At 37.6% G+C, this 65,001-nt stretch overlaps 1 pseudogene; it reads left to right on the top strand.

The window, feature by feature from the left end:
- The first annotated feature begins 25,100 nt into the window (after window positions 1-25,100).
- On the top strand, window positions 25,101-47,301 carry LOC123230460 (annotated as a pseudogene).
- The last annotated feature ends 17,700 nt before the right edge of the window (window positions 47,302-65,001 follow it).

The following is a 65,001-nucleotide window of genomic DNA, read 5'->3' as shown; positions in this document are numbered from 1 at the left end:
CTCACCAATCCAGAGTTCTGAGCCAAGAGGTAGCAGCTTTGAGGAGTTCTGATTACTGAGTCTGGTCCATACCCTGGAGATTTCAGCCAATCTAATTTAGCTACTAAGAAACTTAAGAATATTTTAGAAAGAGTAAAAAGTGAAGCTGAAGAAAATGAGAGTCCTCTGTAAGCCTTTGTGGTTGCCCAATTGCAATAATTAAAATTAAATTATGAGGCTGTTACTGGCTTTAACAATTTAATTTAATCAAAGTAGTGATAGTGAAGAGAGGGAAATGTAGAGAAGGTGTTAGAGAGCAGCTTAGCTAAATACCCTAATTGCTGTCCTGATGGATTGAAGCTCACCACCAACACAGGTCCTTCTGGTTCCAATCTCCAGTCAGGAGAGAGTGGGAATGAGACACCAGGGTCTTGGTCTGCCCTTTATAAGCAGTTTTTTCCACCCACTAGTTAAACTTGTCAACTTCCCCCAATACTTAACACCTAATAAAAAAGAAAGCCAAAAGCCAAACTTATTAACCTCCCCCAATACTTAACTCCTAACAAATCCAGAGTTTTGGGCTGTAAAGTAGGTTTTGTCGACATGGAATCTAGAGTTCCCAAACTTGTAGCTTAGTGAGGTATGATGAACCCCAAGTTTAGAAATAGTCTGTAGGCTGGAGACTCCCAAAGCTTGTGCTACTTCCCTGTTCCCATGAGAATCCACCCTGAAGGGAATCTCAGGCTAGCAGTTGCAGACTGAATAATGGACCCCAGGTAAATGCTAAATACCCTTTTGTCCTAGGTAGTCTTCTCCATAGTATCAAAGACCCTTCCCAGGAAGACACACCTGGGCAGGGACCATCCTTTAGTATCCATTCTGTAGGCAGCCCCTTCCCTTACACCCCAGCCTCTGGCTAGGATTCCTTTCCCAAGCTTGATTGTAAATCCCATCCTTACCAGTATAATGTCAATCATCTCTCCCAGCCCCTGGATCTTCCCAAATGGTATTTAAGTTCCCCAATTTCCTTTGTTCCTGGGAGTCGTCATCTAGCGCGGTGGCATTCCCAGGGGGATCAGGGAGCAGAGCCAAGCAGGCTTCATTTAGACTCTGCACAAGGCGCAGCTCTGCATAAGAGGTCAAGTAGCCCTATTCCCCCTTTCCCTTGATTAAAGAGTGGCTTTATGACTATTTAATAGTTCTGTGTTTTTTCTAAGTTAACAAAACCATGGAAAAATATTCTAAATAAATTAAAAAATAAATAAAAGCACCATAAAAAAATATTCCAATGCATTTCTAAGATTTTAAAGCATCCTTTCTCCATCAAATTCACCCAAAGCCTTTTCCATTGCTATTAAACCAGCATTAATTTAATCTCTTATCTTCTTTTGCTGGGCTGCTTTTGATCCAATTACACCAAGATGAAAAGCAATCCACTAACCATGGTCCTTAGAACTTTTTTGAAAATGAGTGATTCCATCATATTCTCTTCCTTTCTGTCCTCCCAATGTTGTTGCAACTTCATTTAAATCAAGAACTTTCCAAGGAGGAGATTTTGATAAGCCTCATAATTTATGAGTTAAATAAACCAAAAAGATCTCAGAATGAGGTTTTGCCACTCTTAGTGCCTCAGCCTTTCCCCCAAGGAGTTAGTTAATTTAATCTTTGACTTTTATTTTAGCTCTGTGGGAACAGCCTGAGAAAGGAGTCAACCCCAAGCAGGATCACTTGGTAAGAGAACTCCTTGGGGAGATCAAATCACTCATCTTTTTACAAGGAGAAAACTGAAGAAGAATTGATCCTTGGGAAGGGGCTCAGCAAAAACTCATTTCTGTTTACAAATAATAAAAAAAAAATGCTCCTAGATTAAATTTCTTATCAACCAAATGCCCTAGAACAGTGATGGGCAAACTTTTTAAAGAGGGGACCAAAGGAAAGGAAATGCTCATCTGTCAGTCTGCTTCTAAGGCAACTCTTTCCAAGTTTCATTGTATTGTATCCTACTCATTGTATTCATCAGATTAGGAATAGGGGGCAGATGGGTAGCTCAGTGGATTGAGTCAGGCCTAGAGGCAGGAGATCCTGGGTTCAAATGCGGCCTCAGACACTTCCCAGCTGTGTGACCCTGGGCAAGTCACTTGACCCCCATTGCCCACCCTTACCACTCTTCCACCAAGTTAGTTAAGGGTTTAAAACAACAGAAGAGTTTAAAAAACAAAACAGATTAGGAATAATGTCCTTTGGTGCCCACCACTGCCCTAGAGCATTATTATTCAACCACTCCTTTAGTAAGGACTGAGAGATCAGACTTTTAAATTTAATTGAGAAATGGGGTTGACAAAATGGGGAATTGGGTCCATTAAAGAGTAGAATCAATTATGAAATCACAGCATAATTTAAATTTTCTCAGAAGGCTTGGAATAAATGGTGTGAGGTTGGAAGAGTTAACCATAAAGTGGGCTTCCTAAATGAGGGTTTTGCTGCTTTGAGGGCCTGGTCCACATTAGATGGCATCATTCTCCAGGGAACCTCATCAGCTCAGCTGAATGACTTCATCCAGCAGTAGTCAGCAACACCATTTAGGGAGATGATGAAGGCCATCCAAGACTGAGGTTAGGCAGGGAATGATCACCCATGGGAAAAAGATACCGAAAAAGGATATAAAACTGAAAAGGTTAAATAGAGGGTGCATAATTTAAGAGAAAACAAAGCCAGATCAGAGGTGGGTGATCTCTCAGGGGTGGAATGGGAGGCCATTGAGTAAAGAATGGAGTGGATGTTACTGGGGGGTAGGGGGGAATACATTTAAGAGTACTGAGGAAAAGGAAGAGATGATATAATGCATGGATGGTGCTCCTAGAAGGAGATTTAATGTGAATATAAATGAACTGGAAAGGAGACCAAGTGACTCAGTTCTGTTGTGGGAGAGCTTAATGTTATCTGGCTCAGGTTGAAACACGCTTAAAGAATTGCCAGATTTTAAGGGGAATCTTTAAAAATAGGGGGATTTATTGAATGAATGGCAGGGAGGCAGAAGCAGGGGAAATCTTCCTCAGTTGGGGAGAAGGGATCCAGGATTTTTATACCTTAAAGGAACAGAGACTATGTAACCCTGGAAGGAAGGTGAGGAGGGGGACAAACAAGGAGCATTGAGTGTCATTCCCCGTGTGAGGTGCCTTGGTGTCTGGGGTGTAAGCATAGGTATAGAATCTAGTGGTATTTGAGATGCAAACAGAAGGTAGGAAAGTTTGCTTCTCTGTTAAACATAAGGGCTAACACAGAAGGAAATGCATTTCTTGAAGAATCTTTTGTTTATGCTGTTGTCTCTTTGGCTGCACCATAGTAGGGTTTCTTCCACTACTTGAAATCAAGGAATTCCTTCTCACATACTCTTCCTGATCTGGGATTCTTCTAGAGACTTGGGGTGTCCAGGGGACCCTCCACTTCCATTCCAGTTCAAACTGCTCTTTTTACTGTCTTGGAGAGTAATTTGGAATTGTGCCCAGAGTTCTAGGATAGTGTATACCTTCTGACCCAGCAATAGGTTTATGAGGTTAGGTTTATTTCCCAAGGTGGTCAAGGTAAAAGGAAAAGAACCCATATGTTCTTAAATTTTTTCTGGTAGGCCTCTTTTTGGTAGGAAAGCACTGGAAATTGAAGAGCTGACCATCCAGTGGTGAATGGCTAAAGAAGTTGTGGATTATGACTGTGATGGAATGCTCATATGGGGGTACTGGCTTCCTTAGACACTCTAACAGCTCAGATTGTGTAGAGTACACAAAAGACTCATTTTTTCCTTGTATTCCTGAACACAAAAAAGGTGACTGAGACTCTCTGGCCTCTCCCTTCATTTCTTATGAGCATAGATAGGCACCTCCCAGCTTGGTCCTGATAAATATCTACTTTATATCCCAGATACCTGATTATCCTCTAAAAAGGACAGTTCACCCCTTTTTGACTTTGAGGCATAGGACATAACCACATGACCCATCTCAGGTTCCAGAGACCCAGTAAAATGCCATCATCATCCCATCTCTAGTCATGGAAGCCCTGTTGTCAACAAAGCCCAGAACACATCTCCTCTACGAGGTAGTGCTCCACCTGTACTTCTACTCCAGACACCATGGCAGCTCACAAACAATTCTAAATTAATAAATTTCTCTTTTTCTTTTTAAGCTAAATTTTGGAGTCTTGCATTCTTGCACAGGGTAACCTGTCACGAACCTGTTTTTTTTTTTTTTTTAAATCGAAAGCTCTCCCACAACAATACAAACACAGAAATACTAAAGTAGTTACAAAGATCAAGTCTTTAATCAGGATAAGGAAGACAGAATTCTTATTTTTTCCTTATTTTTTCTTTCTTTTTTTTATTACCCTGTAAAACACACTTCCATATTAGTCATTGTTGTAACTGTATATCCAAAATAAAACCACAGATACACTGATGGGAAAAATAGTATACTTTGATCTGCATCCATCAGACTCTAGCAGTTTTTTCTCTGGCAGTGACAGCATGCCCTTTCTTTCTTTCTTTTGTTTTTGACTTAACATTTTTTATTTAATTAATTTAGAATATTTCCCCATGTTTACACGCTCTCCCCTCCTACCATCCCCCTCCTTAATCCAATATGCAATTATTGGGTTTTACATGTGTCATTGACCAAGTCCTATTTCTATATTATTGATATTTGCACTTGGGTGATCATTTTAGAGTCTACAACCTCAATCATATCCCCATTGACCCATGTGATCAAGCAGTTGTTTTTCTTCTGGGTTTCTACTCCCACAGTTCTTTCTCTGGATGTGGAGAGCTTCTTTCTCATGAATCCCTCAGCCTTGCTCTGGATCCCTGCATTGCTGCTAGTAGAGAAGTCCATTACATTTGATTGTACCACAATGTATCCATCTCTGTGTATAAGGTTCTCCTGGTTCTGCTCTTTTCACTCTGAATCAATTCCTGGAGGTCTTTCCAGTTCACATATACTAGTAGATAATTTGAATCTCTCTTTGAAAACTTCCTATTCATCAAGTTTGAACTCAGATGCTATCAAGCTGTAAAAGTCACTAACTCATATAGCTTACCCTTTTCAGAAACGATACAAAGACCAAATATAAGGGATAAACTAAAAAAAAAAAAAAAGAAAAAGAAACCTGTCTATTGTCTCCATTGTTCATATATAATGAGCTTCTGTTTTTTATATCCCTGGGATAGGAGGGATGACAAGTAAAACTTGCCTCAATCAATTTGAATTAAAAATGAAGCCATTAGTGTCAATGTTTTCTCCTGTCTTTCCAAGGACGAGTACTCCAAGGAGTAATTTTCATATCAAAGCTGGCATTTCCACAGGGAATGAAGGCTTGCAAAGCATTTTACAAATATTTTCTCACTTAATCTGTGTACCTTGATAAAGTTTCTTTCCAATGTGGATTCTCTGATGTCCTACAAGATGGCTCCTCTGAGTGAAAGACTTTCCACATTATTTACATTCAAGAAGCGTGGAATGGAATCTCAGGGTCTGCATCCCTGCTCAAACGAGCAGGCAAGAGACAGAATAAGATGTCTGCAGGAAAATATGCAGTCTTTATTAGGGAAAGAGAGGAGAGGGGCACTGCTCTGAGTGATTGACTCAACAGCAATGTCCACAGATATACAAAAGAAGTCAGAATACATAGGAAATTAACACAATATTCCTCTTCTAGTCACCTACTAACTGTGTATGATACAATATCTATGTATGTTATATTTTCTTTATCTTGTCCTACTCTCCTTAAGTTTCCCTGCACTGGCTGAACTCAGGGGAGTATTTGTCAAGTTTGCAATTTCTAACTTGTCAGAAATTTAGATATGGCCACGGCCTTTCAGATTGAAACATTTAGGAGAAGGACTGAAGATTATATCTGCAAGTTTTAAGACTTTTCACATGGGAATGGGAATTTAATCTATTAATCCATAAATTAAAAAAAATTAAAAAGGGAAGAAAATTTGGGGGTGGGAGTGAGTTGGCCACATTAGAAGAGTGAATAAAAGATGTATATTCATGTATATATAAAAAAGCTGCCAGGGAGGAAGATTTCCATACTCTTCATAAGGAGAGATTAGTATCTCCCTTCAGAAGAAAACCTAACTTTCACTAATTTTTTAATAGGAAGTTTCCAAACTAACATTACTAATACTAATAAATGTCTGATTTGAATAATGCATGATTTTATCCCATACAAGACATTTCTCTCCAGTGTGGATTTTCTGATGTCTAATGAGATATCTCTTCACTGTAAAAGCCCTTCCAGAGTGTTTACATTCATAAGGTTTCTTTCCACTGTGTATTCGCTGATGTGCAGCAAGATTGTCACTACACATAAAAGCCATTCCAGTGGTTAGTCAGAATGTTTCTACCCAGTGTGGATTTTCTGATGTATAGCAAGATGGCATCTCTGTGTGAAAGTCTTTCCACACTGTTTACATTCATAAGGAGTCTCTCTAGTGTGCATTAGCTGATGTGCAGCGAGAGATGTATGGATTGTAAAAGACTTTCAACACTCTTTACATTGATAAGGTTTCTCTCCAGTGTGGATTCTCTGATGTAAAGCAAGATGGACCCTTTGTGTGAAAACCTTTCCACACTGTTTACATTCATAAGGTTTCTCTCCAGTGTGGATCCTCTGATGTAAAGCAAGATGGACTCTTTGTGTGAAAGCCTTTCCACACTGTTTACATTCATAAGGTTTCTCTCCAGTGTGGATTCTCTGATGTTTAGCAAGATGGCCACTGCATGTAAAAGCCTTTCCACACTGTTTACATTCATAAGGTTTCTCTCCAGTGTGGATTCTCTGATGTGCAGCAAGATGGCATCTCTGTGTGAAAGTCTTCCCACACTGTTTGCATTTATAAGGCTTCTCTCCAGTGTGCATTAGCTGATGCATAGCGAGATATGTACTGACTTTGAAAGCCTTTCCACATTCTTTACAGTCATAAGGTTTCTCTCCAGTGTGGATTCTTTCATGTTCAGCAAGATGGCCCCTTTGTGTGAAAGTCTTTCCACAGTGCTTACATTCAAAAGGTTTTTCTCCAGTGTGGATGCTCTGATGTTTAGCAAGATTGCTCCGCTGTGTGAAATCCTTTCCACACTGTTTACATTGATAAGGTTTCTCTCCAGTATGGATTAGCTGATGTGAAGCAAGAGAGTTCTTATGTGTAAAAGCCTTTCCACACTCTTTACATTTATGAGGTTTCTCTCCAGTGTGGATTAGCTGATGTGAAGCAAAAGATCTCTTCCATGTAAAAGCCTTTCCACACTGTTTACATTCATAAGGTTTTTCTCCAGTGTGAAGTGTCTGATGTTCAGCAAAATGGTCCTTCCGTTTGAAAGTCTTTCCACATTGTTTACACTCATAAGGTTTCTCTCCATAATGGATTCTTTGATGTGCAACAAGCTCAGAGTTCTGACTTAAAACTTGTGACCCACCTTTATCACTCACAGAAGCCATCTCTACACGTTTACTTTTTGGATGTCTAATGATGTCTGAACTAGGGCCAAAGGCCATTCCCCTTACATTACATTGATAAGTGAGCATTTCAGATGATTTCTCATTTGACTGAATAAGTCCTACTCCTTCAGGAAAGCACTTGCAGTATTCACTGTGCTGACAACAATCATTTCCTGAGGTCAATTTCATACACTGATTTAGGACTGAATACTGGCTGAATTTCTCTGCAGCTTTGTCAAATTCACAGTCACTCTTCAGATATGTATTTATGCTAATATCAGAGCCACAGATTTCTCTCAAAATTAAATCACGGTGACCCCCATTCATGCATTTTTGAGGGCCAAATCCTTCCACAAAAAGTCTCAGCTTTGTAGACATCTCCTTCACTTCAAAATTAGTCTCTGCCTCTGAAGAAAAAAAAATAATGATATAAACACAGAAGGAAAGAGGACACACAAGCATATTGAGGAATGTAAGTTCTTTCCTCTGAAGGCAGAGAGTAAACTGATTTTTTTTTCTATATCCCCAGACAAAAAGGAGTTTTCAAACTTAAACAACCAGAATCAGTCCTGGATACAAAATTTGGTCATATCTATAAAATGTATAAATTTAGAAATACTATCACATATAATAACAATAAAACCTGACAATGGACCTATGACACAGGCAGGCCCAAGATTCTCATCATACTTAAGAACTCACGTCATGAGTAAAGAATGAAGGAATGACTTGATCAACTTCCTTGCAGCTAGACTAAAACTCAAACCCTGAGCCTTAGCATGCTTTGTCCTCCATACTAGGCAGTCTTTCTCCACTGCCCTTTCTATCTTTCCTAAAAAGTCATTCATCCATTATTGTTATAATTTTGTGAATCTGGTAACCTTCCAGATATGAGAAAGAATGGTATCTACATTGAGGGAAAGAACTCTGAAAGTAGAAACACAGAAAGAAAACATGATTTATCACTGGAATATATGGATACTGTGTGAAACCCCCTACCTCTTTTATGATTATAACAGTATTATCCTTTATGATTATTTTAATGACATAATAATTAAGGTGGTATCAAATGTTGTTTACAGGCATTTTGACCTGAAGCCTATAACTCAAATTTCCACTTAACCCACCACACATGTTTCTGCATAACAAGATAATCAGACAGGGGGTGGAGGACTACTCTTTTTTTGTATAATGAGATACTCAGAAGGGTACCCAACTGCTGCCTCCTACTATTTCATAATAATTCTCAAGAGAAAAACAATTAGCTCCCAACCCCTTCTTGCAGAGACCTTGGAAAGGTCAGCTATCAATAATAGATATAAGTTATGGCCGATAGTGATTTTTTTTACACTTTCTAGTTTAATCAGCATTTGCATCATTAATTAAGAACTGTCCATGTGAAAGATTTTGCATTCATTCTATTTTAATTTTGATTGTATTTTCTGTCACTGTGTCAACAGATTTCTTGCCATAAAAAAGGCTGCCATCTATAGCTCCAGGACTCTGGTTCTGATCTTGACCAGAGTCCGGCTTATTATGAGACTGGTCTCCTCTCAATAAACTTATTACTTAGCTTGGAGTTTTGTACTGGTGTGATAAATTTTCACCACAGTATATTATGTGGGATTTTGGTTTTAAAAGATTTCTCTACTGCAAAAATGAATAATATGGAGACAAGTATCATGTGATAACACTTGTATAACCCAGTGGAATTGCTTATTGGCTCCAGGAGAGGTGAGGGAAGAGGGGTGGGAAAGAAAATGAATCATGTAGACATGGAAAAATATTTTTAAAATTAAAAAAGGGGAAAAATGATCTTATGCCATTTAGTACACACATACTGTTATAGGAAAAGTTAAGCTGAGGTGTGTAAGTGCAAAGTGATAGCAGAGGGCAGAATTCTGGAATTCTGAGAGAGGAGCTGTTGTTGGGGAGAGACAGTGTGGGCTTTGCGGTTTGTAGCTTCTCTCTAGTGTGGACCTAAAAGAGACTAGCTATTTCCCTGTGGCATTTTACTGCCATCCTACCTACTGCTCCATTATCCTGATTCCCTGTGGCTGTGTTTTGACATCTGCTGAGTTCCTGTGCTGATCCTGTGACAACTGACAGTTGATTGTGAGACCTGGCCTAGATCCTTGGATCTTTGTCCATCTTTGGGCCCTATTAGACTATCACAGACCCTTTCCTTAAAACCATCAAAGCAGGGTTTAGTGTTAGCTTAGCTGGGTACAGGAATTTGGGGTTATATAGAAAGGATAGGAGTAGAGTAAGGAAACCACTTAGAAGACATCTCTATGAAGAGATTTTTAGATCTGGGTGAGGTATAGGTAGTTAACATTAGATTTAGTTTAATCGTATCCCCTCCAACCTGTCCCTAGTTTATTAAACCAACTGTTATTTCATAACTTAGTGGTCTGTGTGTGTCTGCTAAGAGTCAGGCTCTGCCTGCACTGAGCATGGGTGGCCTTCCCAAAATGAGGTTAGTCTTTTGTTACTGGCCCTAATAAACACCTAACCCATTCCCCCAAACCCACTAATATTTCAGTTGGCTGAGCCAGAGGGATTGAATCTAGGGTAGTTTTGGGTAAAGCTGAATCCTTGATTTTTGAGTGATACTTGAGTGTCAGTGGTTCTCACAGGCAGTTGAGCTATAGAACTTTGGAGAGCTGTCTGTCAAGTGACCATCTGGCTGCTAGAGAGTGGAGCTGCTGTCCAGTGCTGAAGTCTACCACTTCAGGCAGAGAGTTATCTATCAAAACCTAGCCCTGCTGTCCACTATTCAGTGCTAAAGTGGTGAATTAGAGATCTTAAGTACAGGCTTGCTTTACCACTGTGGCTTCTAATTTTACACAACCCTTCCTATATCAAGTATTATTTCTTCATTATTCCTGTATGGTTATCAACGTGGTACAGGGAATAATAGAAGTTGTATATGGTTGTCTGATATGGATACCTTATCTGTTTTTGACACTGATTCCTGGTTATTGTTATAAATTACTTGGTTGTGAATTTCTAAAACCTTTCATGAGATTGTCAGTGCGGCATGTCTGTTCCTATTGACTGATTGTTTTCTGGGGTTTTGCAATTTTGTACAAACATAGATGGATTGTTATTGTAACTCTATGTAAAATCAAGGGTGTTTTTACTTGGATATTTAGGGACTCAGAGATAAAACAAATGATGGTAATGCAAGCAAAGTTGGATATGATGGAAAAATGTTTTCATGCAACTCTTGTAAATAATATGAATAGGAAAAATACTGGTTTTGAATTTAAGAATGTGGATATGATTGGTACTGAGAAATTAGCAGAGAAAAGTGATATAACAAGAACAACTCCCAAAAGGCTAGAAAGGAAAACACAGGCACTTAACACATATCCTGCTTCCTTGTTCCCTTTACAAGATCTGCCTTTTATTTCCCCTGATAATGGACTCATGCATCTGAAGTCACACAAGCACTTCTCAGCTGCTGAATTAGATATGGTTAAATCGAGAACCCCAAGGTTTTTTGATGAACTTAATAAGGTAATCAGAGTTTAAAAGGGCAGTGAGAGGGGGCAGCTGGGTAGCTCAGTGAATTCAGAACCAGGCCTAGAGATGGGAGGTCCTAGGTTTAAATCTGGCCTCAAACACTTCCCAGCTGTGTGACCCTGGGCAAGTCACTTGACCCCCATTGCCTACCCTTACCACTCTTCTGCCTTGGAGCCAATACACAGTATTGACTCCAAGACGGAAGGTAAGGGTTTAAAAAAAAAAAGGGCAGTGAGAATCTATAATCCAGACTATGCCACTATGTGGCCAAACACAGAAACCTGAAACAAGCTAGGGAACCTATAATAGAGGTTATGGAAAAGAATTCTAGAAGACCTGAAGCACGGTCAAAATTTGAGAAAATTAAACAGGATACTGGGGAGTCACCAGCAGGTTTTCTAGACAGATTGGCAGGTGCAGCAGAGATGTTCTAGGGTTAGCTGTTCTTGCTGAAGAGACAAATGTTCATATAAAATAATTATTTATAAACAATGCTTGCTCTGCAGTAAAGAATTTTTTTAAGAACCACTGTCCAGATTGGGATAATGAGTTTGGAAGAATTAAAGAGGAAGGATACTTATGTATTTGTAGCTGACAGGGATAAAACTAATGATGAAAAAGATTTCATTATTGAGGACTTACGAAGACAATTAGAAGATGCAAACAGAAAGACAAAAGATACTGAGATCAAAGAAATAAAGGCAGCTGCAGCACTGGGATCAGTGCAGCCTAGAAATCAGTATGTTTACAGGGACAGGAGGTCAGGAGCTCAGAGGTGTTATCTATACAATCGTGTCAGACATTTTGTGAGAGAATATCACTACAGGTGACAATTCTCAAGGCAAATGAATAGAAGGTATGATAATAGATATAATAATGGATAGAGATGGAATTTTAAAGGGTGGAATGACAACAATAGAACTCAGTATCAAGGTCAGATGAAAGGAAATGGGTGTCCTAATGCATGTTACCAAGGAGCTCAAGCACCAGATTTATATACAATGCAAGATTGGGTGAAAGGAGGAGAAAGACCAAAGTATGCTCAGGTAGTTAGTGGCCAGAAGGGAGATCAGAACAAATGGGTATATTCATTATGAAGTGTGTACTTAGAGTTCTCAAGTACTGGATGAATCAATGACAAATAGATTTAAGGTTAATGATATTGGATGTATTGAGGATAAAGTTAATGAATCTGTAAATAATGTAATTAAAACAAAGGAAAATATAATTAATGTTAAAGAATGTGAGGAAAGATAAAATTGTGATGTAAAATTAATTGAAAATTCTAATGATTGTGTAATAAGGGAAAATGGAGAATGTAAAATGGATAAGGAAAATGTGATTGTAAATGTGAATAATGGAACTAAGGGGGACCAATGAGAGTAGTGTTAAATCAGAAGGTGAAAAAGATGGAAAATCATGCAATTCAAGCAGATGTGTATTTGGATGGACAGGAGATGAGTGAACTTTGTACTGATGTTATTGTGTTGGCTCTGGTGTTGGGAGACATTCCAACAACCAAATAGCAAGGAACCACTTGGGTCTGTGACTATCGGAGACCAGATTTATGATCTGTTACTTGATACAGGAGTGAGTAAATCAGCGTTGCAAAGTCCTCCTGAAAATTATAGAGCTATTGGTACAATGGAAGGTAATAGAAGTTACAGGAAAACTTCAAAGAATAGCAAAATTACAACCAAAAATGATTACTTTAGGTCCACTATCTGTGGAGCATGCATTGCCCAATGGATTTCTTAGGAAGAGATTTATTGTATAAACTGAAGACTACAATCCACTGTACTCCACTGTAACTGGAGGCATTTCATTACATCTTCCAGAGGAATCTTTAAAAGCCCTTCTAATGCTTTTCTTAGATTCAGTGAATACAGAGGGTGACTTAGGTTCAGTTTATCCAATACCTGAGGACATTCTTAAGAATCTTTGATCAAAGTCTTCCACAGATGTGGGTTCATTGAAATCAGCTATTCTGGTCAGGGTAAGGACTAAAGGATGACCAGTTCCTTGTGTACTGACCCCAAATTTCCAATACCACAGTACTTCAATATCCCTTGACTAAAGAAGCAATGGAGGGAATAAGACCAATTATAGAATCCCTAATCCAAAAAAGGATCATAATACCTTGCTTCTCAAAATTTAATACACCTATTCTTCCTATTAAAAAGCCCAAACTGGATGAGAATGGCAGACCTGTATATCATTTTATTCAAGGTTTAAGGGCTATCAATGATTATGTGATCAAAACTTGTCTTGTTGTACCGACCCCAGTTGCTATAATTTCTTCCATTCCAAGCCAGGGAAGATATTTCACTGTGGTAGACGTATGCTCAGCTTTTTTCTCAATTTCGATTCATGAGGATTCTCAAAAGATCTTTACTTTTACATGGGAAAAGACACAATGGACCTGGACTCCTTTACCTGAAAGGTTCACAGATTCACCAAGCCAATTTTCACAAAATTTAAATAAGAGATCTTAAAAGTATACAATTCAAAGAGAGTAAATTGGTGCATTTTGTGGATAATATTCTTCTTCAATCCCCAAATGCAAAAGTGTGTTTTAGAGATAACAAGATTCTTTTGTTAGAATTTTACAAGCATGGACATAAGATATCCAAGGCAAAATTACAGTGGCTTTTGTCTAGAGTGCAATATCTAGGTTTTGTGTTATCAGAGGGTTCAAAAAGTATCTCCCAGAAAAGAATAGCTAATAACCAGAAAGTGACTGCTCCAAAGACCAAAAAGCAGCTCAGAGTTGTTCTTGGAACAACTGGGTTCTGTAGACAGTGGATACCTGGTTATAGCCAAATAACAAGATGTCTTACAGATTTGACCAGGAACACAGTACCTGAACCTCTGAAACTTAAGCCTGAACATCTGGAAGCCTTAAATAAGCTTAACGAAGCCATTTTATCTGCTTCAGGTTTTTGGGTATCCCAGACTATTCAAAACCATTCCAATTGTTTGTTAATGAGTCCAAGGGAATTACTTCTGGTGTACTAACAGACTCTGGGACAAAGTTATCGTCCTATTGGGTATTATAGTTGTCAGCTTGGTCTAACAGCTGCAGATACTATAACTTGTTTAAAGGGGATAGCTGCTGCTGCTGTTACTCCAGAAGTCGGGAGATTTAGTTTTGGGATGTCCATTAGCACTAATGAGGAAATCTTGTACAAATTTTGACAAATTCTTATTATTTGATGTTTTTTATGTGAAGGCTTTTATACCCCAGTCCCCAGCTCAGCATGTGCCTTCCACTTCTTTGACTCCTCAGATATTTTCTATGGTTAGATTTTCCTTTTGTAATAAAACCCTGTACATCTGGCTTGGAAAAAAGACATTCCTTTAACAGCAGATTCATAGTTAACACAGGAAATGGTTCTTACCCACAGAGAGTAGATTCTGCACATTCTCCAGCATAACCTCCAGGTACAGCTCCTTCTGAGCATCGTCCAAAAGGCACCACTCTTCCTGGGTGAAATCCATAGTCACATCCTTGAATGTTATTGACCCCTAAAGCAGCAAAAGCCTCAAGATTTAGAGCTAAACCTTCAGTTCATCTAGTAAAACCCTCACCCACTGACTAGAGGAAACTGAAGCACACAAGGGATTTACCCAAACTCCTAACCTTGAAGGGTGTCAGAGCACTGGAGACCACTCATTCAGAAACCAATGGAATACTGACAAAAGCATTTTGTGTCTAAAGTGAATCATATTGTGAAGAGTAAAACCTGGAGAAGTATCTTACTCTGAAATGCTTTTACCTATGTAATTAGGGAGATGGGAAGTGAGATGGGTGATTCTGTGGAGGAGAAATAGAGAAGGTGATCTGAAATTCCTCCTCCTCACAAGAGTCAGAATTGATCTGGTAAGAACATTTTTTGAAGAGTTTCTGAGAAGGTAGCATACACTGTGTATATGAGAGGGCAATCATTAATATAATAACGGTAATAATAATAATAGATATCTGAAGACCAGAAACAAGGGATATATATATATATAAAATTAAATTGAAACTAATAAGATGGCTGGACAGAAATGCTTAATTTCTCAATTCCTAAAAAATGTTTATTTCAAATTAGAAGGCGCATATGTTGTTTTGAAGTAACATCTTAATTCCTAATTGTGGTAAACTTAAAAAAATTTCCAGATTCTAAATATAAAATCAGGATTCTGTATTTGCAAAATGTCCATCAGGTTTTATAGAAATACAGATGCTGTGTATATTGCTGTTATTATGCAAGTTTCAATAATGTCATGTCATGTAATGCTCATAGATTTGGTAAATAGTAAGCATATAATTATATATGTTAAATGATTCTTTTAAAGGGTTCTACTTCTAAAATTTTTTTTAAACCCTTACCTTTTGTCTTGGAGTCAATACTGTGTATTGGCTCCAAGGCAGAAGAATGGTAAGGGCTGGGCAATGGGGGTTAAGTGACTTGTCCAGGGTCTCACAGCTAGGCAGTGTCTGAGGCCACATTTGAACCTAGGACCTCCCATCTCTAGACCTGAGCCACCCAACTGTCCACTCTAAATTTTTTTGTAGAAATTATTTTAACTTATGGATTAATTGGACATAATTTGACCTACCTAATTTGAGCCAGGCCTAGAGACGAAAGGTCCTAGGTTCAAATCCAGGCTCAGACACTTCCCAGCTGGGTGACCCTGAACAACTGTGTGACCCATTGCCTACTGGTTGTGGCCCTATGCTCCTAGAATGGAGTCCCAGGATAAAAAAAAAAAAAATTTGATATGGACCTCAAAGATAAAAGATTGATAATCTTGGTTGCTTCATAATACAAGAACACATGAACCATCATTTGATCTTACTAGTAGTAAAAAATACATAGCTTTTATATTTAACTACACTGTTTAATCAATTAATAGAAATGGGCTATATAACTTTTTCAAAACTTTCTTCACTCCTCTCAGTTCTATATATTTAAAATTATTCTCTAAACAATTTAGTCCCTCCTTGGAACTTTATTTCTTTCCTATTCAGAGTCAACATTCCTTATACCCCCAATCATTCCAAATATCCCAAAGTATCACTTTAATTGCTAATCAACAACCCAAAAGATTCAAGTTTTAAAAAAAGACTATACCATTTAAACATGCTATCTCAGCACATTGCTTTATCCAATGTATATCAGACATTACTTTAGCCCATCATACAAATTGGTAAACTAAGATAAGTTCTTTTGGTTACATATCCTTGACATATACGGTTTGTATCAGTTACACAGATTTTTACATTCAACCAATGAAACCACATTCTTATTCTAAAACAGTGATTCCCAAAGTGGGCGCCACCACCCCCTGGTGGGTGCTGCAGTGATCCAGAGGGCGGTGATGGCCACAGGTGCACTTATCTTTCCTATTAATTGCTACTGAAATTTTTTTAAAATTAATTTCCAGAGGGCTAAGTAATATTTTTTCTGGAAAGGGGGTGGGAGGCCAAAAAAGTTTGAGAACCACTGTTCTGAAAGTATATATTTTAATAATATTCCAAACTAATTAATAGATGTTACAACTTAAAAACTTTCTTTTTTAAATGTCAATATTCTAAATGAGTAAATGAACTTGTAAATGCTTTTCTTTGTGAAAAATCTTGGTAGTTAATTGCCTCTTCCATCTATAAAGATAGTAATAAATTTCTGACATTATAGATTGTTGAATTGATGCATTCAATTCAGCAGTTAGTAATTCAGTTTGTCTCTTACCTGATTTAATAGCTAAAGTTAACTGCTTGCTGATCTCAAAACAACTTTTTACTCCCTGTGTTGATAACAGGGTTTGACTATTGTCTAAACTGATGACCACAACACATCTCTTATCAGTAGATTGGCTATTTACTAAGGGATCATTCAATTTAGAAAATTATTTTAAAAGTTAAACATATGTGTGACCCTGGGCAAGTCACTTGACCCCCATTGCCTACCCTTACCAATCTTCCACCAAGGAACTAATACACAGAAGTTAAGGGTTTAAAAAAAAAAAAAAGTTAAAAACATAGGTCAAGTGTTATTTTAATTTACCACGATGGAGACCAGTGTAAGACATGGAGAGGTCCCAAGGATGTTAATGGGAGGACAGACTCTTAATCTGCCTGGGCTGCTCTCTCCTATCACTCTTACAGAGAGGACATGAGGTATTCTCTGTATCAAGGTGTTTACAGAGAATGGGCAAGTGGCAATAGCCTGATAAGGGGTTCTTCTTGGGGATAATGATGTTGGGTCCCCAGGCTTAGCAGGCAAAGAAATCTCCCCTTTTAGTCAGACCACCTTGCCAAATCAGAGCAGCACAGCAGCTAAGCTAAACACCAAGTCCTAAGCAGCTGGCTCTTCCCACTCCCACTTGTTCCCTCTGTATCCCTTTCTCAAGAATCTCTTTATCTGACTGCTTTCAAAGTTTATTATTGGTGATATTAATATTGTAGGAGATGGGAGAAGGGAAGTGGTAATAAGAGGTTCCCTGAACTAATTCCCAATCAAGGTCCTTCTTCCTCTGGTCAAGCCAAATGGCGAGACCGAGAATTCACCTTCTCTTCCCTATATCTTATCCCTAAGCTAAATACAGAGATATATTGAATCAGGGGTCTGTTTGTAAGGCAGATGGTCTGTGAGTCTTCTTGGTTGGCCTGAGGCCTAGGAGGTAGGGAGGGGGGAGGCCTTTGACTTTCTGGTTTTCCTTTTTCTGATGATTTTTTGAAAAACACTTTTGTGCTCTTTCATTTGATTCTTTTGGAATTTTCTTCTACTTTTGTCTTTCTGACAACTCTCCCTTGAGGGAACTGTACAATCAGAACCTTCTGAAACCTCCTCATTAAAGAACTGAGATTTTTTTCCAAGTCTGCAAAGTGATATTCTACTTTCTGCCTTGTTGACTTCAGGACACAGTTAAAAAAAACCCAGGGGGCAACTAGGTGGCTCAGTGGATGGAGAGTCAAGTCTAGAGACAGGAATTCCTGGGTTAAAATGTGGCTTCAAAGATTTCTAAGCTGTATAACCCTGGACAAGTCACTTCACCCCTATTGCCTGGCCCTTACTGCTCTTCTGCCTTGGAACCAATACACAGTTTGGATTGTAAGACAGAAGGTAAAAGTATATATATAAAAAAAGAACCCCAGCCTTTGCACCCCAAGTAAGTTCTTCCCTGGAAAAAAAGATTCAACTCATGCTTTCTCTTTTGCCTTCCTGCCCATGATAAAGGATGCTTCTCTAGTGACTCTGGAGATTTTCAGAAGAAATCTTTGCTCTCCCCACATGCTCTCCCAGACAGATGGGAGTTACTCCATCTAAAGATGTAAGCAGGACAGTACTGAGCCCTGAACCTGTGCTGCTACTCTGGGCCACCAATAGCAACAGTATCTCTGCTCAACTCAACCTAAGTGGCTGCTGGTGTCTCACAGCAGCTGCTGCCCCTTTCCAGGGAGCCCAACATCCTCCACACTGTCTGTGCCTGGAAGAGAGCTGGCCAGGGTTCAATTCATTCCTGTAAAGCTGATCATTGGGTGTATTTATCTGATATTTGTGATCCTACACTATACACTGATCCCTCCACACTGTGAGCCATGGCAGGTTCTTCCTCCTCCAGGAGCCTCATGTTCTAAAGGCTGTCACTGTCCTGGCAGGTTTCTGTCGACCTTAACCAGCTCCTGTAATGGCTCCTGAAATCACTGAAAACACCAAAAAGCTCCTGTTATAGGAATTCTGGTTACTAGAGATGTCAAACTCCAGGGTGGATGAATGAATGAATGACAGCGCCTGGGTGTGTCTGGCTGGAACCTGGGCCAGCTCATTCAGGAAGGGGCTCTGGAGGCTGGAAAATCTCTAGAACAAGGTGGATGTGGGGACAGCCAGGGTGAACCCTGGAGATCCCCCTGAGGACAAGCGGAGATGGCACCCCTGGAGGCCTGGCAAAGACACAGTCTGAGTTCTGCTGGATTCCAGCCTGGGGGACCTTGGCCAGGACTGGGGATGGGCTGCACTCACCTGGGAAGGGGTTCTCTGGGTCCTGGGAGCCATTCCCTCTGGCTCTGGGGTTCTTTGATTGGGTCAGACTGTGGTACTTCAAGGAGAGGGAGCCCCAAGACAGGGAGACTTCTTCTTTGGATACCTGTGGGGGAATTAGAAAGGGGGGAGGGCTCAGAGGAGCTCCCAGGACCCTTCCTCTGGCCTCAGGGAAGACTCTCCCTCACAGGAGGGGACAGGGAGCCTCAGGCTTGGACTGGCCAGGCAGAACCCTCCCCACCCTCTCTGCTGCCATCTTTGGCTTCATTCCATTCAGAAACTGCATTGGGTGGATTGGGAGAGACTGCTGGGGAGGAGGAGACGGGCATTAGGTGGGGGAAAACATGTTGGCATTTCTTCTGTGCCCAAGGTCAGGTTCCTTCCATGGCATGTGGGCACAGGAACATTCCCCCCTTCTTCCCCTATCCCGCCCCCTGAGCAGACTCAGGTTGCTTCTTTCTCTCACTGACATGTTCTAACGTGAATGTCCCCCTTGGGGAAGGAGCCTCCCTGACCTGAGCAAGACACTTCCATGTTTGTCCCTTTTCTGTGGTCCTTTCAAGTGAAGGTCAGACAAGAACACAGAGACAGTCCCTCCCCCCACAGACACTTACACTGGGGGAGGTCTCTGCTTGCACAAGCCTACAACCCCCCATTCCCCTCCCCAAGCTCAGCAAAGTGAAACCCGAGCACCCGGGTCTTCCCGCTCCCCAGCAGTTGGAAGCAGAAAGTCTCAGTGGCCAAGTCAAGGAATCAGGCCGCGCCTGCGCACTGACTCCCTCTCCTCAGCCTCGCATCCAAAAACCACAACTGTGAGCCTTCCAAGACAGGAGATTCCATACATGAGATTCCCAGAATGCTTTGGGGAAGCCACACGGGGAGGCTAGGATCTCCCACACTCAGACACACTCACAGACTCTCCCCTCCCCCCAGCACACACTTTTACAGCCCGCCTTGTGGCACATGGTTTCGGCTACACGCCCAGGCTCACTAACCCGGAAAGGGTGCCCCCGGGTCTTCTCTTCCCGTAGTTAGGGCGCAGAAAGTCTCAGCTTCCAGAGCAGGGAGCCCCGGCCCCCCGACCCCCACCCCCGCCCCAGCACCATCCACTCCCTCCCCTCCTCCTCTCACCTAGCAAAGAACATAGAAGCACTGCAACAAGCCTTCCAGGAGCGGAGCCGGTACGCACGAGTTCCCTGCATGCCGGAGGCTGCCACGCCGGGGAGGAGCCAAGACTAGGGAGATGTCAGGATTTCTGGGAAATGGAGTCCTCCACAGGAGAAGGACCAAGACGTGCATAATGTCATGACAGAGGCATTCTGGGAAATGAAGTCCTCCGGTCTAGGCCACTCCATGTAGAGGCTTGGTGGGGGAGGGTTGATAAAGGGATTGTTCCCCAACCTGGTGGGGCTGCAGCCTCCCCCCACCCCCAAACCTCATTTCCCTTTTCCACCCAGCCCTGCTGCTTCTTTAGACTGGAAGCGGCCTCAGGCTACAGCCTGGCACACAGCAGGTGCCTAATAGGTGTCTATTGATTGACTTCCTGACTTGATCAGTCCATGGATCTCTGCTCCCCAGGGCCAGACTCAGGGAGCTGCTTCCGCAGTCAAGCACCTCTCTGCACTGGGTCCCCACTCAAGGTCCGCTCCTGCACTCAGAGTCAGCCCCTTCGTCTGCGCCCCAGTCCGCGCTTTAATCCGTGCCTGAGCCCGCACCTGTGTCAGCCCCTTCGGCAGCGCCTGGGCTCAGGGTCTGGGCTCAGGGTCTGGGCTCAGAGTCCGAGAGTTCCTCAGCCTCCCTGGGGGTCCCAAGTCTTGCTGCTCCCAGGAACAAGCCCTGGTGAGCTGCCAATGACCCAATGGGTGCTCCAAACCTGCTCTGACTCCCGGGCTCTGGCTTTGGCGTTTTGTTTCACCCCTTTATAGCATGGAAATGCCCCGTTTCCACGTACCTCCGATGCTGCACCCTGTTGTGGGGCCCCTTCTTTCCTCTGGATTTGTTTTTATGTCTTTTTGAGGAGTCCTATATGTGTGGGTTAGAAGTCAAGCAGCTGCTTTTTACTCTGCCGCCATCTTAACCCAGAACCCCTTCTAGGTTTGTATGTTTTTGCTTTAATTTTGATGTATAAAGACTTATGCAATGTTGCGTTAAAATATGTTTTCCAAAATGGTTTGCATTTATTAGTTGGTAGGATATTTCTGTATTAAAATAGGAGTTATGTTTGATGTTTATTTTGACTTTTGTGTTGATATTTCATATTTGCTGTTGATTTTGTTAATTTTGTTGGAAATTTTGCATTACTTGCTGCTATATGCTTTGAACTATGTAACTATTCAATGTATTTATCCTTTTACCTTTCCTTGTTGAAATCCCTAGTGTAGGGTAGAGTAGGATAGTGTTAGATAGAATAGAGTTAGTGTAGGTTGTTTTTATTTTGGGTTAGAATTTTAGTTTAGTTTGTAGTGCACAAAAACCAAAATTTTGTTAATTTTGGCTTTGTGCAAAGTGGGGAACTGTTGTGAGGGTTTATTTAGCAATTAATTTAGTAATAGTGTTGGACCTAGCAGGAAGGGCTGGAGGATTCCAAGATGGAATGAAGGAGCAGGAAGTTGCTTGTGCTCTGAAAGAGACTCCATTAGTGGTTGGACATAACTGTTGCTAACCCTGGGAGATCTCAGAGTTAGGAAAAACTGCATCCACATTCCCTGGGATCCTGAGAGGTGAAGGCTTTCAGCAAGTGGACAACTGACCTGCAGAGCTGCACCAAGTGGGGAAGTGGTTTGGGATCCGGTGGACAGCATTGCAAACTCACTCTCCCTATCTGGGTACCTTGGATCACCTGGTGGAGTTGGCTCTTGGCATCCTGTGACCATCCTTGGATTACCGTGAGACCGCAAAGCCACCTTCAGGCCCTTTAGCTGAGCTGACCAAACCTGGCTGGAACCAGGTTTGAAGAAGCTTTCCCTGTGACTTCAGTACTGCTCCCTTGGGCCCTGCCTGGCTTTGGTCTATAGGATAGTGTAGTTAAGTCCTTCCCTGACCCCTGTGGTTTGCCCTTAGGTTTCAAGTGTAGAATTCCCAATCCCATCCTTTATTTAGTTACCCTCAATTAAACTGTATAAACTTTTACCTTTGCCCACTGGTTCCATAGACCCTGGCCTAGGGTGAGCTGGGTGATCATGGGCCAACTGTCATTCCTGTGTCAGTTAAAACAGTGAACCCTGGTCTCCCTATCCTAGTTGGTCCTGTCTCTCCTTCAACCCAGTGTGTGTACCCACAAGCCATTTAGTTACATTTTAATAATAATAATTAACATCCCTGGTACCCCACCAGTACACTTGTCACACCTTGGAGCTGAATGTCAGCTATATAGATATATAAAAGCCTTAAAGAAAAGACTGGATGAATTGCACAAACTTGGTTGTTAACCCAGAGAGTTCCTTTAGACTTTAGCTTACATCAGCTTAAACAGGAGATATGGTCTACATAAGGAACTTTGCAAGAAAATCCGTTCTAGACCCTAAATGGGTTGGGCCTTACCAGGTATTATTAACTAGTCCAACATGCGTAAAAGTTGAGAACAGAGACCCCTGGTTCCATACCACACATGTGAAACCTGTAAAAGAACATGCTGTACATGAAGAACACCATGAAGAACCAACTGACTTAGAGCAACATGAAATGAATGCACGGCCAGATCCACAGCAAACAGAATGTACTGTTGGAAAAGAATGAACTGCTTGAAATTCTAAAAAAAAAAAAAAGTAAAAAGAAAAAGAAAAAACTGCAAAAATTTTTTGGCAACACAAAGTTAACACAATTACATCACAACGACTAATGTTCCTGATTGAGAAGATGACAAACCAACCATCCGACAAGATGATAGACAACAGACAAGTATGCAGGCGGTACAGATGAAGAAACGAAGAACACAGAAGCTACAAGGAGCAGAACTTCACAGCAGAGGCGGCATGAAGGAATGAACAATCACAAGAGTTTTGTAATCTTTATTAAGTACTATGCAGGAAGAGGACTGAAAGGAAGAAATATGAAAGGCAATAATATCACGTCATAAACACACATTGCACAAATGAGACATCACATGGTAGCAATCCACACCTTCTTTATAATAAATATAGGAAGTTGTGAGTATCTCAGAATCATTAATGAATCTGCATCACCATGGATTACAATCAAACATTCTTCTTCAACTGGGATAGTTACACTCAGTTTCACTTGGTAGATGATTCTTGTATGCCATCCAAAATGCTTGGCCTTTCAGAGAGTCATATTCTTATCCTCTCTTCTTTTAATATGGAAATTGCTAGGTCCTATGTAATCATGACTGTGGCTCCACAATATTTGAAATTTTTTTTCTTGGCAGATTGTAGTATTTGACCTTTTGACTGGAAATTCTCAAATTTGGTTGCATTTATCCTAGGAACTGCCATATATCATGAAGTGAGCTGGATTCTACTCCCCCACCCTGGTAGCTCACATAGGTACAGCATAAGGTACATTGCACACCTCTCCTCTTCTTATAGGACCCTCCTGCTTTCCTTTCACATTGTTTTGTGCTCTGGCACTGTTTTACTTTATCTTTTATTGATTTTTCTATTCCAAAAGTCATTTTGGCCTTTTTATTAAAGTTTTTTGGAAGCGTGTTTGGGGAAAAAGAGGGTATTCCTTACTCCATAATCTCTGTTTTGGGAGGGAAAGTCATAAACAGCAGAGTTTTTAGTGGTTCAAAGTTAATGGGAGAGTAAGTCAGCAATTGAGCACTTCTATGTTCTTCGATTCCTTCATTCAGTATTGGTGAACCATCTTATTTAGGAGACATAAAAGCTAACATAATCTAGAACTGCATCATGAAAGGGAAGCAACCAGAGATAAGGAGGTGATTTATCTCTGTATCCTTCCCTCAGACCTTGTGTATTGTCTTTGTCTTGGAAAGCAACACTTTATTAAAAACTATTGTTAAATTAGAGAATTCCAGAGGGGAATAACTTGAATGATGAAGGGTCTTACATGTCTATGTTGTATAAGGATTCATTGAAAGAACTGAAGAAGGGGAAAGCTGAATGTCTCAGTCGATGGAGAGCCACACCTAGAGATGGGAGGTCCTAGGTTCAAATCTGGATTTAGACATTTCCTAGCTGTGTGACTCTGGGCAAATCCCTTAACTCTCATTTCCTAGCCCTTACCACTATTCTGCCTTGCAACCCACATACAGTATTGATATTAAGACAGAAGGTAGGGGTTTTAAAAAAGGAAAAAAAAGAAAGAACTGAAGAAGAAATTGTCAACTAGAGAGGCAATTGTCCAAAGGGACAATGATAGCTATTTTCCAATATTTGAATGGTTGTCTAACGTTTCAATGGATCTAATATTTGAATGTGATTTGGAAAGGTAGAACAAATAACAATTTTTTAGAAGTTACCAGGAAAAAAATGTAAGTTAGACAAAATGATCTTTTATTTTCTAATGATTATAATGATTTCAAGTGTACATGAAGAAGAATGGGCTGTCCTTACCAGTAATAAGGTCATATTCACTGGAAACCTTCAATCATAGATTAGATATAGATGGGAATCAATATTTCATATTTGTGAGAAAATAAATATTCTTGTTTGAAATACATTTAAATTAAAAAGGTATGGGTTAATTACATATTGTTTAAAAACACACTGAATACTATTCGTGTGTTTTCCTTTATGTAAAAAATAAAAACATTACCCGCCCCCTCAAAAAAAGATACAAAACATTTAATCTGGAAATCTTCTGTGTGCCAACAAGAAAACAATGAAGAATATATCCTTATTCCTTTGGAAAGTATAGAGAAGATACATTGACTAGAATACAGATAACAACAGATTCTCAGAAGTCAGTCATCACTGAAATATTGCCTTTTTGAGGGCTCAAAAAAGGGATAAAATTGGAGACTCACAGAATAAAGTACCTCCTGTCATAAACTATACTGCAAGATACATAATGTATTGTATAAACAAAAATGCCAATTCACAAAATTGCATTTTATTTCACTTCTGTCAGCAGTGTTCAGGGCCAAACTGATCCATGTTTCTTTCTCATCAGATCACCTATGGTCCATTTGATTCCATTCTTAGTGACAAGATCCAGTTTCCTTCCCTCTATCAGATGGCTCCTAAAGACTCTTCTCTGCACCGAGGTGTTGTCCACTTGATGTTATATTTTAAATGGAACTGGATAGGTCTAGTTGCCACAGATGATATAAGAGGTGAGAAATTTCTGTGGGAAATAAGAGAGGCAATGGTAGAGAATGGAGTTTGTGTGTCCTTCACGGAGAAGATCCCTGTCAGTGAAAGAGGACATATGGAATCACATGAAAAATTCATGTTCAAGATCCTAGAATCCTCATGTGATGTGATTGTAATCCATGGTGATGCAGATTCATTAATGATTCTGAGATACTCACAACTTCCTATATTTATTATAAAGAAGGTGTGGATTGCTACATCTCACTGGGGTATTACCATGAGACCTGTCTATCACCAAGGTCATCATTTTCATGGTGCTCTCACATTTTCATACTTGACAGGTGAAATCCCTGGGTTCAAGACTTTTCTTAGGACAGTTAAACCTTCTAAATATCCAAATGACATTTTACTTAAGGAATTCTGGCTGTCAGTCTTTAGGTGCACAGATCAACTAGAAAATGAAGAGCAAGATATGTGTTCACCAAATGCTTCCTTAGAAACTTTGCCTCTATGTTCTTTTGATATGACCATGTCTGGCTTGAGTTATACCATCTACAACACTGTTTGTGCTGTGGCTTGGGCTCTCCATGAAATATTTCTAAGAAAATCAGAAAAAAATTCAATGGGAGATGAAGGATATTTAGTCTTTCATTCATGGCAGGTAGTATTGAATGAGTAGCCACTTTTTAGCTATGGTGTAGTAATGATATATTTGCATGACGGGTGGGGAAAATGGATACAGAATTACCTTACAAGTCTGAAATTCTTTAATTACATGTTCCTTAAAGAATGTATTCTTAATTGCCAATACTTGTCAGTTTGCATGTGAAGCTTGTAATTACTTTTCTCTCTCTCTTTTTTTTAAAACAATACTTCTTCTAAGGCAGAAGAGAGGTAGGGGCTAGGCAAAGTGGGTTAAGTGACTTGCCCAGGATCACACAGCTAAGAAGTGTCTGAGTTCACATTTGAACCTAGAACCTCCTATCTCTAGTCCTCATTCTCAATCCACTGAGCCACCTAGCTATTCCACTACTTTCTCTCTCTTAAAATCTTGGATTTAGGTAGGATCTCAGGTATCACTCAGTAGGAGAAAGAAACCCCTTTTGCTATGCCTTTGCTAATTTATTTCCAGTGAGGGTATATCCTACTACCTTCAAAAGTATCATATATTTTGTATTGAAAAACTACTCACTATTAGCTTAGGTGGCTCCAGTTCAGTTAAAATGTCCTATACTGATTGACAACCAAACCAATGACCATTCATCATTCACATCCAAATGCTAATGAGTCATTTTCTCTTTATTTGTTCTTTGAATTCCATAGGAAATGGGAGTATTTTATGAAATATTTTCATAAATTGTCAGTGATGTGTAGTTTCTCTTTAATCAACTTATGCTTAAATCTCATCTCAATTTATAAATAAGATAGAGACATTTCCTTTCCCATTTTTTAATGATCTCTTTCATCAACTCCTAGAATTATATGCTTAGACAAAATTTTATTAACTATCCAATTCATTAGTATTATGACAAATTCTGTAAGTAAATATTTGAGTAACATTTGTGATGATAAAATTTCTGGGGGGAAATCACCTCTAGGCACTGATGAAAGAAATTGTTGTTTTCATAATTATGAAAAAGAAATACTTCTACCCATTAACACTCTCCAAATATCAATCTTTGAAAAAAACCACATATGATATCTTTATAGACGAATGTAAACTCAGTTTACTCACAATGGTCTTTATACTTTATTATGACAGTTATATTACTCAGTCTCTCAGGGAAGCTGTCTTGGTCCTTTCTGTGTCTTCTACCATCTCTCTCACCTTGACAATTTACTTTTTCCATATGGCAGCTAAAATGACTCTTTCTGAGCCTATTTCCTTTTAAATACATTAGCATTATCTTTAGTCCTTGTGAAGGCCTAGAAAAGCAATTGCTCCATATTTTCCAAAAAACAAACAAAAAAACCTAGATTCTCTTTTTAAAAATTATTTATTTCATTCTTATATACCTTTAAATAAACAAGCGTAGACATTGTTATAAAAAAGTAGGTAAGTCTCAAGGCAATTTGGGTGTGAGGAAGGATAAAGGGGATATAGGTGATTATAAGGTGATTGGAGGAGGAATGAAGGTAAGGGAAGGTATATAGGAGATAAGGGAAATGGAGTATGCAGGAGGGGGGCAGCTCAAACAGGTTTATTCACTGAGACTTGAGACAGAGAATACAGGGAGAAATTAGGGCCAGTAAGAAATGTTTAGGTTTGGCTGGAGAGTTTTCTCTTGTTAATTTTTAAAGTCCCTCGAGGGAGGAGTCGAAGGGCTCCTCCCTGCCAGTGAAACTGTTGGGAGTAGGAGGAAGTCTCAGGTAGGTACTTCCTCCCAAGATGGATGTTCACAGTTCCCCTCAAGAAATAAAAGAAAATAATTCTTTCCCTCTTCAACCCTTGCCTAAATTTTTGATACAATGATTCACCAGAGGCTTTGAGTAGGTAACAAGGGATTTATTAATCTCAGGTTAATCAGAGGGAAAGAGGTTCAGGGTTTTCTAACTGCTGCTAGGGAGAGGGATGATGGTGGGGGATGGATCACAAGAGAGGTTTAGATAGAGAGAGTCTGGCTCTCTCAGTCAGGAAGATTTAACTGCCTTTTAAGTAAAGTCCTTATTAAATCACTAAACCTAGGGGTAACTTATTTGAGGATACTCTACTTGTCTATAGAAACTAAAACCCACAATGTTCAATCACCAAGCCCTTCCTTCGACCCAGGGCCCAAAGGAAATTCAGGGGAAGGGAAAGGAATATAGATGGAGAGATCAGGGAGAGGTCCAGAGAAATGAGATAGGTCCAAATTTACCCAAGACAAAATAAGCACAGGCCAAGGCTGAAGCAATTAGGCCAAAGCCAAGCTGAAAGATTGAAGTCAACAGGCTAAGCCAAAGCAAAAGCCTCCAGCCACAGCGAAAGCTAGAAGGCAAAAGCCCCGTCAGTTGGAACTTCACCTGTATTTATAGCTTTAAGTTCTAACTGACTTTCTGAAGATTCTAAGACTTCTAACTGACTTTTTGTGACCGTTAGAAATTACAGAAGCAAAAAGTTTCTGTTAGCTACCTTGCATTACAACATGTAATGGCTACTCATAGGCTTAATCCTCATAATGATCAACATAGTAGCTTCAATCTCCTCAGCTTCTCTGACCCCGGTTGCTTGGCAGTAAGCAGCCTGGAGATTCTCTTCTCTTATGCATTCACCACATTTTTGACAGAATTACCTCAAGCACCTAATCAACATTACCTCTCCTCCAACTCCACACATCTGATGTGAATAATTCAGCAGCCTCAGCCTCCTCAAAAGGAGGAACTTTAGACATTTGCCTGATATCCAGGAAAGTTTCTTTCACATTCAACCATTGCCCCTAGTTATGTCTTCTGGGCCAATTAGACAAAATATGATGATTCTTCTATTTGAGATCCTTTCAGATTTTGGAAGACCATCAGCATGTCTTTGCTTTTCTAGGATAAACATTTCTTGTTCAGTAAAATTAACCTTGGCCTTCTAGATATTTCTTAAGTGAAGCAGACATAAGGAATTTTCTCACTAATCTATTCCTTTCGTTTCAGAGTCCTATTTATCAAATCTTCAGATGGCTAGCAGGTCTCATCTTTTACTTACCCTACTCTAGGTTCACTCCATTCAGGACTTTCTCTTCATCCTTTTAATTTAAGGTATTATCTAGAAAGACAGTGTTTCATAATAATGTTAGGGAATATCTCCTAGTCAGAAAAACCTAGATTCAAATAAGCCCTATGAACATATATTCTGAGCAACTCTGTCAAAGTTTACATGCCTCATGTTATCCTTAAAGGGTATAATTTTCCAACTTTTGTGAGAATTTACTTTTTGTTTGGTGTATTAGTTCCTATGTTAGGGCCTACTTATTAAGGGAAAATTACTGTGCCAGTTTTAGATTATAAGGCTGTGGCTAATGTCTTCCTATTAATAGAAATTGGTTAATAAGTGAAGGGGACATCTATTGAAAGTCATCAAACTGCTCCAAGAATCTGATAAGGATGGTTTAGGTGAGAAAGAGGTGAAATGGGAGACTGGCTTTCTATCAGCTCATGGCCATGGCTGCTGACAAGGAGCATGGAGTTTATTTACATAGATTTCAAGACTCATTTCACACAAAGAACCCCAAGAAGCTTCACAGTTGTGCAGAAATTGCAAATTATGTTGGAGCCTCAGTGACTTTAAGGTAAAGATAGCCTGGAATAGAACAAGGTCCAAGGCTGAATTCCAGCCACCTTATTATCAGAAAGCTAATTCTGGGTTACTTTTCTCTGGAGGAAAGCTGGATGAGGTCTTGTCTCTTTGTCCAACTTTTGACCTTGGCTGTCTAGAAACAGCTTTGAGCTTAATTTTCTGCATCTGTAGAGAAACTGTTAACCTCTTAACTGCTGCTTTGCTAAGAACTTAAAGTTTTTCAATAAGAAAAGGTATGGATCATAAAAGGAGTCAAAAGAGGAGTCTCAATGGCTTCCAACAGACATGGATTCTTTTCTAGTTCACCCAAGCCTCATCAAATGGGGATAGGAGGGGAGAGCTAGTTTGATGAACCATCTCCTAATTACTTATTTAACACTGAGATATGTCTAGGTATATTCAAGGGTGAGGCTGAATAATAAACTCTTAAAACATTATTTATAGGTCTACCTAAAGAATGTTTCAGGTCTATAGTCACTGAAAAGGCCAAGGGTGTATCACTTTTTTGGTTATGATGTCAGCTTAATAAACAATCTGACATTCTTACTCAATACAAATCTCTCAAAATAATTTTAATCACAAGAATTATACAACAGCTCCTGTTCTGCATTAGGAGATCAAGTTTTCATACCATTGAGTTAATTGATCTTATGAAATTACATTTATTCAAGATGCCTTCCAGAAATCCTTATCTAATCAGAAACAATCTTCTAATCCCATTGGTCAAATGAAACTACAAATTTGCTTCTACTTCTTGTATTTTTCTATATCATGTTTCTAGAAGATATTCCTTCTTTTCACATAATTAGTTTTTACCAAGAAGAATATCCTTAAAATTAAGCTAGAAGGATAATCAAGAACAGTGATGGGCAAACTTTTTAAAGAGGGGGCCAAAGGAAAGGAAATGCTCATCTGTCAGTCTGTTTCTAAGGGCAACTTTTTTGAAGTTTCATTGTATTATATCCTACTCATTGTATTCATCAGATTAGGACTAATGTCCCCAGGGCTGGATAAAACATTTCAGGGGGCCACATCTGGCCCTCAGGCCATAGTTTGCCCAATACTGATTGTGAAAGATCTTTTCAGTTTAGAACTTTGAAATGAATAAATGAAAAAGACAAAACTAAGTAGGAATGAATGTGAAGTCTTGCACTTGCACTACCTTCTCAAATGAGTGAGACAATCAATCAGCCAATCAGCACTTATTAAGCATTTAAGATGTGCTAGACACTGTGCTATATTATGAGGTCCCAAGAAGAGGCAAAAGATATTTCCTCTCTAGAAAATGCCCACAATCTAAAGGGAATAACAAAAAATAAATATGTACAAATAAATTACATGCACTTTAAATTGGAAAATAAGTTAAAAATAAAGAAAAATAAATAATGAAAAGAGGGACCCAACTAGAATTTAAAAGGAGTTGGATAAAGCTTCTTGTTCTCAACTGACCCTTCTTTTTTTAGATTTAAAAATCCAGAGAATCTAATAGGTGAAGGATGTTGATAACTGATATTTGATATTTAAGTGGGAGTATACCTATTTGAATACTGATAATTGAAAGGACTTCTTTCTCTGTATCATTGATAATGAGTTGAAAGAATTGGAAAAGTTTAGTCTGGTGAGGAGAACTTTCAAAGGAAAGAGACATGAGAGGTTTGTTCAAGAATTTGAGTAACTTTCACATGGAAAAGCGATCAAAATTGTTTTGTTTTGTTTTTCCCAAGGGGAAAGAACAGAAATGAGAGGAAGGTGCAAAGAATTATATGTTTATGATGTCATAATAAACATATATCCAATTGTAGTTGTTAAAAAAAATCAATAATCTGAGGGTAGTGAGATCCATTTTTTGCAGGGCTTCCATGACTGCACATAACACAGTTTGTTACATTTAGCAGGTGTTTAATAAATGTTGATTGATGAGTTGATTGAAGCAGTGACTGCATGATAAATTCTAGGTATTTCAAAATGGGAATTGTTTTAGGTATGGTTCATACAAGGAGGTTACTAAGAGCAATAATTTCCATAGAAATCTTAGGGAAGATTTTTAAAATAAGCTAATTGGGCTAACAATTTAATGTATGTGGAAAGAAGAAAACAAATATGTGCCAATAAGTTGTATATAAAGTGAATAGGAAACAATTAAGAGAAGGAAGGCAGTATAATTAAGATGGATAGGGAAAGCCTTCCTTTAGGAAATGGAATTTTATTTGGGCCTTGAAGGAAGTCAGGAGAACTGGGAAATGGAGACAAGGAGAGAGTATCTTGTAAAGATGAAATCAACAGACTTGGAAAGAGTTTACATAAAGACAGCGAGAGATAGGATTCAAGAATGAAACAAATTATACATAAATATTATGAAATAATATTATCACTTGGAGATATAAGCCATGGTATGTGTTCTAGACGGTCACTTTTCTGTGTCCCAGTAGAAAACTACATTCTATAGAAGCTATATAATATCTGATAAGACTGCAAACTAGGCCCAATATCACTCATATAATTCATAGGTTGTAGTTTGAGAGAAATCCTTCCCTCACACAAAATCCAGTGATGAGGATTCCTCTTCCTTTTCAGCTGCATTCCTTTCTGAAGAACACCCAGTTTAACAACAGTGCTGGTGACCACGTGTGTGTGGATGAGAAAAGAAGCCCTGAAGCTCAATATGCCATTATGAACTATATTTTCTTTCCTAATGAAACTGATGCTTTGGTGAAAGTGGGGCAATTTGTCCCCAGTGCTCCCCTTGGTCAAGATTTCTCAATATATGAGGATGCCATAGTGTGGGGCTGGTGGAAATCATAGGTCAAAGACATTTTATTTTGTTTTTGGTTGTTTTTTTTTAAACCCTTGTACTTTGGTGTATTATCTCATAGGTGGAAGATTGGTAAGGGTGGGCAATGGGGGTCAAGTGACTTGCCCAGGGTCACACAGCTGGGAAGTGGCTGAGGCCGGGTTTGAACCTAAGACCTCCCGTCTCTAGGCCTGGCTGTCAAAGACATTTTAAATGCTAAATTTATACTTCTAATCCTGGGAGCAATTCATGATCTATTCAGTTTCCTAAATATTGTGTATGATTATAGATAGGAGACATTTAATGACTATGGTAACAATCGGATTACACATCTAGAAAATGAAAGGACCTCACAGGTTATGTAAGTCTATTTGTTGCCTTTCATTTTACACCTGAGGAAACTGATATTCAAGGAGGCTGGCTAATTTTTTCAAGGACATATGGGCAATGAGCCTCCTAGGTAGTATTTGGTTGTTCTTATTGGTGTTCAATCATTCAGTCATGTACAACTCTGCATGAACCCAAGGACTTTCTACATGAGTTTTCCTGGCATGAGTGGCTTACCTTTAACTTCAGTATGCTGTCCCCTTTTTACTAATGAGGGAGTGAGACAAATAATTTAAGTGACTTGCCCAGTGACATCTACCAAGCAAATGTCTGTCGTTAAAGCTGAACTCAAATCTTCCTAATATCAGGCACAGTGTTTTATTCACTTCACCATGTATCTAATACTTTATATGGAGATGGAGATAGATATATAGATATATAGATACATAGATACACAGATACATAGACTGACTTCTGGTTGTAATTATAGGAGGATCATGGTGGTGCAGTGGATAGATTGGGTCTGTAGTCAGGATGACTCTTACCTGAGTTCAAATCAGGCATCATGTACTTACTTGCCAAGTGAGCCTGAGTAAGATTTAATCATGTTTGCTTCAGTTTCATCATTTGTAAAATCATTGGGAGAAGGAAATGCCAAATCCCAAATGCAATCCTGAAGAAACAGACACATCTGAAAATGACTAAACAGCAGTTCTGTGTATAGTGAAGCAAAAATAAATAAATAAATACACAGTAGCCATGTCCAAAAAATATTATGTCTTATTTTGCATTTTGAATTATTTAGCTCTCTACCTTTAAGTGGGTAATATGTTTCCTCCTTTATTGGAATTTTTGATTGGGTTTTAAACTGACAAGTTGTCATTTTTTCAAAAAAAATTTTTTTTACCATTTCATTGTGTTTTTTTAAATTAGTTAATCTGATTCTCCTCACTTCACCTGGAATCAATTTATATATTCTCCCTTAGTTTCTCTTTTTAAAATATCCACTTCATTTTTTTTTGTTACCACACAACACTATTTCTAATACATGCATATGTCTTCTTATGCATAAAAATATACATATACGTATGTATATGTATACACATGTACATTATAGACATTATAAATTGTTCAGCAAATCTTCAACTTACAGATCCCAGTTCCAATCCTAATTCTTGGCCACTTTACAAATAGCTAGAAATATTTTTTGTATGTCTTTGGTTACAATCTCTATATTATTTAGTCATTAGCCTTCCTATAATCTATTTTATGTCTAATTCGTCATTCTCCTCCATATTATATTTTTTCATTTTCTGAGCTGTTCATATAAAAGTGAAATGTTGGCCTCTTTTTACTCCTATTCTTTGTATAGATATATTATTGTGCACCTTGATTATGTGAGAGAAATTCTCTGAACTATCTATTCTTTTCACCATTTATTGCATTCTTCTCATCTTATCATTCTTCTCTGAATATCATGAAGACATGAGACCCACTCCAAGGTATTCACTAATTAGATTACCTCTATCAACCCTAATGATAAGTTTCAGAGGTGATATAAGAATTATCTCCCCACATTAGACTATAAGCTGTTTTTACGTTGTTAGCCTTTTGTCATTGTTCATTTTTGTTTACATTTTTAATATTCTCATAGCTTATATTTGAACATCAAAGTGTCTATATTATTCCAATCTTTTCATGACTAAGACTTTGCAGTCCTCTATTTCACAAAAAGCCTATCTTTATTTTGTTTTTTGTTTCTTTTACTTTTTTTAGCATATTTTTCCAATTACCTTTCATAAATTTCCACTCAAGTTTTCCTAAGTTATATGATCCAACTTATGTCTTTCCCTTCCTTCCCTTGCTCCTCCTGGTACTTTCAGATTATTTGATCTGGGTTATACATACATTATCATGGAAAACACATTTATTTCCATGTTGTTCATTTTTGTAAGAGAATAATCTTAGAAAACCAAATCCTCAAGATATAAACAAATTGAAAAATCATATGCTTTCAGCTGCATCCTGATTCAAAAAGTTCTTTCTCTGGGGATAAATAACATTTTGGTCATAAATCCCTCAAAATTTTCCTGGGTCATTGTCTTGTTGAGAGTATCAAAGTCTGTCAGAGTTGATCATTGCACAATATTGCTGTTATAGGGTACAATGTTTTCTTGCTTCTGCTTATTTCACTCTGCATCAATGCATGAGGTCTTTCTGAAATCATTCTGTTCATTATTCCTTGCAGCACAATAGTATTACATCACCATCATATATTACATTTTGTTCAGCCATTCTCCAATTGATGCACATCCATTTAGTTTCCAATTCTTTGCCCCACAAAAAGAGTGAGTATAAATATTTTTATGCAAGTAGATTCTTTCCCCTTAAAAAAAATCTCTCCAGGATACATATCTAGTCTTGGTATTACTGGATCAAAGGGCATGAATTGTTTTATAGTTCTTTGGACACCATTCCATATTGCTCTCCAGGATGGCTGTATCAGTCCACAAGTTCACCAGCAATCCATTAGTCTCCCAATTTTCCACATACTCTCCAACATATATCACTTTCTTTACTGTAATCAGAACTGTTTTAATTTGCATTTCTCTAATCAAGACAGATTTACAACATTTTTTTCATATGATTATCAATGGCTTTGATTTCTTCATTGGAAAATAGCTTATTGATATGCTTTGGCAATTTGTCAGTTGGGAAATGACTTGTATTCTTATAAATTTGATTTAGTTCTTTATATTTTGAGATATGAGACCTTTATCAGAAAAATTTGTTATAAATTTTTCCAATATGTTTTTTCCCTTCTAATCTTCGTTGCATTGATTTTGTTTGTACAAAACCTTTTTAATTCAATACAATAAAAATTATTCCTTTTATATCTTTCAATGTTCTCTAGCTCTTGTTTGATCATCAATTCATTCCTTCTCAAAATATATGATAGGTAAACTATTCTATGTTCCCGTAATTTATTTGTAATATCACCCTTTATGTATAAATCATATATCCATTTTGACCTTATCTTGTTATGCAGTGTTAGATATTGATTTATACCTAATTTTTGCCATACTGTTTTCCAATTTTCCCAGCAGTTTTTGTCAAATAGTGAGTTCTTATCTGTTAATCTGGGATCTTTGGGTTTATCAAACATTGGATTGCTAAGGTCATTTACTGCTACTCTGTTCCATTGATCCACACTATTTCTTAGCCAGCACTAGATCGTTTAGATGATTTATTCTTTGACCTATCCATTTTGAAGAATTAGATTATTTAGTTTCCAATTAATTTTTAACTTGCTTTTCCATGAACCATTATTGATTATAATTTTTATTGCATTATGATCTGAATGAGTTGCATTTATTAATTCTATTTTTCTACATTTGGTTGTGAAGTTTTCAAGCCCTAGTAAAAGGCCAGTATTTGTGTGTGTGTGTATGTGTGTATATATATATATATATATCATGTGTTATTGAAAAGAAGATATGTTCCTTTTTATCCCAATTCAATTTTCTCCAGATATCTATTAAATCTAAATTTTAAAAAATGTCATTCTCTTCCTTTACTTCTTTCTTGTTTATTTTTTGGTTTGATTTATCTCATTCTACTGGAGGAAGGTTGAGGTCTCACATTAGTATAGTTTTAATGTTTATTTCCTCTTTAAGGTCCTTTAGTTTTCCCTTTAAAAATCTGGTGACTATACCATTTGGTGCATGTATACTAAATACTGATATTATTTCATTGTCTCTACTACCTTTTATCATGATATAATTACCCTCCTCATCTCTTTGAATTAGATTTTTTGCTTTAGATTTGTCTGGGATCATGATTTGCTATGCCTGCTTTTTTAACTCAGTTGAAGTCCAATAGATTCTGCACTATCCCCTTACTTTTAAGCTCTGTGTGTCAATCTGTCTCAAACGTATTTCTTGCAAACAACAAATCCTAGGAATGAGGGTTTTCTATTCTGCTATCCACTTCTCTTTTATAGGTGAATTCATTTCATTTATAGTCACTGTTATACTTACCATCTATGTATTCCCCCTCTTGATTTCCCCTTTTTATCCTGTCCTTTTTCCTTTTGCTCTGTTTCTCCACACAAGTGTTTTGATTTTAATTACCTTCCCAATTTCCCTCTCCCTTATATTATCCACATCTTTTCCTTCCCATTTCTTATTTCCCACCCACTTTTCTATAGGGCAAGATAGGATTATATACCTCAATGAATATGGCTGTTCTTTCCTTTCTGAGCCAATTCCAATGAGAGTTATATTAAAATATTATTCAATACCATTGTCATCTGCCTTTCCATTTCAATAGCTTCCCCACCTCAGGTCTCTTTATGTGATATAATTTACCCCATTTTCCCTCTCTCTTTTCATTTATCTCAGTGAAATATTCTTTTTCACCCCTTGATCTTTTTCATATCATTGTAAACAGCTTACTACATCACCCTTTGTCTATATATACTTCATCTAAACCCTATGGTAGTGACAAAAATTTTCAAGAGTTACAAATAACATCTTTCCATGTAGGGCTAAAAATAATTTGACCTTACTGAGTCCTTTAAATTTTCCCTTTCTTATTTACTTTTTTATACTTCTTTTTTGAAGTATAAAATTTTTTATTAGGACATCAGTTTTTCTGTTTAGTTCTGGTAATTTCTTCAGGAATGTTTGAAAATCTTTCATTTTATTAAATCACTATATTTCATCTTGAAAAACATAGTCAAATTTTTTGTTTTATGATGATTTATGAAATTATTAGCTTCTAATTTCCCAGTTCTAAATTTTTTTAATCCTTACCTTCTTCCATCTTGGAGTCAATACTGTGTATTGGCTCCAAGGCAGAAGAGTGGTAAGGGTAGGCAATGGGGGTCAAGTGACTTGCTCAGGGTCACACAGCTGGGAAGTGTCTGAGGCCAGATTCCAACCTAGGACCTCCCATCTCTAGGCCTGCCCAGTTCTAATTTTTAAAGACTGATTTCCTTCCATGACATTTTGAACCTCCATTTCTATTTTGTCCATTATACATTTCATTAAATTCTTTTCTGTATTGGATTTTTAAAACTTTTCCTGCTTTATGAATTTTGCTTTTTTCAACTGTTATTTTCTTTTTATATTACTTTCATTTATTTTCCCCATTTTCTTTCATCTCTCATCTGATTTTTAATTCCTTTTTGAGCTCTTCCAATGTCTGAGATGAATTCTCCTTTTGCTTTTTTTGTTTAAAGTTTGATTGTTTTGTTTTCAATGTTCCCTGCTGAATCATTGCCTTGCTCTTCTTTGTCTCCATAAACATTTTCTATGCTTAGGTGTTTTGTTTGCACTTTGCTCATTTTCCCAGCCTTTTTTGCCCACTGAATGGCAGTTCTTAGAACACTGTGAGCTATTTTGCTCTGGGGCTAGGGGCTTCACCACAGTCTTGAAAGGGCCAAGTGGTATAGATATTGGGGCCTCACTGTGGCCTGGTACCATGCTTTGGACTTCAAGGAGTTGGTGAGGAGTATGGTGTGCTCTGCTCTTGGCTTAGGCAGAGTCTCAGGATGCCCCAGTTAGCTGATACCTGGTGCAGTAGGTGAGGGGTGGTCATCTGATACTCTTCTGTGTGCAGTTTTACTTCTGGTTCCCCTTATACTGTGAAAATTAATCCTTCCTGCCTACCTTTCAAGTTAGCCTCCACAGGAGAGCCCCCTTACTCCTATATTTGTTGGATCTCAAACTTAAGTCTCTTTTAAGGTTGGTTTGGGAGAATTTTTGCAGCAGTTCTAGCTATTGCTCCTGCTAAAACATTATCTTGGCTTTTATCCCCTCCCCCTTCCAAAAAAGAGCCTATCATTTTCTTTCTTTTGCAGTTATAATTGGTTCTTTAAGTAAGTTGTGTTATAAAATTATATCCCTTTGTCTTCTGGAATATGTTATTCAAGGTCCTTGATCAATTTTATTAGTGGTTAATAAATTGGGTTGATTTTGACTTTCTTTGCTCAATATTTGAATTCTTTGTTTTGGAATGCTTGCAGTATGTTTGTTTTGGAGTGAAGATCTGGATTTTAACTAGAAATTTCCTGAGGTTTCATATTTTGAGATTCATTTCAGGAGGTGATTCTACTTACATATTGTTATCTCCTTCTAAGAGATATGGGGAGATTTATTTTAATATTTCTTGAAATTTGGTGTCTGAGCATTCTTTTTAGTCATGTCATTTAGGTATACCACTGATTCTTAGTTTTTCCCCTTAATATGTTTTCCAGGCAACATATTTTGACTTTGAAATACCTTATATTTTACCTTATTTTTTACTCTTTTGACTAATTTAGTATTCTTTGTTGTCTCATCAAGTCAATGCCTCTTTTTTGTCTCTTCTAATGTTTAGAGTTTGCTGTTTCATTAAGGTTGTGTAACTAATGTTGCAGCATATTTATTGCCTTTCCAATATAGTCTTTGAAATCTCTCATTTCTTTTCCTATTATTCCTCTTGTACTCTGATTGCATTTATAAAAAATAAAAACAAAAAATTAACCCTTAAGAAAACTCTCACTTTAGCTTTTTGAAGAATTATGATTGTGTGACAAAAATGTTTTTTAAGGCCTTGTGGATATTCGCAAATTTTATTCTCCTGGGCTTGAACTTTGAACAATCCCATTACCTTAATGGCTTTTTGTGGTACCCTTTTATTTATTTTCTTATTTTTTTCAGTATACACACTTACTTTGCACATGCCTGTACATACCATTCCCTAGTATGTACAGATCTTTCTGTGTACCACCTCGTGACTGGAAAATGACTGAGTGTTTCTTCAATTGATTCATGAGAATATGTTCTGATGAATTTCTAGATCTGTTTGAGGAGCTATGATGTGCTATTGAGCTGTCCTGTTTTTCTGCTATTCCACCATCTTGGTTCTGACTCTTAATACACCTTCTTAATATATTCAGTGCTTCATTTATAACCAACATAAAATGCTTAATCTATTAGGGAGGGGAAGGTAGAGTAAATAATTTGGACTTTAAAATGGTAGAAAATGAATGCCAAAAATTATTTTTACATGCAATTAGGAAAAATAAAATGTAATCAGAGAAATATACATATAGAGAAATATACATATACATATAGATAGATAATATATGTAAAATTATGTTTTTTCAGTGCTAGTGTATTCCTCTCCACAATACTTGTTCTGTTTCTTTTGAATAAGATGCACTCTACAAACCTCTAGAGCTGTTTTGACATTTTAGCTTCTTATCATTAAGGTTCATTGTTCTTAATATCCCTTCAGGCATGAAAATTAAGAACTTACCAAAAAATAATAAAACTATTATTCTCTATGGAAATCTCTTCCCTCTTAGAGATATGTAAAAAAAATGAAATCTATAAAAGGGTCAAAAAGAGACACTTATTAAGTGTCTAATATGTACCAGGAAGTTTATAAATATCACATTTTATCCTCCAATTGATTCTGTGAGGTAAATGCTATTATTCATTCTACTTGAAAGTTTAGTAAAGAAAATTTAAATCACTTGCTAAGGTCAATACAGCTACACATTATGCTGGACTCAAATTCATGTCTTCCTGACTCTAAGCCCAGCATTCTCTTTATGCAATTGTAAGGGTAAAAAAAAAGTTGGTTTCACAAAATGTTTGAGTTAAAAAAAAGATTGTGGTTGCCAATTATAAAATATTAGAGTTTAAGTAAAAATGACTGTTAGCAGCTTTTATTTACAACAAAGTAGAGATATTAAAGTGGGAAATTTAGGAAGGAGGTAGAGAATTGTCTAGCCTACCACACTAAGTGCTACTTTGGTGAAGTCCAGCTCAGCACCCAGCAAGGGCCCCCTCAAGTCCAGATTTCCATATGGAAATCCCAGTGGCATCTTCAGCCAGAAATCCACCAACTCAAGCCTCTTCCTTCAGTTCCATTCACTTACCCAGCAAGCCTCTCCAGCACAGAATGCTCCACCCCAAGATGAGTCCAGGAAAAAGTGACTGTCTCCAAGAGACTCCCTTCAGCCCAGCTCACAAATGCAGAATGAATGCTCCGGAGTCCTTGAGCTGACTATTTATACTCCTGTAGCCATGTCACTTCCTGTCTCTCCCCCTCTTCATAGGAACAAATCACAGCCTTTCAATTTGCCTAGGGTTAAAAATTAAAGGTTGGACTAAATTAATGAGAAATGTGGCCACCAAAATTAAATTACTCAAGTCAGAGTGATTTTTATGGTATTTATAAAAGGAGAAAGAGTGAAAGTAAGGGAAATGTGAAAGTGGATAGAGTAAGATATCAAACCTAACACCCTAAGTATTTTGCTCTGGCCCCTGGTTCAACCCAGGCAGGGCTAATTAGTCTTTAGCTGGAGGGCCCTCTGCATTCAGCAGAGGACCTGATGATGAATAAAGCAAGGGATCCAGCCCCAAGCCTCTTTCAAGACAGGTCCTCTCCAGAGGCTAGTCCCTCCAGAAAGCCAGGAAAATGAGTCACCCTTTTCACTTACCCACATGGTAGTCCTAATGGAAAGTCCAAGAGCTACCTCACCAATGTCAGTCCCAGGTCCATGAAGCCATCATCCAGAAGTCTTGAAAACACTTGAAGAACTACCTCCACAGAAAGTTAAAACCATTCTTTTCGTCACTTCCTGAGCCTCCCTTCCACTTTACATGGGCCAATGCAGCTTTAGCTTTTCATAGACTGCCCAAAGGGCAGTCAGTTGTTTCTGATTTGTTACTCACTTTTAGCACATATGGGTTATAGACCTCCCCTCGCTTAAGGAAATGTCAGGGTGTATATGCTTGTGTGATTAACTCTAAAAATGGGCAGCGGATAGTTAATCCCATCTTCACACTGCACTGGGAGGGACAGTACTTGTGGCTTTGGAGGTGTGAGATTTCTATAGTAAGTCATTTGTGAAATCTCTTACTTAGTGACTTGCCAAGTGCAAGGTAGGAGCACTTCAAATTCTTGATTTGATTAAATTAAAGGATGCTGATTGATTACATTAAAATAAGCAAAGAGTTTAAATTCTCTTTCACACTATCACTTAACTGTCTGTGGGACTGGTGGTAAAAGCAAGGGTTACATAGAAAATGAGATTCCTTTTCCCCTCAGATAATGCTGTGCATTCCACTATCCAATTACTATCTTATATTCCCAGGGTTGTATGCAGTGAGAGTTGTGGTCCTGGGTTCAGAAAGATCCCTCTAGAGGGGCAAGTGACCTGCTGCTATGACTGTTCCCCATGCCCAAGAGGGGAGATTTCCAGTCATATGGGTGAGTTTCTGAAGAAAATACCCAACAATTTATTCTTGTACAGACATCTACAACTTCCAGGAACAATTGGGTATGAGTAAGAAATCATGAGAGACCAGGAACATTAAAAGAGTAATCTGAAATAAGTTCCCATGGCATGGTGTCTTGGATCCACTACACAATGATAAGTTTCATAGAATCTGACATAGTTTGCGCTCAACTAGAAGAGCCTATGAAAAACATAGTCATTATTATTTATAATGAGACATTGGAAAATAGGAGCCTCTGGGAAACCTCTACCCCAATGCTATTATGTATAACAATAATAATAATAACAACAACAATAATAAATTCTTTTGTTGAATATTCTCCATGGATTTTTTAAACCCTTAACTTCTGTGTATTGGCTCATAGGTGGAAGAGTGGTAAGGGTAGGCAATGGGGGTCAAGTGACTTGCCCAGGGTCACATAGCTGGGAAGTGTCTGAGGTTGGATTTGAACCTAGGACCTCCCGTCTCTAGACCTGACTCCTAATCCACTGAGCTACCCAACTGCCCCTCTCCATGGATTTTTAAAAGAAACATAAATACTAAAAAAGTAGTCTGGATATGAGGGTGTAGTGATTCTAAGTTTAAGTGAATTAAGGTGAGATTTTGGTCTTGAATGAATATGAAATGGCCCTCATAATAAATTGGTTCCATGTTCAGATACACTTCCTTTTGCTGCAATTGGTATGTTATGTCCTATATGTGCTGTTCCTCACACCACCAAAACAACACCTGAGATTGAGAGTCCAAGTATATCTAGAGAAGAGATTTCTAATGGATAAGACTAAATAGGGTGGTCTTTGAAGATTAGCTAAAAGAAACTTAAATTAGGAACAAGATGATTGATAGCTACAGATTAAGGAAAGAGTAGGATAACAGATCTTCCCTGCAATATTTCTGATCTAAAATAAGGGATGTAGCATAGAAACTTTTGTGGATTACAGGTCCCTCCATCAGAGTGTTCTTTCTGTCCTTTTCCTTTAACCTTTTTTCTATCTCTCTTTTTATTCATCTTTGTGTCTCTCTTTTCTCTGCCTGTCTTCTCTATGGCAATGTCTATTTTTCTTTATCTCTTTGCCTCTTTCTTCCTCTCTATCATTTGCTCTTATCTCCCTCCTTCAAGTCTTTGTCTCTCTTCTCTCTTTTTATCTCTTTCCATTTAATTATTTCTCTGTCTCTATCTCTTTCTCCTTTCTCCTCCCTATTTTGTCTTCTGGCATGAATGATCCATTATAAAATTGAATTCTGACTTAACTTTTCATGTTGCTTTAACTGTGCTTTCTTCCAACTGGGTTTTATCCATCTACAACTAACCATATCTCCAACACCAGAGCAAAGACAAAAATAACTTTGTCTCAAGGACTATGATTACAATAATTCATGTAATTAGGCTTAAGTGCTTTTGAACTTATATTTGAACACAGAGAAATAAATCTGACTTATTATTTGCCTCGTATATCAAATCTGAACCATAGAATGACAAATAAGTCAGATTTTCTCAAAACTGCTAAATACAATAGGTCTTTAATTTTTTAAACATTTTAATCAACATCAGAGAAGGGGAACTCAGATGAGAAATTCCCTCCATCTTTCAAGACTGCATCTTAAATGTCTTAGAGAAATATTTCTGGGGGGAGGGGAATGACAATGCTATGCTGCAATCTGCTTTCAGATTCCATCAGTTCCTTCTATGGAGTTAGATATATTTCTTTTTGTCCTGATTTCTTTGGAGCTAACCAGGGTCCATGCATTGATGATAACAATTAACTCACTAATAGCTAAAAGCCATGCTTTATTACTGTCATTGTGTACAACATTCTCCCGATTTTACTCATTACTCTTTGTATAATACATATAAGCCTTTCCAGGATTTTGTGATCATCTGTTTTGTCATTTGATGGAAACATCATATTAGTCATTGTATATTTTTCAAAAATTGGAACAGCTACATGATGCAATGGATTGAGAGCTGGGACTGGGTTGAGGAACATTTATCTCCCTGAGTTCAAATCAGGTCTTATACTATTGCAAACTGTGACCCTAGGTAAGGCACAATTTCCTCAACTATCAAATGGGACAGAGAAAGAAATGGCAAAATATATTTGCATATTTGCTAAGGAACATCAAAAGTGGTCATGAAGAGTCAGAAATGACTGAAACAATCAAACAAAAACAAAACAGAATTTTCTATAGGGATTTGTGACATTATCCAAAGACAAATCTATATTTTCACCTTGTGTCACAGAGGCAACTTGAATATTTTGGGGGGAACCTGAAAGATTTATTGTGGAAAATAATAGAAAAGAGAGGGAGGAATAAGAAGGGCAAAAGAGGATGCTTCAAGAATGGAAAGTCAGCTAAAACCAAGGATGGATCCCAGGTCCCAAAAATGGTTTTTGGAATTCCATTCTCAACATAAATTTCAAGAGCACATGAATCTGAATGAGGTTAAAAGATGATCAATACATGAGTCCAAAAAGAAGTGAAAAATAATGCAATCTATGATCCAATAAGAATTTGCCATTAAACTATTTGATTGAACACATATTAAGGGATTATCTAATTCATTGTTGAATAAATCATGAAACAGCAATAATTTCCGGAGGATTCCCAGGAGGATCACTTACAAGTAAATGAAAATTTCTGTTGAAGATGCCAGTTATTCAATAAATCATCAATCTTTCAATCAATTAATACCCATTAGATGTATGACATTCTTCATGAAAAATAATGGAAATACTAAGACAAAAAGGAAATGATTCCTGAATTCAGGGAGCCTTCCCTTCTAATAGAGAAGTAAAAATAAATATACACAATAATTGCATCTACAAGTAATATATTACATTAGATATTATTTGTGGGAGGAGGTGCAATGGGAGCTTAGAAAAATAAGGAAAGATTAATTCAAACAATCTATACTTAAAGTTATTGTTGTACAACATGACACAGTGACAATCTTAATATTTTCTATTATTATAATATATATATGCATATATACACACACACTCACCAAGAGAGATACTACTAAATGCACTATACTAAGAGGTGTTAAAAGAACTGGGGGATAGTGGAGATACATGTATAATGATAGTGATGTGTATCTGTCTATGATCTCCTCAACTGCAGTTGGCAGGGAGGAACACCTACTCCTCTCAACCTGGCTGCTGCTGTAAATTATCCCCTTTTCCCAGACAGGCTTGGTTGATTAACCTGTCAGTGATTCCTTTATCAGTTGCCCAAGTGAGGACCTTTGAGAGGATAGGTGGATGGTTAACTTCTCTAGGCCCAACCTGGGGTTGGATAGATTGGTAATGGGATATTGATTAGCTTTGGATAACGATTAGGATCTTACTGTGTATTTGAACTCCCTTCCAAAGGGCTACAATTGAATGACCACTCAGGAAAGTACTTGCTATTAAACACTGTTGATCTATTGATAGAGAAAGAATAACAATGTAAAGGATAGGGGGTTGGAAATGCTATTGCTCTATTAACTATTAACCTAATTGATCATTGGGACTGGAGGCTGCTAGTCTGGTGAAGGATTGAGGTCTTCACTCTCTCTTTCTCTCTCTCTCTGACCAGACCTAGCCACAGACAAGCTAGAGAATAGGGAAGGCTATTGCTGAAGATAGATATTGATGATCTTTTTATCCTCTCAGCTCTCTTACCAATAGTGTTGATGGTTCACTATCTCTCACAGTCTAGCAAGGAAATAGATTCAGGCTTTTCCTACCCTCTTCTTCTTCAACCACCCTTCCACCCTTCAACCACTACTCCACATCCTTCATCCACCCTTCATCCACCCCTCTGTTCAGATTGATCCACAGAGGTTTGCTTAAGTCTCAACTCAGAGATCTGTGATCTCCAGATCTGAGCCTCTGAGTCCAGAGACTTCCTCCACTGTAGCTGTCAGGGGGTATATATATATAGTGGGGCTAAATGACGTTTCCCCTGGCTCACGACACCAGGGAACATTCCAAATCTCTCAACTGCTATCCCTGTCAGTCAAGGTGGCATCCATCTCATCCCAGATTAATGATTATAACAGAGGATTGTTAAAAGGAATAGATATCATACATTAAATAAAAGGAAAACAGTGAATTAATGTGACCTGAACCCAGCCAATAAAAAGACATGAACAGAATAGGTATAGCCTTTGATACCATGTTATTTTCCAGTGACATTGTCTTTCAGCAAAAAAGAAGGGAATTTTGGTTCCTATGGAAGCTAAAGGAATTCTTGCAGTTATCATAACTGTTTCCTTCAGCACTGATTTTCAGCCTTACCGTAGTTTGCTTTCAAGCCAAGATAGTAGTGAAAAGAGGAAAGGAGAGAAAAAGGCCAATTTTATGAGAAATTCCCATGTCCCACTCTTCTCAACTGCCACAGTGTAAGATTATAGGGATCTTTGGGATCAGTCTTTGAATCTTAACCTTGAGCCTTTCTTTGTTTCATGCAGATGCAGATCAATGTAAGAAGTGCCCTGAGGATAAATATCCAAATGAGCAGAGAGATCACTGCCTCTCCAAGGTTTTGATCTTTCTATCTGTGAAAGAACCTTTGGGGATGACTTTGACCTGTATGGCTGTTTCCTTCTCTTTACTGACAAGTCTGGTTCTGGGGGTCTTTGTGAAGTTCCAAAACACTCCCATAGTAAAAGCCAATAACAGGACTCTCAGCTATATTCTCCTCATTTCCCTCATCTTCTGTTTCCTCTGCTCTCTGCTCTTTATAGGTCAGCCTACCACTGCCACCTGTCTCCTGCAACAGACTGTATTTGGAGTTGTCTTCACAGTGGCTGTTTCCTCCATTTTGGCCAAAACCATCATAGTGGTTCTGGCTTTCAAGGGTATCAGGCCAGGGAGCAGGATCCACATGTTCATACATCCTAGAATGTCTCTCTATGTTGTTCTCATTTGTTCTGGATTTCAAATGATTTTCTGTGGCATCTGGCTGGGCACCTACCCCCCCTTTCCAGAAGCAGACCCACACTCTGAATATGGCTGCATAATCCTTAGTTGTAATGAATGTTCTGTCTTTGCATTTTATTTTATCCTGGGCTATATGGGATTTTTAGCTCTGGGAAGCTTTACTGTGGCTTTCCTGGCCAGGAATCTGCCTGACACCTTCAACGAAGCCAAGTTCATCACCTTCAGCATGCTGATGTTTTGCAGTGTCTGGGGCCTCTTTTCTTCCCACATATCAGAGCTCCAAAGGGAAGGCCATGGTGACTGTAGAGATCTTCTCCATCTTAGCCTCCAGTGTTGGGTTACTGGGTTGCATTTTTATTCCTAAATGCTATGTGATCCTCTTGAAACCACACAGGAATACCCAGAGACAAATCAAGAATAAATAAACCTCTAAAGTCAATATTATTTTCTGTAATACAGGTTTACACTTCCAGTAATGGGAATAATCATTTTATAGAATAATACACATTAATCAAACATATCTCTATTTGCCAGTTTTGGTGATATTTGCACTCTAATTAGTATCTGTGTGGTGTACTCTCTGTTTGGTTGAATTATGCCCTTATAGGCTGAATCCCCAAAGTGAAATGACCATTACTATTTTGAGAATGTTGCTACATATTTTTCTGGAGATTTTTATCAGTGCTGTAGAATCTTTGAAGTTTTCACTCTAATCCCTTGGAATATGGGTGAATGGGAGGTCCAGACTTATGAGGAAACTCTTTCATGTTCCATACGTAGTGTCAATTACCATTAAGGATTCTTTCACCATTGAACTCAACCACAACATAAATGGATGAACTCCTGGAAATTTGACATATCATCCATAGCTCCATGAGGGTATGATTTTTTTTTTCACTCATTATCAAGGCATTGCCTTAATAGGCCATGTGCTTTCATCTAATGACCTAAATATCCAATTAATATTTAAAATAGATTAAGAAATTATTCAAAAGCACACTACCCACATTCAGAGGAAGAACTACAGGAGTGGAAACACAGAAGAAAAACAACTGCTTGAACACATGGGTTGAGGCGGACATGACTGGGGATGTAGACCGAAACTTCCACACCAATGCAACCATCAACAATTTAACACATGTTAAATCCATTGGAAATGCACATCAGCTATGGGGGTGGGGAGGAAGTCAGGGGGTGAAGGGGAAAGTAAGAATGTGAATTATGTAACCATGATAACTTTTTTTAAAATAAAAATTATTTTTAAAAAAAGAAATTATTCATACCTATATACATTTGTTCACATAAACTATTTAGTCAAAGGTGTTGCCTTTTTATAACTATAATATAGGATTGGGGAAAATTCCTCATTCTGTCATGTTTATATAAATCTCCTCTAATCCCTTTCCAACTTCTTTCTGAAATATTATTATATTGATTGTACTCTCTGTAGTGCTCTTCACTTAATATGCATGAATTGGTATTTCTGTTTTCATCTTTTGTACTTCTTGTTTCACACACACAAACCACAATTGAATTTTTATTGATATTTCTTCTTGGGATATTTTGCCATATGATGAATGAATGAGATGAAAAATTATTAAGTATAAATTATGTGAAAGGTATTTTAATAAGTGTAGGGGAAAAACAGTTTTAAAAAAAGCAATACAGTCAATGGCATTAAGTAATTTACATTTTATCTTTTAAACATTTTTTTCCAGGTTAAAGGTAAAGCCAATTTTTAACATTTTTAAAAGTTTGTGTTCCAAATTCTCCTCCTTTCTCTATTTGTTCTCTCTGAGATTTTAAGCAAATTGATATAGCTTGTCTATGTCTAATCATGAAAAACATCTTCATAATAGTCAAGTTGTAAAAGAAAATAGAAATAAAATAAAACATGAAAAAATAAAGTGAGAAATAGTATGCTTAAATATGATTCAGACTCCATCAATCCTTGCTTTGCAGAAAAGTCATACTTCTGTGCATGAGTCCCTGTAATTGTTTTGGATCATTTTATTTTATTGCTGAGAATAGATAAGATATTCACAAATCATTTTGCAATGTTCTGTTACTGTGTACAATATTGTTTTGGTTCTAATCCTTTCATTGCACATCAGTTTATGTAAGTCTTTTGAGCTTTTAATGAAATCATCCTGACCACCATTACTTATAGCAAAATAGTGTATCATTATAATCATATGCCACATGTTATTCAGCCATTCCCCAAATGATGAACATCCTGAGAATTTCCAAAATGAGCTTTTATAAATATTTTTGTACAAACAGGTCACTTTCCATTTTGCATATTTTTGGGATAAGAATCTAGGAGTGGTATTAGGGGCAGGACATGTGTCTGTGTTTTCAATAAAACTTAACTCCACACCCTACTGTGTTCTTTCTCCCATTGCCTCTGAGGTCCAAATTCCATAGAAGAGTAGACAGAAAATATTCTAATTTCCCAGTGTCAGGGAAGGGTAGAGAACCAAACCCCTAACCCTCAATGAAATATGAAAAATGAAATCAGAACATGAATGACTGGAGAAATGAGAAAAATGCCTATAATTTCTAGAGATTTCAGTTAGAAAATATTTGACTAAAGAATATTAGATCATATAGCTAAGGGGAAGATATTAATAAGTGAATGAAAAATCACTTCCTTATTTAAAGAGATATTGCAAGATAAAAGAAAATGAATCAATATTTTATGAGGCAGGGGATACTGTCAGTGAAGGATAGAATTGAAATATAGAGTGATGTTCCTAAATAAATCTATCTTATTTATTTTAAGGAAATGTTTTTTCTCAATTTATTCAAGGAACATAGTAGTTGAGGTTATTTCATATGATCTAAATTTTTGATTGTCCAAAATTAGAAATAATTAGGATTCTAATTTTGCTCTGTGGCACATATTCTTGGATTTTTTCAGATTATTAACATTGCATTGAAAGTCCTTTCAAGGAAAATAATTATGAAAAAATAAAGAAATCTATTTTAGAGTCCACATAAAGAAATGTTTTGTACATTAAAAGAAATAAATGAAAAAATTTCATTGATATGTAAGAAAATAATTAATGACTTTGTTCATTTAAACTAAGAACTAAAGTCCTCAGTCTATTTGTTAAAAAGAAAGATTGAGGAAGACCACTCTCTATGAGGTCCTAAGCATTGAGTATCTATCTGCAAACACATATTCACCACAATGATTCAAAGTCATTTTTTCAGTTTCTAAAGCACCCTTCCTGCTGCATTAGCATTTCCCACTTTTCACAGGCTGAGCATGAGACTGAAATGGATTTTCAAAACTTTCCTTTTAGAACAGGAGGAAGAGTACAGATTTATTTTAAATTCCCACAATACACCATCTGATTCCTTGGGAGACAAGTTAGTTTCCCCAGTGAATCATTCCATATATTATATCTATACATTTCAGATTATCTCACAGGGTGCATAAAGACCCAAAGATATGATACATTTCATGGAATGTGTATCTAGATTTAAATGTATCTTAACATTAAAAATAATTAATAGACTCATTGAAGGAGCTATTAGGGGGATTTCTTCTTTGTCACAAGTGGCACATTGGAATGACAAGTAGATGGAGGGGCCAATCCCCAACAGTTCAGTTCATGATATCCAGAGGATCACTCAGTGTCTCATCATGTAGTTTCTGATTTCTATGGGCATCCTTTATTGCTGTCATCTATTTAATCCATTTGGAATCATGATGGTCCTCACAACATCTTCTCCAGGACATCTGCTTTCCTCATTCAGGATATTGGTGATATCTTGCCTTAAATTGCTGCTATCTTTTTGCCATGTCTCTGCATCTGGTGCCCCTAAAAGCAAATCAGCAACATATTGAACTAAAGTAGAACCCTTATCAATTATAGTAGTCATGTTCTGCTATTAAATTTGAGAGAATGAAGTTAGACTCTCTAAACACCCCTGCAGCAATTGAATCCATGTCCACTGGGAACCTTTTCAGGTAAAAGCAAGTATTTCCCTAGAGTTTATATGGGTAGGAATGGAAAAAATGGAGAACAGATATCTAAGCCTGTAGAATGGTCACTTCACTAAGGATTGAGGAGATGATGGCTGCAGGATTTCGAACCATTGGATGCCATGTGAATTAACTTCCTGAAATTTTTGAGATTCAATAATATCTGCTGGAATTTCAAAGAAAGGGACTATCTTCTGACTGTTAGGAAGGAAGACTGGAAATAATGTCAGAGAATCCTCAGGCAATTATAAGGACAAAGAACCATCTAGAGAACATGAAATTGTGGCCCTAAGTTTACATAAGAGATCTCTCCCTAAGAGATTCATTGAAGAGTCAAGTATCAGGAAGATTAAACATTCTAGTTGCAGAAGTTCTATGAACACAAGGTGAGGAAAAAGCTTGAAACATTTCGAGGCTTCCTTGCCACTCCAAGAATTTTTAAAGAATCAATAGAAGCACATTTAGAATTGGATTTGCTTCTCAATGCAGCCTTTTGGCTGAGATCAGGTGTAGAATTGGGTTTGCTCACTAAGATTTATATGACAAGACTTGTGTTGCCCCAGAAAAAATGAAATGACCCTTTAGGTTTTATCAGTTGCCTGAGACAGTGTCTCTGTGGCTTCTCAGAATGGAGCTATGAGTTCCTCAACCACAAATGTTGAAATAGTAGTCAAGATAGATATCTCTCTTCCCTTGTCCTGTTTAATTTTTTTCCAATTTCTCCTTTTCAGCTTTTTCCTTTTCCTCTCTCTCACACCCTTCAAAAACTTATACAGCTATGTTTTATTTTTTATTATGTTTTATCTGTTCAACATTAATAATCATCTAGTCTGGACAGTGCTTGTGATAATATTCTTTTATTTTGGGGGAGGAGTGGTTCACAAAATGGAGTCATATGATGTTAGCTTTAGTTAGTTTAATTGGATCTTAACCTGCATAACTTTTAACTGCTGTACATATTTGATCCCCAGACTGGTTGGGGCACTTGTTATCTTCTTGAGAACCATATTCAGATTCATGCCAATTTTCTGGGTGAATAGAGCAGCATTTCATTCCTTTTAGCAAAGCCTCCCTAGCATCATGTATCCTAAAATAGGTCTCATTGTAGGTCCTAGTAATGGCCAAAGTTTCTCATCCTCATTCTGAAAATTATGACCTCAAAAATTTCCTGTCTTTTTCCCTCAGAGAAAATTAGATCCATTACATCACACATTAGATCCATTACATCACCTCAGTTTGGATTAAACCTCTGAAAAATTGCCTCAAACTGTCTGAGAACAATGATTGGATCACAAGTCAAAGCTGGATGTGTCCCTCCACCATATGCTGATATCGATGGGAGAGAATAGGCTGCTCTGGTTTTGGATTTCCTCTTGGCAAAGGAGGGGTATAGAGAGTAGGCTAGGAAGATGAGGTCAGAGCAGAATGAACAGGTGGGGTCAGAGATATTGAATCCATCTGGAGATGGGGGAAGAATTGGAAATGGTGACAGCTTCAGGGGATGAGGTAGAATGACTGCCCAGGAATAGAAATAAAGCATGTATGTGATCACAAGGGGAAAGATTGTGTCAGAGAAGGAGAGGCAAAGGAAAATTTAGGGATAGTCCCTGAAAAAAAGAAAGAATATGTAGGCTGAGGCAATGGGGGAGAGGTCAGAGAAGAAGGAGAAGAAAGGGTCTATGATGTAAATAGTTTTGCAGGAAGCCATCTTAGGCAAACTGTTGTCAGAGGGGAGTTCAGATTTTGGAACTCTCAGAGTTGGCATGACCTGGCATGAGACTGGAAATGACTGTTGGAGCACTCCTATAAATAGGAGGTCAACCCTAAGCCAAGTTGACTCTGTTGTGAGTAAAGGTGGTTGGTAAAGGGTGGAAGGGGAAAGCTCTCCAGTCAAACACAGAACCTGCTCCATAAGCCAGGGTTAGCTGCTTCTCTTTAGGGACATTTACCTATGTTAATTCATCACATACTGCTAACAATGAATAATCTACCATCTTCATCCAGATCATTTTATAACATCATCAAGAAGACCACTACTGAAAATCTACAAATAAAACAAAGCCATCCAAGTAAAAATCAAACAGCTAGCAACTTAAGCTAGGCCCTAAGTTGCTAAGCCAACCAGGCTGGCAGCCTTCCATTGTGGTTTCCATCTTGGAATTCCTGAAGATTTATTATTCAATTTAGTTAGCTCAGTCCATCCTTAAACCTCATTCCTAATCCCATTTCCCCTCAATCATCCTTGTTACCATCTATTAAATTAGTTAACTGAGACAAGAATTTTGTCCACTGACATGATTCATCAGCTTCAGTGATTCCATCAGTGAAGTGTGACAGTTAAAGTGCTTTTCTAACTGAGGAGCTTAAACTGACTAAACATCAACTCCTGTTTGACATCAACATTAATATAGTTGATATCTAATTTCTATTGCACTCAGATCAAAATAATCAATATCATCAAAAGATACCGATCACATCCTGTTGTTAAAGGGTTCTATTTACTTCCTTATTAACTCTGTAAGGAATTGAAGCTGTCCACCTGCTGAAATTACTGTGAGCTGGTGGTCCCTAATTTAAACCTTTTCAACTCCTCTCCTTTTTCCTTAGATTGAAAAGAGAGGGGTATGAAAAGACAGTGGAATGTTGATTAAGAAATTGACTACTTGGTTGAATCTTTGTAAATTCATCAAGGAATACAACTGAAAGATATCAGTAAATTATCTCCTTGAGTTTTTTTATTTCCAATAGCTAATTTCGACTTAAAGTTCAAAAACTTCATCCATAAGTATTCACAGTCATGATTACTATGTGAAATTTTTTGGAAGTGGGTTGGGGTGAACTGAGAGTATTCCTTACACATAATCTTGATTCCAGGATTGAAAGTCATATACAGCACAATTTTAATAATTCAAATTCAATAAGAGAGTAAGCAACTGTTCAGCACTTCTGTGTTCTTTTATTTCTTTATTCAATATTGGTGAAATAATCTAGAGCTGCATTATTAAAGGGAAGGTACTAGAAATAAGGAGGTGATTTAACCTCTGTATCCTTCTCTGAGACCTTGTCTTGCTTATTGTACTTTGCTTGGGGATCAATACTTTATGGAAACTAATGTTAAATTAGATATGATAAATGATAAAGGGTTTTATATGTCTGTTATATAAAGATTCACTGAAAGAACTAAAGAAAAACTATCAATTAGAGAGGCAAATGTCCAAAGGGACAATAATGGCTACTTTCTAATATCTTTTAAAGGTTGTCACTGTAGAGGTGGGATTATATTTATAGTGTGTGATGTGGAAAGGTAGAACCAATAACAGTTTTTAGAAGTTATCAAAAATGTAGATTAGACAAAAAAAATCTTTTATTTCCTAACAATCATAATGATTTCAAATGCACATGAAGAAAAATTGGCTGTCATTACAGGTAATAATATAATATTCATTGGAAACCTTCAACCATAATTTAGATATTTGTGGCTCAGCTACATTATAAAGGGAATTCCTTCTGTGTATTGTTTTGTTTTTATTGTAATAAGTTCCTTTCTCACTTTCAGAATCTTCTTTTGAAAAAATCAGGAGCCAATATTTAATTTTTTTGAGAAAATTAGATATACTTGTTTGAAATATAATACTTAAATGCAACAAAAATTTATAGGGTAACTTTATATTGTTTAAATACCACACCAAATATTATTCATGTGTTTTTCTTTTATTAAAAAAATAAGACCATCATCCAATGCAAAAAAATCATATAAAAGGTTTAATCTTGAAATCTACTGTATACTAACAAGAAAACTAAAAGGAATATATCTTGACTCCTTTGGAAAGTATAGAGAAGGGACATTGACTAGAATACAGAAAACAGCAGATTCTCAGAAATCTGTCTTCACTAAATTATTGCCATTTTGAGGGCTCATAAAAAGGAATAAATTTTGAGACTCAGAGAATAAAATACCATCTATCATAAACTGTATTGCAGGATACATAATGTAGTGTTAAGATTAAAATGATAAAGGCCGAGATTATAAGGAAGAATAGTATTTTAATAAAAGCCATGTCGATAGAGATAAATCATTAGACCACGCGCCTGTAAGTATTCAAACTCCTGCCTCAGCCATTTTACCTTTCGTATCTCCTGCGCCCAGGTAGCTAAAAAGAGAGAGACCACCCATCCTCACTCCAGGAGTCTTATACCCTCTCTTACATCATCATGCTTCCTGACTGCCTCCATTTTTACAAGAGGAATCATGGGAAATGTAGTTCCAAGGTCCCCCACAGGTCCATGAACACTACTTTTAAATGGCACCTCTCCAATTCAAAACAAACAGTAGTCTATAAAGTCTATAAAGTCTATAAAATTACATTTTGTTTCAATTCTATCAGCAGTGTCAGGGGCCAAACTGATCCATTTTTCTTCTTCATCCAGATCATGTATGGTCTATTTGATTCCATTCTTAGTGACAAGATTCAGTTTCCTTCCCTCTATCAGATGGCTCCTAAAGACACTTCTCTTCACCAAGGTGTTGTCCACTTGATGGTATACTTTAAATGGAATTGTATAGGTCTAGTTACCACAGATGATATTAGAGGTGAGAAATTTCTGTAGGAGATAAAAGAGTCACTGGTAAATAATGGTGTTTGTGTGTCCTTCTCAGAGAAGATTCCTGTCAGTGAAAGAGGACATATGGAATCACATGAGAACTTCATGGTCAGGATCCTACAATCATCAAATGAAGTGATTGTCATTCATGGTGATGCGGATTCATTAAAGATTCTGAGATCCTTGGGGCAGCTGGGTAGCTCAGTGGATTGAGAGTCAAGCCTAGAGACAGGAGGTCCTAGGTTCAAACCCGGCCTCAGCCACTTCCCAGCTGTGTGACCCTGGGCAAGTCACTTGACCCCCATTGCCCACCCTTACCAATCTTCCACCTATGAGACAATACACCGAAGTACAAGGGTTTAAAAAAAAAAGATTCTGAGATCCTCATAGCTTTCTGTATTCAATATAAGGAAGGTTTGGATTGCTACATCTCACTGGGATATTACTATAAGATCTGATTATCTTCAAGTTCATAATTTTCATGGCACTCTCACATTTTCATACTTGACAAGTGAAGTCCGTGGGTTCCAGATTTTTCTTAGGATAATTAAACCTTCTAAATATCCAAATGACATTTTACTTAGGAAATTCTGGTTTTCAGTCTAAGGGTGCTCAGATCAACTAGAAAATGAAGAGCAAGGCATATGTTCACCAACTGCTTCCTTGGAGACCTTGCCTCTGTGTTCTTTTGATATGACCATGTCTGGCTTGAGTTATATCATCTACAACACTGTCTATGCTGTGGCTTGGGCCATGAAGTATTTCTGAGAAAATCAGAAAAATATTTGATGGGAGATAAAGGATATTTAGTCTTTCATTCATGGCAGGTAATATTGTATGGGTCGACACTTTTAAGCTGTGGTGCAGTAATGATGTATTTGTGATATGGGTGGGAAAAAATGGATAATGAATTCCCTTCCAACTTGCAAATTCTCTGATTAGATGTTCCTTAAAGATTGTCCTCTTAATTTTCAATATTTGTCAGTTTGCAATGTGAAGCTCATCATTGGTTTTTCTTTCTTAAAATCTTGGATTCTGATAGGATCTCAGGTATAACTCAGGAAGAGAAAAAAAAAAAAAAACCTCTTTTACAAGACCTTTGCTAATTCACTTCCAGTGAGGGCATATCCTGCTACCTTCACAGGTATACATTTTTTGTTGAAAAACTACTCACCATTCAATTCAATGGGTCTGGTTAGGTCAAAATGCCCTATAATGGTTGACAACCAAGCCAATGACCATTTATCATTACCTTTTTAACAGCTAGTGAATTATTTTTTCATTAATTCTCCTTCTGAATTCTAAAGTAGATGACAATATTTAATGATACATCTTCATAAATTATCAATGATGTGCAGTTTCTCTTTAATCAATTTATTCTGAAATCTCATCTCAATTTATAAATGAGATAGAGACATTTCCTTTTCTATTAGTTTTAATTATCTCTTTCATCAACTCCTATAATCATATGCTTAGACAAAACCAAATTCTATTAACTCTCCAATTTATTAAGATTATAACAAATTCTGCAAATAAAGATTTCAATAACATTGATAATGATAAAAATTCTGGGGGGGGGGGTAATCACTTCTAGTCACTGATTAAATCAATTGTTTTCATAATTATGAAAAAGAAACACTTCTAAAGATCAACTCCTTCCAAATGGTCTTTGAAAAATTTACATCAAGATATCTTCATATGTAAACTTATGTAAATTCAATTTTCTCACAATGATCCTTAGACTTTCTTATGACAGTTACTTTACTCAGTGTCACAGCGAAGCTCTCTTGGCTCTTTCTGTCACCTTGACAATGCACTTTTTCTATATGGAAGCTAAAATGACTCTTTCTTAGTCTATTTCCTTTTAAAATACATCACATTATCTTTAGTCCCTGTGAAGGCCTAGAAAAGCAATTGCTTCATTTTTTCCAAAAAAACAAACTAGAGTTTCTTTTTTTATTCATTTCATTCTTGTATACCTTTAAATAAATAAGGGTAGAAATATAATGGCTACTCTTAGACTTAATCCTCATAATAATATCTGTGGAATTTTAATCTGCTTCTCTGACCTGGGTTCCGTGGCACCAGGCAGCTTGGTGGCTCTGTGTTCTCAGGGGCTCACCATATTTTTGACAGAATTACTTAAAATACCCAATCAACATTACCTCTCCACCAGCTTAGAACATCTGATATTAATGATCCACCAGCCTCAGTCTCCCTAAAAAAGAGGAGCTAAAGGCATTTGCCATGATACCCAGAAAAGGTTATTTCACATTCAACCATTGCTCCTAGTTATGTCTTCTAGTACCATTTAGACAAAATATAATGATTCTTCTATTTGACCTCCTTTGAGATTTTGGAAGACCATCAGTATGTACTCCCTAATGTTATTCCTTTTCTAGAATAAACATCCCTTGTTTAGTAAAATTAACTTTGGCCTCCTGGATATTTCTTATGTGAAGTAGACTTAAGGGGTTTTCTCACTAATCTATCACTTTCATTTCAAAGTCCTGTTTATCAAATCTTTGGTATGCTAGCAGATTTTATCTCTTACTAACCTTCCTCCAGGCTCACTCCATCCCTGTCTGCCCTCTCATTATTTTAAATTAAGATGTGATCTAGAAACAGTGATTTGTAATAATGTTAGAGTAGATCTCCCAATCAGGAAGACCTAGATTCAAATAAGCCCTATGAACACACATTCTGGGCAACTCTGTCAAAGTTTAAATGCCTAATGTTATCTTCAAAGGGTATAATTTGGCAACTTTTGTGAGAATTCATTTTTTGATATAGCATATTAATTCTTATATTAGGGAGCATATATTAAGGAGAATAACTATGTCAGTCTTAGATTAGAAGGCTGTGGCCATTCTACTGCTTTTTATATTTCCTTTGTCCTTAGGAATTCTGAGGAATGCCTTCCTTTTAACAGAAATTGGTTAAAAGGGGAGGAGACATGCATTCTTTTCTAGTCCACATGAACCTCATCATATGGGGCTGGGAAGGGATAGATAGTTTGATGGACCACCTCCTAATTAATTATTTAACATTTAGATGTATCTAGGTATATTCAAGGGAGAGGCTGAATAATAAATTCCTAAAACACTATTTATAGATCTACCTAAAGAATGTTTCAGGACTTTAGTCAATGAGGTCAATGACAAATCACTATATTGGTTATAATGTCAGATTAATAAACAAACTGAAATGCTTACTCCAAATCAATCTCTCAAAATAATTTTAATCACAACAATTTATAACAGTTATAGTTCTGCATTAGGAGAGGGAGTTTCCATACCACTGAGTTCATCAATCTGATAAAATTACATTAATCCAAGATGCCTTCCAGAAATCTTCATCTAGTAAGAAAAAATCTTCTAAACCCATTGATCAAATGAAACTAATAATTTCCTTCTTTTTAAAATTTTTCTTCATTGTGTTTCTAGAAGATTTTCCTTGTTTCCATGGAATTAGAGGTTTTTTTCCTAAGAAGAATAACTTTAAAATGATGCTTAAACAATAATCTAGAAAGACCTTGACAGTTAGAACATTGAAATGAATAACTGAGGAAGATATAATTGAATAGTCTTGCATTTCATCTACCTTCCCAAATACTAGAAGGGAAAGGTAAAGTGAGACAATTAATCAATTCACATTATTGAGTATTTATTATTTGCTAGACACTGTGTTAAATGTGATGTCACAAAAAGAGGCAAAAGACATTCCCTCCCTATGGCATCTCCACAATCTAAAAAAGGAAGACAAAAAGAAAATAAATGTGTGCAAATAGATTACATAAAGTTTAAATTGGAAAATAAATGTAAAGAATCAAAAGGGGAACCCAACTAGAATTTAAAAGGAGTTTGAAAGACTTCCTGTACTAAATGGATTTTTTTGAGATTTAAAGAAATCCAAGGAATCTAGTAGGTTAATAGCTGATATTTGATATTAAAGTGGGAGAGTACATATTTGAAGACAGCTAATTGAAGGGACATCTATTTCTTAAACATATGGTGATGAGTTGAAAGAACTGAAAAAGTTTACTTTGTTAAAGAGAGCATTCAAAGTAATGAGAGGTTTTTTTGAGAATTTGAATGACTTTCATATGGAAAGGGGTTTTAAATTGTTCCATTTTTTTCTAAAAGGGGAAAAACAGAGGAGTGAAAGGTGCAAAGAATTATATGTTAATGACATCATGATAAACATATATCCACTTCTAGTTGTTAAAAAAAATCAATAATCTGAGGGCAGTGAGATCCATTTTTTTTCGCATGTCTTCCATCACTGTATATAGCACGGTTTGTTTTACTTAGCAGATGTTTAATAAACATTGATTGATTGATTGTAGCATAGACTTCATGATAAATTTTAGATATTACAAAACTGTAGATCATCTTTTGCCTTCTTTGCTTCATTTTTAAGCTGGCCAATTCTGGATTTTAAGACTTTATTTTCTTGTTTTAGTTCATGTATTTACTTTTTCAAATTGTCTTCAGCCTCTCTTGATTGCTTTTTGAGTTCCTGAAGTTCTTGAGTTAATTGAGTTTTGAGATCTTCCAAAGCCTGCGTCCAATTCACTGGAACTTCTTCCTCTTCTTCTATTTCTATTTCATTTGCTCTCTTTTCACTTCCTTGAAAGAAGCTGTCAATAGTCATTTCTTTTCTCTTTTTCTGTTCTGCTAGTTTGAGCAGATGGATTTAATGATCTTTGATGAAAGACCTTCCCCCAGCTGGCAATGGAGGTTTGTGGTTACTTTCTCTGCCCTCTGAAGACTTCTTGTCTGTCCAATTGATGGGATTAATCCTGTATTGATTGGATTAGTCTGTACTGCTTAATCTGCCCTGAGGCTAAAACCTTGAGAGGGAAAAAAAAGTGGGGGGGACAAGGAGTGTTTTTGCTGAGCTGAGCTATCCAGCAGTAGGGTCCCCCTGCTCTGTCCTTGTGTTTGATGTGGTTTTCTTTCCTCTTGAAGCCCTTTGTTCTCTATCTTAGTATGATGAAGCCAAGTGGTCTGAGGTTTGAGGTTTGGGACTCCCTAAGCCACCATCTCCTGTCCATTTTTGCTGTGTTTCTCTGGCTTTCTCCTCCAGTCACCTTCCCCATGCCTTTGTTCAACTCCCCAAGTTCGGTGCCAGCAAGGCCCTCTCTCCAGGCCAGTGTGCCCGCCTGCCCTGAGATTTCAGGGACCACTGGAGACTCTACACAGCATGTGAGGGAAAGGTCCTGGGATTCCCTTCTATACTCTCAGACCAGACAGTTCTAGAATTCAAGCCTTTTTCTTGGCGTACCTCTTTAGCTGTCCAGAAGTAGGATTCCCCTTGCTCTGTCCCATTTTTTAGATTTTTTCCTCTTTCTTCTTGAAGCACATTGTTTTCTCAGTGTGGAAGGGCGCAGAGGTTTTAAGATTGGCTCTGTCTAAGCCGCCATCTTCCCAGAATTCTTGGTATTTCAAAATTGGAATTATTTTTGATATGGCTCACATGAGGAGGTTACTAATAGAAATAATTTCTATAGAAATCTTAGGGAAGTACACAGAGACAGATACACTGTGGCAGAATCAAATGTAATGGACTTATCTACTAGCAGAAATGCAATTATCCAAGACATTTCTGAGGGACTTATGAAAAAGAAAGCTATTGTTAGGGTCCGAGTGAATGACAGCCCAAGGAGCCCGCAGAGACAATGCAATCCAAGCAAAGAGAAGTCTTTAATTCTAACGCACTAGGGAAGCTCTTCAAGAGAGCTCCAAGGTAGCATAATCAGAGTAGAGTTTATATACATTTTTGAGGCTTTGATCTGATCCTTATGAGGAAACAGGACTTTGCCCTGGAGATGAAGAGTCTCAGGGCTTCGGTCTGGTGCTTACAGGGCTTTGCTTTGAAGATGAGGAAACAGGACTTTTGCCCCAAAGATGGTGGGGTGCAGACATACTTGGGGACCTTGTAATTCATGGAATTTTGCTGGGAACATTCTGTAGTTAATGGCTACATAACAAGCAGGTATACAGGGTGGGGGTCAGTTGACCATTTTTAGTTTTAATCATTTACTTCACTATCCACATCCATAGAAAGAACTGTGGGAGCAGAAACACAGAAGGAAAACAGCTACTTGATCACATGGTTTGCCAAGGATATGATTGGGGATATAGACTTTAAACCAGTGATTCCCAAAGTGGGTGCTACCACCCCCTGGTGGGTGCTGCAGCAATCCAGGGGGGAGGTGATGGCTAAAGGTACATTTATCTTTCCTATTAAGTGCTATTAAAATTTTTTTTAAAAATTAATTTCCAGTAGCACTTGTGGTACTAACTTTTGACCCAAGGTGAAGGTGTTATGCCATCCTCATGGCAGGATTAATTTATCAATCTGCTGAAGCAACTTATCCTTAAAGATCCAAATAGGTTTAGAAGCAAGCCATGTGGCTGGATCAGCAAATGTAGTTTTAGATGTAATTAAAGGCGCTAAAAATTCTTTTTGAACTTTGGTGCTTGTAGGTGATGTTAATCTTATTGAAAATAAAATTTGTCCAAAGAGATTGTGGTATATGAAAACTACCAGAAATTTTTTTACTTTGTACATAAAGTAACATAATCAGTTTTTTCTTTTGAATTTGCTGTGTCCAATATAAATTTGTGCAGTTTGATTCTAAATTTGACTTCACACTAACTCCTGCATTTAGCAAAGATTTATTTGGAAAAAAAATCAACTGTTTAAGTTTTTTTTTTTTTTTTGTCATTTTGAATTGAAAAAATGTGACAGGCTCTGGTGTGATTCCTATTATTCCCTTACAATGCTTATCAGGTTTTTCTGGGCTTGGGTTAAATAAATTTACTGCTGTCTCCCAGATCCCCTTTTCATATGCTAAAATAGCAATGAGCTGTACTGACAAAGAAAAGCTTCTTGCCCTGACCCTTTGAATCAGAGCAAAATTTCTACCCATTTAAAATTTTTCTTTTCCTTGGTGCCCTGGATTTTTAAGGGACTCAAGATTGTCCCCCAAACAGTTTAAATGCTGTTCAGTTCTGGCTGTCCAGGACTGTGGTTTCGGGAGACATGGTGAGGCCCAATGTTGTTCTATGGGACACTGAAAAATTCAGAACACCTCCACTTTAATTTGGGACAGGGTCATTTAAAATGTCCAGCTTTGTGGCAGTCAAAGCAAACAAGTTTTGTGTTTTTAAATTGATCTGCCATCATATTCTTGTGGTCTAAAGTTTTTATATCTTGGCATACTTTTATAGCCCCTTGGTGAGGAATTGTCTCCTCAAAGAAATCTGTATCCTTACATTTTTTAGTTAGAATTTGCCATGTTCTTTTAGCAGCTAGTGCAACTTGATTAAAGGTTTGTTCTGAATATAACAAATGCCTATTAACCTTTCTAAATTCTCTGTGTGACCCTGGGCAAGTCACTTGACCCCTGTTGCCCACCCTTACCACTCTTCCACCTATGAGCCAATACACAAAAGTTAAGAGTTTAAAAACAAAAGATTTCTAAATTCATCTGTGCCAGTTAATTCATCATAGGTAATGGGTCCATGTTTTTTTTTTTTTCATTTTCTCTAGATTGTGCTTTACATAATTCTTTAAATAGCCAATTCCACATTGAGAAATCTTTGACAATGAGCACAGATTCAATTAGCTCCCTGGTGGCAGGAATCTCCTTATCATATTGAATTACAATGTTTTTGAGTTCTTTAAGAGTGTGGAATGCAGCATCTTTGTCCTTTTTTAAGTTTACTTCCCCATTCTTAAGATTATCTCTAATTTCTGCTGGAGAAGCTGATTTTTTTGCTTTTGTTAGGGTCCATTTTCCTTGAGCCCACCCTACAAACAGAGACCGACACTACAATTCACAAGGAGGTTTGTTTATTAAGCTGGTGAACCAGGGAAAGCTGTAAAGTAGTGTTCCACCCGGGAGCCTCCAGCAGGATTCTTTTAAAGTAACTGGAATGGGGGAAGGGATTGGAGTTGGGATTTTGGCGGGCTTAATCAGTCTCCAGGAAGTTCTTATCTCAACATTGTCCCAGGTCCTTTTTATCTCGTCATCCTCTCAGGAAAGTTCTTATCCAGACTATCAGTATGTCATAAACCATTGGGAAACCACTGGAGGTCCTGACCAGCCCTTTGGTCTAGATAAAGTTCATACTGGAAAATGTCCTTCTTCACTTTCTTCTCTAGAATTAGGATGATTGTGATGCTGCCTTTAGTTCTGAGTGGGGATTCAGGAGGAGTGGTGGGGGAAGGAGGATTGAGAGAATCCTTGTAGGACGGTAGAGGGCCATAGTAAAATGCAGCTTTCTCAGAAGCATTTGAGGGGATTACAGAGACTGGGTTCAGTGAGGTAGGGGGAGATACAAGGGGAGCATTAGCTCAAGGGAGCTCTGTATGCTCTAAAGATAGTAGAGTAAAAGGATTTGTGAAGGTTATGGGTAGAATGGGATAAGAGTTGGGAGAATCTAATGATGTATTATTTTGAATCATGGAATTTTAGCTTGATGTTTCTGGGAAAGTCATTCTGACTAGAGTCCATGTGGTCCATATTTCTTGGGATAGTTTTTGTTCCTTTTCCTGGCTTTGTTTCATTTTTGGACGTATTTGATCCCATTCTTGTGTAGTAACTACCCCCTTTTGATGGGAAATCAGGATAAAATTTTAGGATAACCTTAATTAATGCTTGGAGCTTAGTCTGAACATAACAAAAGAAGAAAGACTCAGAGACAAAGAGTTCAATGCCTGGGCTCCAGCATGCCTGATCTTCTGATGGTGGAAGACAAAGAGAGAAAGTTGCATGTGTCCCCAAACTTTATTGGAGATTCAAGAAATGTGGAATGGGAGGTAGCTAATGAACATGTGACATGGTATAGGATTAAACATTTAACGTGATCAAAGAGGAGGAGTTTAATCAAACATATGACTTGGTAAGGAATGTGGTCTGATAAGGTGGGAGCTAGGATCCTGTGGCAGCTAACCGCCTTGCCCAAGAATTCTCTTGAACTTTGGAGTGTAGGTTTGAAAATACAATGATCAAGAAATAATATGACCATAAGTCTGTTACATAAGCCCATAGGTTACAATATTAATACATCAAGAATACTTTCAATATTAGGATATATCTGGGATGTCACTTATCCCCATTTTTGTTTAAAAATTAAGATGAGAGTGTGTAATAATAAAAAGGAAATTACAAAAATAACAACAAAAATAATAAGAATAATAAGTACAACAAAAAAATTTAAAAAATTAAAAAAAAAAAGATCTCCCTCTGACAGTATGGGTGACATACTGAGCAACTGTGCCTGAGTAGTCAAGGTGAGGATGGCACTGCAGGACCTTTGGGATGTGAAGAGGAGCCTGGACAAGTAGCAGGGGCAGGGAGCATCCCAAGGAACCAGGCCTGAAAAGGAGGTCTTCTCCTGGCATCACTGGTCAAGAGGTCAGAAGGGGAAGAGGCCCAGAGGAAAGGGTAGCCTGCAGAAGTAGGATGCAGGGAGAAGTCCTCCCTCAGACACACCTGACACCTGCATAT

Source organism: Gracilinanus agilis, chromosome 1, assembly GCF_016433145.1.
Source record: "Gracilinanus agilis isolate LMUSP501 chromosome 1, AgileGrace, whole genome shotgun sequence".
NCBI classification, from domain to species: Eukaryota; Metazoa; Chordata; class Mammalia; order Didelphimorphia; family Didelphidae; genus Gracilinanus; species Gracilinanus agilis.
Note: the sequence above shows the minus strand (reverse complement) of the source record. Positions and strands in the feature narration are given on the sequence as shown.